The sequence below is a fragment of the Bos taurus genome, chromosome 8, assembly GCF_002263795.3.
Source record: "Bos taurus isolate L1 Dominette 01449 registration number 42190680 breed Hereford chromosome 8, ARS-UCD2.0, whole genome shotgun sequence".
Classification (NCBI taxonomy): domain Eukaryota; kingdom Metazoa; phylum Chordata; class Mammalia; order Artiodactyla; family Bovidae; genus Bos; species Bos taurus.
The window spans coordinates 65,564,945-65,628,478 of NC_037335.1; the positions used below are offsets into that span (position 1 = coordinate 65,564,945).

At 38.3% G+C, this 63,534-nt stretch overlaps 1 protein-coding gene across 1 annotated transcript; it reads left to right on the top strand.

The window, feature by feature from the left end:
- The first annotated feature begins 28,113 nt into the window (after positions 1 to 28,113).
- On the top strand, positions 28,114 to 60,336 carry LOC100297540 (testis-expressed protein 10). Its single transcript, XM_059889324.1, has 7 exons — positions 28,114 to 28,184; positions 39,397 to 39,572; positions 40,877 to 41,054; positions 44,928 to 45,034; positions 46,320 to 46,453; positions 57,102 to 57,182; positions 60,151 to 60,336. The coding sequence occupies exons 1-7, from the start codon at positions 28,114 to 28,116 to the stop codon at positions 60,334 to 60,336; spliced, it is 933 nt and encodes a 310-aa protein (XP_059745307.1).
- Positions 60,337 to 63,534: the final 3,198 nt, after the last annotated feature.

Below are 63,534 nucleotides of genomic sequence, written 5' to 3' on the forward strand. Positions count from 1 at the left end.
TACAAATGGAAAGAATAAGCCTCAAGAGATGATCTTGTGAATTTGGCACGTGTTCCCTTTGCTGTTCCTAACCTTCTTGATAATTTTTCAAAGTTTTAGATGCTTAGGTGTTTTATAAGAGCTTCCCTGGTGGCTCAGACAGTAAAGAATCCACCTGCAATGCGGGAAACCTAGGTTCAATCCCTGGGTTGGGAAGATCCCCTGGAAGAGGGCATGGCAACCCACTCCAGTATTCTTGCCTGGAGAATCCCCATGGACAGAGGAACCTGGTGGGCTACAGTTGATGGGATCGCAGAGTTGGACACAACTGAGCGACTAAGTATAGCACAGGTGAATTATGGAAGAACAACTGAAGAAGAGCTGTTGTGTTAGGGTAAAGTGACAACACTCTAAGATATTTTCTAACTCCAAACATCTGATTCACTGCTTTATGAAGAAACTGACTGCTGTACAAATAGGAAATATCTGTGAACCATTTGCTAATGTGGGAGAAAATTTTATTTTTTTTAATTTTATTTTATTTTTAGGGAGAAAAATTTAAATGGAGTTGGTATCACTAAGAGACCTTGCTAAAATGGAATCAGGAAGCCGCTGAGATATTGTAACTTATGCAAGTCTCAACCTGGATGGAATCTGACCGTTTGACTACTTACTGTCCTAATGAAGGCATCCAGAACATCTGTCAGAATCTCAGCACACTTACGGTGCCTTCACCCTAGAAGGCACACTTACGGTGCCTTCACTTACAGTGCCTTCACCTTGTGACAGCCTATCTACTTACTGGACCTTTACCCTAAAAAGACTGCTGGGAAGACTGGTGACTGGTGACAGCCACCCCCTAAGGACAAATATATCCTTTCTTGTGTCAGAGTCCAGCCTCATGCCTTTTGCTTACATAAGCCCCTGACTCTTTCTCTACCCTAAAACACTCTTGATTTTACCTGAATCTTTGTCTCCCAAACTGCATTTCTTAAGACCCCAAATAAACTCTCTCCTTTTTTTTTAACTGGAGGATAATTGCTTTACAATGTTGTGTTGTTTTCTGCTTTACAACAACTGGAATCAGGCATAACTGTGCATTTATATCCCTTCCCTATTGAGCCATAAACTCTTTTCTTATTTGTGGGCTTCTGCATTTTGTTTTGTTTTGGTTGATATTAAAGACAAGCTAGCTGTCTTATTTTGTGATTATTAGTCCCTGTAATCAGGTCAGGAAGCAACAGTTAGAACTAGACATGGAACAACAGACTGGTTCCAAATAAGAAAATGAGTACGTCAAGGCTGTATATTGTCACCCTGCTTATTTAACTTCTATGCAGAGTACATCATGAGAAACGCTGGGCTGGAAGAAGCACAAGCTGGAATCAAGATTGCCGGGAGAAATATCAATAACCTCAGATATGCAGATGACACCACCCTTATGGCAGAAAGTGAAGAGGAACTCAAAAGCCTCTTGATGCAAGTGAAAGAGGAGAGTGAAAAAGTTGGCTTAAAACTCAACATTCAGAAAACGAAGATCATGGCATCTGATCCCATCACTTCATGGGAAATAGATGCGGAAACAGTGGAAACAGTGGCTGACTTTATTTTTTTGGGCTCCAAAATCATTGCAGATGGTGATTGCAGCCATGAAATTAAAAGATGCTTACTCCTTGGAAGGAAAGTTATGACCAACCTAGATAGCATATTCAAAAGCAGAGACATCACTTTGCCAACAAAGGTCCGTCTAGTCAAGGCTATGATTTTTCCAGTGGTCACGTATGGATGTGAGAGTTGGACTGTGAAGAAGGCTGAGCACCGAAGAATTGATGCTTTTGACCTGTCGTGTTGGAGAAGACTCTTGAGAGTCCCTTGGACTTCAAGGACATCCAGCCAGTCCATTCTGAAGGAGATCAGCCCTGGGATTTCTTTGGAAGGAATGATGCTAAAGCTGAAGCTCCAGTACTTTGGCCACCTCATGCGAAGAGTTGACTCATTGGAAAAGACTCTGATGCTGGGAGGGATTGGGGGCAGGAGGAGAAGGGGACGACAGAGGATGAGATGGCTGGATGGCATCACAGACTCGATGGAGGTGAGTCTGAGTGAACTCGGGGAGTTGGTGATGGACAGGGAGGTCTGGCGTGCTGTGATTCATGGGGTCACAAAGAGTCGGATATGACTGAGCGACTGAACTGAACTGAACTGAAGTGGTACAGAAAATGAAAAATTTTAATTTGAAATATTTTTCTGATTTTAAATTGAAATATGCATAATTTTTGAGTATATGAATATATTTATCTATTTTTTACCTAAAAACATATTTTGTTTGAAGATTTTATTTTTCCTTTCCTGTACTCTGTAAAGTACCTGTACTCTGTAAAGTACAGCCTTTGTGTTTTCTATTATCTGAGTTCCAAACTGAAAAGAGGATCAAAATTAGAATTTAGATTTAATGATAGTAAAATTAAAAGATGATATTTTTACAAGGTCTCAACGTTTCTAAGCATATTGTGTGTCTCACAATAAAATTAATTTATTTTTCTTGAGTATTCAAAGGGAGACTTTTTAATTCCTAATTCTGGTTTTGTACAATTGTATAATTAATGATGATGATCATATTAGAAGGGCAGATTTATATGTGTCAGGGAGGTGGTGGTGATGGGGAAGCCCAAATAAAAATTATAAATAAAGGAAATAAAGTTTCATTTTTTAGAATTAAAGTACAATCACAATATCTATGAGTTTTGAGTTAGGGATGTGTCACTTATAAAGAAAGACAGGCTTCTGGATTGTAAGACTGAAGCTAAACTGAATTTATTTTATAGCTAAAAAATGTGTCAATCAGAAGAGGAATTGATGGGCCTTTTAAACAAAAGAAAAGGAAACTTCCTAAAGAAAAATTTGGTCTGCTCATTTAACACTGCTCAGGGGAAGAAACTCACTTAGAAAATTTTAGAAATCACTTTCCTAGAGACAAATCTGACCCAATTTTGAAAGTGACTTACCAGTAATCGCTCAAGTTCACTTATTCCTTTTATTTTATTTCCATGTCCCCTATTCAGCCTTGTGGTCATAGTTTTTCTTTCTTCCCATGGAAATGTGCCTATTGCATAAGACTGTGCTAGGTTTATTGCCTTGAGTGTTCTGGGCTCTGCAGCAGGTCTGTTTTTTTTTGTTTGTTTGTTTTTTTAGCAATCCAAACATTGACACTCAGTCTTTGGGCATTAGCTCCTTTGAGCATGGTTAGTGAAAGCTTACTCTAAGCCTGCCTAAGCTAACCTTTAAGCGTTCAGGGGGTATGAATCAGACCCTGCAGGCACCTTAGTAAAGTTATCAAGGTAATAGCACAAATTACCTGTATGTTTCCCTCCAAAGAACCCTGCATCATAGTTTCCTTTCAAAACATCAGTGCAGTTGTTGCTCATCTCATGAATCCACTGAAATACAGTATAATGATATTTATGGAGAGCTTTTTCTCTTAAGGTTTCCATTTATTACTTCACAGAATCAAAATAATAGGGACTCAAATAATTTTCTGCTTTTTTATTTATTTTTTAAAATATAAATTTATTTATTTTAATTGGAGGTTAATTACTTTAAATATTGTATTGGTTTTGCCATACATCAACATGAATCCACCACAGGTATACATATGTTCCTCATCCTGAACCCCCCTCCCTCCTCCCTCCCCGTACCATCCCTCTGGGTCGTCTCAGTGCACTAGCCCCAAGCATCCAGTATCATGCATCAAACCTGGACTGGCAACTCGTTTCATATATGATATTATACATGTTTCAATGCCATTCTCCCAAATCATCCCACCCTCTCCCTCTCCCACAGAGTCCAAAAGACTGTTCTATACATCAGTGTCTCTTGTGCTGTCTCACATACAGGGTTATTGTTATCATCTTTCTAAATTCCATATATATGCGTTAGTATACTGTATTGGTGTTTTTCTTTCTGGCTTACTTCACTATAATAGGCTCCAGTTTCATCCACCTCATTAGAATGTATTCTTTTTAATGGCTGAGTAATACTCCATTGTGTATATGTACCACCGCTTTCTTATCCATTCATCTGCTGATGGGCATCTAGGTTGCTTCCATGTCCTGGCTATTATAAACAGTGTTGCAATGAACATTGGGGTACGCGTGTGTCTTTCAATTCTGGTTTCCTCAGTGTATATGCCCAGCAGTGGGATTGCTGGGTCATAAGGCAGTTCTATCTCCAGTTTTTTAAGGAATCTCCACACTGTTCTCCATAGTGGCAGTACTAATTTTCATTCCCACCAACAGTGTAAGAGGGTTCCCTTTTCTCCACACCCTCTCCAGCATTTATTGCTTGTAGACTTTTGGATTGCAGCCATTCTGACTGGCATGAAATGGTACCTCATTGTGGTTTTGATTTGCATTTCTCTGATAATGGGTGATGTTGAGCATCTTTTCATGTGTTTGTTAGCCATCTGTATGTCTTCTTTGGAGAAATGTCTGTTTAGTTCTTTGGTCCATTTTTTGATTGGTTCACTTATTTTTCTGGAATTGAGCTATAGGAGTTGCTTGTATATTTTTGAGATTAGTTGTTTGTCAGTTGCTATTATTTTCTCCCATTCTGAAGGCTGTATTTTCACCTTGTTTATAGTTTCCTTTGTTGTGCAGAAGCTTTTAAGTTTAATTAGGTCCCATTTGTTTATTTTTGCTTTTATTTCCAATATTCTGGGAGGTGGGTCATAGAGGATCCTGCTGTGATGTATGTCGGAGAGTGTTTTGCCTATGTTCTCCTCTAGGAGTTTTATAGTTTCTGCTCTTATGTTTAGATCTTTAATCCATTTTAAGTTTATTTTTGTGTATAGTGTTAGAAAGTGTTCTAGTTTCATTCTTTTACAAGTGGTTGACCAGTTTTCCCAGCACCACTTGTTAAAGAGATTGTGTTTAATCCATTGTATATTCTTGCCTCCTTTGTCAAAGATAAGGTGCCCATAGGTGCGTGGATTTATCTCTGGGCTTTCTATTTTGTTCCATTGATCTATATTTCTGTCTTTGTGCCAGTACCATACTGTCTTGATGACTGTGGCTTTGTAGTAGAGCCTGAACTCAGGCAGGTTGATTCCTCCAGTTCCATTCCTCTTTCTCAAGATTGCTTTGGCTATTCGAGGTTTTTTGTATTTCCATACAGATTGTGAAATTATTTGTTCTAGCTCTGTGAAGAATATCGTTGGTAGCTTGATAGGAATTACATTGAATATATAAATTGTTTTGGGTAATATACTCATTTTCACTATATTGATTCTTCCGATCCATGAACATGGTATATTTGTCCATCTATTAGTGTCCTCCTTAATTTCTTTCACCAGTGTTTTATAGTTTTCTATATATAGGTCTTTAGTTTGTTTATGTAGATGTATTCCTAAGTATTTTATTCTTTTCATTGCAATGGTGAATGGAATTGTTTCCTTAATTTCTCTTTCTGTTTTCTCATTATTAGTGTATAGGAATGCAAGGGATTTCTGTGTGTTGATTTTATATCCTGCAACTTTACTGTATTCATTGATTAGCTCTAGTAATTTTCTGGTGGAGTCTTTAGGGTTTTCTATGTAGAGGATCATGTCATCTGCAAACAGTGAGAGTTTTACTTCTTCTTTTCCAATCTGGATCCTTTTATTTCTTTTTCTGCTCTGATTGCTGTGGCCAAAACTTCCAAAACTATGTTGAATAGTAGTGGTGAGAGGGGGCACCCTTGTCTTGTTCCTGACTTTAGGGGAAATGCTTTCAATTTTTCACCATTGAGATAATGTTTGCCGTGGGTTTGTCATATACAGCTTTTATTACGTTGAGGTATGTTCCTTCTATTCCTGCTTTCTGGAAAGTTTTTATCATAAATGGATGTTGAATTTTGTCAAAGGCTTTCTCTGCATCTATTGAGATAATCATATGGTTTTTATTTTTCAATTTGTTAATGTGGTGTATTACATTGATTGATTTGCAGACATTGAAGAATCCTTGCATCCCTGGGATAAAGCCCACTTGGTCATGGTGTATGATCTTTTTAATGTGTTGTTGAATTCTGATTGCTGGAATTTTGTTAAGGATTTTTGCATCTATGTTCATCAGTGATATTGGCCTGTAGTTTTCTTTTTTTTGTGGCATCTTTGTCAGGTTTTGGTATTAGGGTGATGGTGGCCTCATAGAATGAGTTTGGAAGTTTACCTTCCTCTGCAATTTTCTGGAAGAGTTTGAGTAGGATAGGTGTTAGCTCTTCTCTAAATTTTTGGTAGAATTCAGCTGTGAAGCTGTCTGGACCCGGGCTTTTGTTTGCTGGAAGATTTCTGATTACAGTTTCAATTTCAGTGCTTGTGATGGGTCTGTTAAGATTTTCTATTTCTTCCTGGTCGAGTTTTAGAAAGTTGTACTTTTCTAAGAATTTGTCTATTTCTTCCACATTGTCCATTTTATTGGCATATAATTGCTGATAGTAGTCTCTTATGATCCTTTGTATTTCCATGTTGTCTGTTGTGATCTCTCCATTTTCATTTCTAATTTTATTGATTTGATTTTTCTCCCTTTGTTTCTTGATGAGTCTGCCTAATGGTTTGTCAATTTTATTTATCCTTTCAAAAAACCAGCTTTTGGCTTTGTTAATTTTTGCTGTGGTCTCTTTTTCTTTTGCATTTATTTCTGCCCTAATTTTTAAGATTTCTTTCCTTCTACTAACTCTAGGGTTCTTCATTTCTTCCTTTTCTAGTTGCTTTAGGTGTAGAGTTAGGTTATTTATTTGACTTTTTTCTTGTTTCTTGAGGTATGCCTGTATTGCTATGAACTTTCCCCTTAGCACTGCTTTTACAGTGTTCCACAGGTTTTGGGTTGTTGTGTTTTCATTTTCATTCATTTCTATGCATATTTTGATTTCTTTTTTGATTTCTTCTGTGATTTGTTGGTTATTCAGCAGCATGTTGTTCAGCCTCCTTATGTTGGCATTTTTACTAGTTTTTCTCCTGTAATTGAGATCTAATCTTACTGCATTGTGGTCAGAAAAGATGCTTGGAATGATTTCAATTTTTCTGAATTTACCAAGGCTAGATTTATGGCCCAGGATGTGATCTAACCTGGAGAAGGTTCTGTGTGCGCTTGAGAAAAAGGTGAAATTCATTGTTTTGGGGTAAAATGTCCTATAGATATCAATTAGGTCTAACTGGTCTATTGTATCATTTAAAGTTTGTGTTTCCTTGTTAATTTTCTGTTTAGTTGATCTATCCATAGGTGTGAGTGGGGTATTAAAATCTCCCACTATTATTGTGTTATTGTTAATTTCCCCTTTCATACTTGTTCTTCTGCTCTTTTAAAATATCTGTCCTGCAGATGAAGTGACCTCTAAGATGGAAAGAAAAACTGTATCCCAAAATGGTTTTAAAAATTAGATGAAGATAAAATTGATGAAATATTCAAACTCATGAGAACTATGGAAACCCCACAGAGAAATCAATTATTTGGGAGGTAAGGTTTTGAAAAGCATTTAAGTGTTTTGAAACAAACGGATGAGCAATAGCAAAATCAAATTATTTTGCAATTTCTAAAACTCTGTGTGACCACATGGACTGCAGCCTACCAGGCTCCTCCATCCATGGGATTTTCCAGGCAAGAGTACTGGAGTGGGGTGCCATTGCCTTCTCCGAAATAGAAAATTTAAGATTATTTTAAATGTATACTATATATATCCCAATGGCTAATATTAAAATCTGAATCTTTTATAATAAATCGTACTCTGCGTGAGAATAATAGGTCTGTTCATTGGATAAAAAGTAAATTTGTCAGAAGTTATGTGGAAGCACAGTGGTAATTTTACTATTTTACCATAATGGTAAAATGAAAGAAGTAGTAATAATGTGAATTAACATTTAAAATTAATGCACGCTTTCAGTGGACATGCACACCTGGATAGCCAATAAGAACCTACTGTATAGCACAGGGAACTCTGCTCAATATTATGTGGCAGCCTGGATGGAAGGGGAGTTTGGGAGAATGGATACGTATGGCTGAGTACCTTCACTGTTCACCTGGAATTGTCACAGCATTGCTTTTTCATTGGCTATATCTCAATACAAAATAAAAAGTTTAAAGAGTAAAAAAAAAAAAATAATAATGCTCCCTTTGTCTCAAAAATTTGGTCTTTTCAACAGTCTTTACTGACCTGTGAGACACCAAGCACCTGGAAAGATTAAGCTGCCCATAATGCTAAAAAGTGGTGGACCAGGATTCTCACCTACAGAGCTTAACTCCAGAGCTTCGTCTCACCATCAGTACAGTATGTCCCAGAGAATTGACACTTAATTGAAAATGCAGCCTTTTGAATGTAGGTTTTGTTTGTGTTATGTAAGAGAAGTCTAGGTAAAGAATTGTTCACTGAGCTGTCAAGTGCAGATACAATTTCAGGAAGGAACTTGAATACCTTCTGACTATCCTTTTGTAAAAATTTTTGGCTGCACTGGACCACCGGGGAAGTTACCTTCTGACTATCCTTGATGACTGTTGGTAAATCCATTCAAATCTTTACATTTAATAATACAAATAAATGTGGTTAGAATAAGTTTGAAGTCAGGAATACCAAATTAATTTGCCTCTCTATCCCTGTGTTCCCCTTCACAGCTAAGATTTTCACCAGAGCACTGGAGAATTCTTTTCTAAATATGTATTCCACAAAATGTTATTTTCATGAAATTTTAAAATCTTTAATCAATAACTTTGGTAAATGGTGGACTAAATGAAAAAATAAAATATTGAACTATGCAGCATTTCCTATGTTTATTTAATCATGCAAGTCTTCTTTCTTCAAATGAGCATCTTGGGGTTTAGTGTTCCGCCAAACACCCTATTAAGAGCTGCCCTAAGCCAATTTTTCAAGCACAGTTATAAGGTTCTTTTTGGTAGATTCATGTAGCATTTATCAGTTAGAGTGGATGAAGACTAACTATGCCTCCTTAACCTTGCCACCAGGTTATAAGGAAAGCAAGTCTGGCACATAATTATGAAACATTTACTAAACAGAAATTCATTATTAATAAAACATGCATGCGTGCTAAGTTGCTTCAGTTGTGTCTGACTCTTTGCGACTCTATGAACTGTAGCCCACCAGGTTCCTCTGTTTATAGGATTCTCCAGGCAAGAATACTGGAGTGGGTTGCTATGCCCTCCTCGATCTTCCTGACCCAGGAATCCAGTCAGCATCTCTTATGTCTCCTGCATTGGCAGGTGGGTTCTTTACCACTAGTGCCACCTGGGAAGCCCACAATAATAAGGCATAAGGTAAATCTCAATAAAGTTCAGGTCTCTGCTCTTTTAAATGCACTGATCACAGCCTGCATGAAAGATTCACTCAAGGCAGAACAATACAGGCAGAGTTAAGTTCAACTTTTGGACTCAAGATCTTTTACAGATCAAGCCTCAGGACCATCCCGAGGGTTACTGGCTACACAGTTAGCTAGATTTTATTTCCTGTTCAAAGACTAGAAGGGATTGTCTTAAAATATTTCTGCCACATCAAAAGGCTTGAATAACACTTGTTTCACCAATGACAGTAAAATCAATTTGCATACTTTTATGTCACCTTGTCTATACTGAATTATCTTAAAATCATTTCAGACATCGTTATACACACATTGGGACATGTCTTATAACATCAGTTACCCTAATTTGCATCTTAGAGCAATGTGGCTGTGGTGTGAAATTATGAAAGGGGAAAGGGAAATAGCTACATCATCAAACAATGTTACCAATTGTGGTCTATGAACCAACTGCCTTAGAATCACCTGTAGTTCTCTTTCAAAATGAAGATTACTCCAAGTAATTACATGCACACCCTATCTGAGAGTCACTGGCACTGAGAATCAGCCTAAATCTTCTGGAGATGGCTTCAAAATTTTGTATCTCCTCTACTTTTGAGGCCATTTTGTGCCAAAACAAAGGGAATATGATGACAGTGAAGATCTATAAAAATGTTAAAGGGTTACCTACTGGTAGCTAAACTTACATGATTCAGGAAGGTCCCACAGTTTTCTGGATGTTGCCACCAGGAATAAGAGCCACAGATTTAATAACTGATATAGCAATGGGCACCAACCAACCAGAATTGATGCCTTCCAGCTTGCAGGATCAGTGAACTGGCACCTTCTTGTTCCTGTACATTATCAGCCCACAAATAACAATCAGCCTCCCTGGCTGGCATACAGACAACTGCATATAAATAGTGGTGGGGTGATTTTTTCCCTTTTTCGTTATAACTTTCATGTTGTGTTTTCTTTATCAGACTTGCTGTATACTAACAATTGGTTGGTTGGATAGAGATAGTAATGCCCTTGAGCCAACTCTTATTGACTTTGTAAAATCAGTTGTTAGCATCTTTTCCAAACTCTACATTCAGTGATATCACACTGTTGCTTGAACTGGATCATTGTGAGAGTGTTTCTATCAAAGTGAGTACTGCCAATATGCCTCCCTCTCATAGCTGGTTGTTATACATTTTGCAGCACACTGCTGGAGAGAGATTATTTTTTTCACACCACTACTGTAATACATATAAATATATTAGATATAACATTTATCATTTTAAACATTTTAAGTGTAGTTAAGTGGCACTGAGTATGTTCACACTGTTGTACAACACCATCACCTCCATCTCCAGAATTATTTCATCCTTCCAAACTGAAACCTTGTACCCATTAGACCACAACTCCCCAGCCCTGGATACCCACTGTTCTACTTTCTGTGAATTTGTCTATTCCAGGTACCTCAGAGAAGTGGAATCATACAGTAATTGTCTTCTCATGTCTGACTTCTCTCACTTAGTGTAATGATTTCGAGGATCACTCATGTTGTAGCATGTTTCAGAATTTCATTCCTTTTCAAGGCTGAATAATATTCCATTTTATGTATATACCATATTTTACCTATCTGTTCATATGTTGATAGATATTTAGACTGTTCTATCTATGCAACTTTACTGAGGCATAATTCACTAACAAAATTATACATTTTAGGGCATACTGTTTGATACACTTTGAAAAATGTGTACATCCATGCAAACACAACAAAGATACAAGCCATGCTAGAAAATTTCCTCCTCACCTCTTTCTTTAACAGTTAGTTATTTGCCTGCATTGGGTCTTAGTTGCATCACGTGGGCTCTTCCTCACCCAGTATTTGCAGGGCATGGGCTTAGTTGTACCACAGCACGTAGAATCTTAGTTCCCTGAACCTGTGTCCCATGCATTGCAAGGAGAATTCTTAACCACTGGACTATTAGGAAATCATTCATCCTTTATCTCTGTAGTCAACATGCCTCAAATCCCCTGTCTAAGGCAACTGCTGATGTAATTTCTATTAATACAGATTTATTTTGCTTGATGGAGAACTTTCAGTAAATGAAGTCAGACAGTATCATATTTGAGTTGGATTCGGCTTTTTCACTCAGCATAATGTTTTCAAGATTCATTTGTACTGCTGTGTGTCTCAGTGATTCATTCCTTTTTATTGCTGAGCAGCATTCCACTGTCAAGGACTGTGAAGACTCTGAGATTTTATCCTATTTGCAAGCTAACAAGTTAGGCTGCCTTGGATTCATGCTTGTACCAGATCAAATATGATTTTGTTGCATGTAAATTATGCCTCAATAAACTTATAGGTAAAAACAACCTAAATGTCCACACATAGTAAATCTTGAGTCATAGCTGAGGAACCCTAAGCTTAGAAAACCTCAGTCTTTAATAAGAGGCTGCAAGAAAATCTGCCCAACCTTTGTTCCCAGAAGGAGACATTATCTTCATCATACTGGACTCCAGAAAAACTTGCCCTCTGTTCCAGATGGAGAAACTATATTTTCCAAGGGTATCTGTTATGCAAGTGTTTTTTAAAGAAGATTGTCAGGAGCAAAACCGTCAGTGCCTCTGTTCGAAAAGACGTGTGGAAACACAAGGGAGCCATGGGGAATCATCTCCCAGTGTCTAGTGTGTGAATGAAGTGAAGTGAAAGTGACTCCGTGTCTGACCCTTTGTCACCTTATGGTCTATAGAGTCCATGGAATTCTCCAGGCCAGAATACTGGAGTGGGCAGCCTTTCCCTTCTCCAGGGGATCTTCCCAACCCAGGGATCGGATGGAACCCAGGTCTCCCGCTTTGCAGGTGGATACATCTGTTTGTGAAAGTAATGTTTGTGAAACATTTGTGTGGGAATACATTTGTTTATTCACTCTCCTATTGATAAACATTTGTTTATTCATCTCCCATTGATGAACATGATTCACTCTCCTATTGATGAACATGGAGACTGTTTGCACTTTGGGCTATTATGAACAAAGTTGATATGAACATTTTTATACACACGTTGTGGATCTCTATGTTTTAATTGCTCTTGGGTGAATACCTAGCAGTGTAATTGCTGCTCATATGATAAGTCTATGTTTAACGTTACTAAAGCGTTGCCTGGTTTCAAAAACAGTCATAATTTTTTTACTTCTACCATTAGCGTATGAGAGTTCCAGGTGCTCCTCCTCTTTGTCAGTAAATATTAACATTTTATTGAGTCTACTTTGTTACTATTATTGTCTCTCTGTCTTTCTCTATATACTTCATCCCCACTCTTTCAGAGAAAGTTGTGGATATGACAGCTCTTTATTCCTAATGTTTTGATGTGTGTTTCTTAAAAAAGACTTTTGTATAACCACAGTACTATTATTAAAGTCAGGAAGTTAATATTGATACAATACTGTTATCTAACTTAGCGATTTTATTCAGAATTCACCAACTTTGCCCATAAGGGCCTATTTTGCAAAAGAAAATCTGATATTATGTGTCATTTAATTATAATAACCCTTTTGATTCTTAATAGAGTGATTTGTATTAGTTTTTACATTAGGAGCAAATGGCCCTGTGATGTTAATCTCCTTAGCCTTTTTAGGCATTATGGTCTCCATTTTAATCTTTATTTTTATTTATTTATTTAATCTTTATTTTTAACAAGTTAACTAATTAATTACATAAAGCAGTACATTCTCGTAGCTCAAAATTTTTAAGGCATAAAGTATTCAAAGGGGAAAATCTCCTTTCCACCCTACTCCCAGCTTCCCAATTTGGAGACTCCCCAAATAGGAATTTGTAACCCATCCCTAATTGACTATGTTACTTTTTTTTTTTTACACAAATCTGCTATTATTTGCCAAACACTTGAGGAGGAAGAGCTCATTTTCTTTTAAAGCAATGACGTAATCTGGCAATGATGAGAAAAGGGATTGCTGTAAACCTACTTCGTCTTTCAAATTAAATGGATCTTATTCAGATTAAGAAGCTGTTTACTACTACCTGTCTCCTTACTTCTCTGTTTCCCCCAGGAGACAGTCTCTGAGTCACTTGGGACTGTGTCACCAAGACCTAACACTGAAGCTTGTCACAGGTGAGGGACTTCGTAAATGCTAGAAAGATGCTAGAGGCCAGAACTATACAAGGACCGTGTCTAATTTCTGGAGGAAGACCTTCTTGAAGGCTCTGGACAAGGACCCTCTGGGGTCAGTGACAGTGACTTAGGCGAGATTGGCCTTATATTCTGAGGATGGTAGCGTGGCGATGGCAAAGTAGTTAAGTGTCACAGGCATTGGCAGCGAAGACCCAGGTGCACAGAGTCTTGTCACTTGCCCCTGGGTATGACTGTTATATTTTCCAAATACAACATATAACCTGAAAGAAACTCTCCCAAATAAGTGAGTTTATTTATATTAAAATTTCCAGTAGGATAACCATTATATATAGCTATTTGCAGGTTGTTTATTCATTATTGGAAATCTTCTTTCTCTCTTATGACCTACTTGCTTTTTTAAGAAAACCAATGGGTCTACTAGTTTTTTTCTGTTTTTTGTTTTTTTTTAAAGATTATAGTATAGAAATGTTCACACACAAAAAATAGAACATAAATCTCCATATTCTCTTATCCTCCAGCTTCAACAGCTTTCAGCTCATGAACAAACTTTTTCTATTTCTCCTCGACCCACCTCACCCCCCAACCCCTCATAGAGATGGTTGAAGCAAATCCTAAACCAAAGCAAAGCAAACCATCTTATATCATCATTTCATCCATAAATGTTTCAGCATGTTTTCTTAAAAGGCAGTAAGTCTTTTAAAAAAATAATTAAAATTCCTTTATCATTATCCATGATTCCTTAATATTATCAAAGATCTAGTGTTCATATTTCCTTGATTGCCATAATATATAATTTAGTTTCTTTGTTTAAATCAGGGTTCTTGGTTGATGTATCACTTAAGATCTCTGATCTTTAGCTTCCTGCTGCTGCTGTTGCTGCTGCTAAGTCGCTTCAGTCGTGTCCGACTCTGTGCGATCCCATAGACGGCAGCCCACCAGGCTCCCCCATCCCTGGGATTCTCCAGGCAAGAACACTGGAGTTGGTTGTCATTTCCTTCTGCAATGCATGAAAGTGAAAGTGAAGTTGCTCAGCCGTGTCCGACTCTTTGCAACCCCATGGACTGCAGCCCACCAGGCCCCTCCGTCCACGGGATTTTCCAGGCAAGAGTACTGGAGTGGGTTGCTATTGCCTTCTCCATTAGCTTCCTACTCAATCTCTTTTTTGAGGAGGATATTTATATTGAAGTATAGTTGATTTACTTCCCTGGTGGCTCAGCGGTAAAGAATTCGCCTGCAATGTAGGAGACACAGGAGACTTGGGTTCAATCCTTGGGTTGGGAAGATCCCCTGGAGGAGGGCAGGGCAACCTACTCCAGTATTCTTGCCTGGAGAATCCCATGGACAGAACAACCTGGTGTTCTATAGTCCATAGGGTAGCAAAGAGTCAGACACAACTGAAGAGACTGAGCATGCACGAACACATAGTTGATTTAGAATATTATATTTGTTTCAGTTATACAATATAGTGAATCAATATTTTTATAGATTATACTCCATTTAAAGTTATTATGAAATAATGACTATATTCTCTGTGCTGTACAATATATTCTTGGGGCTTATTTATTTTATACATAGTAGTTTTTTATTTTAATTTTTTAAATTATGAAAGTATGATAACACATTTACAGGAAACTTGGAAAATATAGAATAAGATTACATATAGCTACACTGTATATTACAATTATTTTTAAAGAAGATAAATTAAGATTTTTAGTTTGAGTTTTAGTATCAAACCTTCAAAAATTAATAGAATGAGTACATAGAGAAATAGAAGGATATACTAGACCTGAAAAACACTATGAACCAATTCAATATAATTAAGATTTATACAATTTTTACACAACTGCTGCTGCTGCTGCTGCTGCTAAGTCGCTTCAGTCGTGTCCGACTCTGTGCAACCCCATAGATGGCAGCTCATCAGGCTCCACCGTCCCTGGGATTCTCCAGGCAAGAACATCGGAGCGGGTTGCCATTTCCTTCTCCAATGCATGAAAGTGAAAAATGAAAGTGAAGTCGCTCAGTCGTGTCCGACTCTTAGTGACCCCATGGACTGCAGCCCACCAGGCTCCTCCATCCATGGGATTTTCCAGGCAAGAGTACTGGAGTGGGGTGCCGTTGCCTTCTCCATTTTTACACAACAGTTAAGATACAAATTCTGTTCAAGTTCCCATAGACTGTAAACTAGGAGACACTGGAACTTATCCAGGGACAGAAAACAAGGTGCAAAAATTTCATGGTCTTAAAGCTATTGGAATCACACAGAGTCTGTTCTCTTATCACTGTGGAATTATGTTAGAAACCAATATGAAAAGATATTTGAAAATAACCCACATAATTTCAAGTGCAATGTGACAATTACCAAGAGAGTTACTCAGTCTCTTTTTATTCCTTCAAATCAGCTTTTCCCCAGAAGAAACCAGGTGGTTTGTCTTGTTTCCTACATCCAGGAGGTGCTGATTACATTGCCATGGTGTCGTTTCTGCCTTTAATTTACATAAATTCCATAGATCTAGGCTTGATCGTATTCAACTTTGAATTTTTTGGTAAGTCTTTTTAGAAGATAGCATTGCGTTCTTTAATAAGGTATGTAATGTTTGTTTCACCCTCTGTGATTTAAGAAGCTGTTTATGATCATTGCCATTTGTTTACTAAGGGCTTTTGAAAATGGTGATGTTTTAATCCTTTCATTCCTTCTTCATTTATTAGCTGGAATATTTCTACCAAAAAAAGTTCTCTGATGAACTTTTTGATCCGATCCTTCCACTGAAGATTTCCCCACATCCCTAAATATTCTTAAAAGTATTTTTAATTTTTATTTATTTGGCTGTGCCAGATCTTAATTGCAGTACATGGGGTTGAATGTGCTCTCCTGCATTCGGAAGGTGGAGTTTTAGCCACTGGAACACCTGGAAAGTCCCAAAAATACTTCAAAAAAAAAAAAAAAGGCTTCAGTGTATTCCTTCCTAAGGATTTACCATACTTTCTATAACCATTCCCTAACTGCTGCTCATTTAGACTGTTTCTGGTTTTCCACTCTGTAAACACTGGTGGGACCAACATTCTTGTATATACCTTATACATAAACCTTTATTTATGTATCTGGTTTTTCTTTTAGAATGGAGTCTTAGCAGTGGAAGACTTAGAGCTAAAAGTTTTGTACTTTCTTACTGCATAGTGAAAAGCACCAGCTTATTGTCTCCACAGATGAGAGGGCTGGTTTTCCTCTCTATCCTAACCATTCTCACACACATTTACTATAAGCACAGTAGGAACAATCAAGGCTTGTTATTTTATTTTATAGAATGCAGAGAAGTAAGAAAAAAACAATTGCTTACATTAGAAAAAAATAAAAAATTAACCTGTACAGTTTCAAAACCATGGAGAAATGTTGAAATATTGCTGGTGACACTCATGCTTACTCACCTATTGCTTTTAGAAACTAATGGCAAATATAGAATAGCTGTGTGTGTGTGTGTGTGTAAAATCATTCTAAAGTTATGGAAATAAAGTTTTAAAAAAGTAAACTTCTGACTATAGTATGTTAATTGCAAAATGCTGTTTTAAGGGATAATATTTTGGAAATAATACCCCAGGCTCTGTAACAGCCATTTGTTAATTTTAACACTTTCTTTAGTTGAGTTAAATAAAAAGGAAGACTGTCTCATTTCTTTCCCTGTAAATTTAGGGGCTTTGATATCCAGATTTAGAGTTTATAGTTACACGCACATCCTTGTATCTTAGTTTCCTCAGGGTTGATGTTCACTTGGGAGGCTCTAGGCTGGCTGTCTTGGTATTTTGAAGCTGGGCCTCTGTGTGGATTGTTTGGTGTTGAGCTGTATCACTTGTTAAAACTTTTGAGCTACCATCGATCATCCTTGGGAATAAGAACGTTACCCTGGTGCTTGTGCCTTCTGACTTTCAACATGGAATCAAGGATACCTGCAGAGCCCTTTATTCACTCTCTAGCTCTGTGGGTGTGTGTTAGTTGCTCAGTTGTGTCTAACTCTGTGCAAGCTCATGGACCGTAGCCCGCCAGGCTCCTCAGGCCATGGGATTCTCCCTGTAAGACTCTCTCACAGAGCTCTTTATTCACTCTCTGGCTGTGGAAACTGCAAACTTTTCCTGTTTAGCAGAAGTAGTGAGAGGGTCAAAAGTGACATCCAGATGTGGAAAAATATTTACAGAGACTATGAAGGTGTGTAGGACCTGTAAGGTAACACTTTAACCTCTATGATGATTCCATGACTTTTTCAAAAAGTTTTGTTAAAGAATGTACTTTCTTACTTAAGCGGTCTGTTTGCTTTCTAGCTTTATTATTATTATTATTAATTTACTTATTTGGCTGCATCAAGTCTTAGTTGCGGTGGTTTAGTCACTAAGTCGTGTCCAACTCTTCGTAAGCCCATGCACTGCAGCCCACCAGGTTCCTCTCTGTCCATGGGATTTTCCAGGCAAGAATAGTGGAGTGGGTTGACATTTCCTTCTCCAGGCATTTTAAGAGACAAAATTTTGATTAAGGTGAATCTTCTCCAGAACTTTGTAATGGGACTTACAGATGTGTTATTACAGGGCATGCTAATGTCTCAAGTTTGGGGATATGGTTAAGTAAGCATTTAAAAATCAACGCTTGGACAAATAATGCATGATTCTACATACATGAGGTCTTCAAAACAGTCAAACTTAGAAAAGCAGAAAACTGAATGATGGTTGTCAGGGGATGGGGAGAGTAGGAAACAGGCAGTGATATCAGTGAGTATAAAGTTACAGTTGTGCAAGATGAGTCTTACAGATCTGCTGTACAACATAACACCTATAGTTAGCAATTTGCTGTTGTGCATTTAAAAAGTTGCTGAGAGGGTAGATCTCATGTTAAATGTCCTCATCATAATATTTTCTTAACTTGAAAAAAAAGTAAAGGGAAACAAGGAAACTTTTGAAAGTGATGAATATGTTTATAACCTTGATTGTTATGTTTGTACCCTGGGCACATGCATATATCCAAACACATTGTATTGCATACATTAAATATCTGTAGTTTTTTGTGTATCAATTATACCTTAAGAGAAAGTGAAAGTAAAAGTCACTCAGTCATGTCTGACTCTTTGCAACCCCATGGACTATACAGTCCATGAAATTCTCCAGGCCAGAATACTGGAGTAGGTAGCCTATCCCTTCTCCTGTGGATCTTCCCGACCCAGGAATTGAACCAGGGTCTCCTGCATTGCAGGCGGATTCTTTACCAGCTGAGCTATCAGGGAAGCCCAATACTTCAACAAAACTGAAAAAAAAAAAAATCACTTCTTGTAGTAAAAACTTCTGAGGTCCAAATAAAGCTGTACCTGAGTTGATAGTATTATACCAATTTCCTGGTTTTGACAATGTACTATGTTAAAATAAAAAACAGAACAGTGCTTGACATTATGGTGTTAAATATTACTTTATTTAACTTTTTGATAGCCATCCTTTCAATCATCTCTTTATGCTATTTCCATATCACTCTTTCCCTCTGGTTCTCCCAGGTAATTAATAACGTTCTGACTTTTTTCATATTTTTCTCCATGTTTACATGGTCATAGACAAATATAGACATATATTGATGTTTATATTTTTGGCTTATTTCATAACAATGTGATTAGATTATATATATTTTCTTACTTGAAAATACATTAGGAAAAAAACTCTTCAAATTAACTAGTATAGATGGAACTGAATCTTTTAAAAAATATTTATTTACTTATTTGCCTGTGCTGGTCTTAGTTGCCACACAAGGTATCTTTAGTTGAGGCATATGGGATCTAGTTCCTGACCAGGCATGGAACCCAGGGCCCCTGCATTGGGAGCTCAGAGTCTTAGCCACTGGACTACCAGAGAAATCCCTCGATGGAACGGAACCTTTTCAATAGTACCAAAAAGATCAGTTATCACAGTTCATTCAATTATTCCCCTTTTGATTGCATGTTCATTTTTTCCTAGTGGTTGGTTACTCAAATTTTGTTGTAATAAATATCTCGTAAGTATATACTTCAGACTGGTGCTTTTGTATCTATGGGATAAATTCTCAGGGGATATAATTACTAGGTTGAAAGAGTATGAATTTAAAACCTTTTAAAAAGATATTTCTAGACTCCTTCCCAAATGGTTGCAGTATTATATATTTCCAACAAAGTATGAAAAACAAAGCAGGGCATGAGAATGCACTTCTCCCTTCATTCCTACCAGCAGTTGGCATTACTTTATCTTATAATTTTGTAAATTTGATAAATGAGGTGTTATATTCCACTGTTATATTAATTTTACCTTTCCCTGACAATAAGATTGAGCAGGCTTGCAAAGTTTATTGATCATTTGGATTTTTAGTGAGTGAATTGTTAATAGTTTTTGCCTTGTTTTCAATTGAATTCTTTTTGTCATTTTTCTTGATAATTTGTCAGAGCTCCTTGTATCTTGCAGATATTAATAATTTACCTTTCATATATATATATAGAAAATCTTTCTCCTAAGCTACTTTTTGCCTTTGGTTTGTATTTATGGCATCATTTGCCATACTACATTTAATATTTTCTAATGTTGTGAAATAGATTTATAGTTTTCTTCAGTGACTTCTGTCTCCTATCTTCTTAATGAAAATGTCCCCAATCCCTAAATTATACTTGTATAAAATTTTTTCTTATACTTTTGTTATTTTGTCTAATGATTTACAGTTGTCATGGGGTTGAAGTGCTTGATTACTAAGCTACCTTCCCTTGGCTTCAAACCCATCCCTCTCTTCTCTGCTTTGTACCTCCAGATGCGCAGTTCAGTTAAGTTCAGTTGCTCAGTTGTGTCCAACTCTTTGCCACCCCATGGACTGCAGCATACCAGGCCTCCCTGTCCATCATCAACTCCCAGAATTTACTCAAACTCATGTCCATTGAGTCAGTGATGCCATCCAACCATCTTATCCTCTATCGTCCCCTTCTCCTGCCTTCAATCTTTCCCAGCATCAGGGTCTTTTCAAATGAGTCAGTTCCTTGCATCAGGTGGCCAAAGTGTTGAAGTTTCAGCTTCAACATCAGTCCTTCCAATAAATATTCAGGACTGATTTCCTTTAGGATGGACTGGTTGGATCTCCTTGCAGTCTTAGGGACTCTCAAGAGTCTTCTCCAATACCACAGTTCAAAAGCATCAATTCTTTGGCGCTCAGCTTTCTTTATTGGAGAAGGCAATGGCAACCCACTCCAGTATTCTTGCCTGGAAAATCCCATGGATGGAGGAGCCTGGTAGGCTGCAGTCCATGGGGTCACTAAGAGTTGGACATGACTGACCGACTTCACTTTCACTTTTTACTTTCATGCATTAGAGAAGGAAATGGCAACCCACTCCATTGTTCTTGCCTGGAGAATCCCAGGGATGGGGGAGCCTGGTGGGCTTCTGTCTATGGGGTCTCACAGAGTCGGACACGACTGAAGTGACTTAGCAGTAGCAGCAGCTTTCTTTACAGTCCAACTCTCACATCCATACATGACTACTAGAAAAACGATAGCCTTGACTAGACAGACCTTTGTTGGCAAAGTAATGTCTCTGTTTTTTAATATGCTGTCTAGGTTGGTCATAACTTTTCTTCCAAGGAGTAAGCGTCTTTTAATTTCATGGCTGCAATCACCATCTGCAGTGATTTTGAAGCCCCCCAAAATAAAGTCTGCCACCGTTTCCACTGTTTCCCATCTATTTGCCATGAAGTGATGGGACCAGATGCCATGATCTTAATTTTCTGAATGTTGAGCTTTAAGCCAACTTTTTCACTATCCTCTTTCACTTTGATCAAGAGGCTCTTTTGTTCCTCTTCATTTTTTGCCATAAGCAGGGTGTCATCTGCATATCTGGGGTTACTGATATTTCTCCCAGAAATCTTGATTCCAGCTTGTGCTTTATCCAGCCCAGCATTTCTCATGATGTACTCTGCATATAAGTTAAGTAAGCAGGGTGACAATATACAGCCTTGACGTACTCCTTTTCCTATTTGGAACCAGTCTGTTGTTCCATGTCCAGTTCTAACTGCTGCTTCCTGACCTGCATATAGATTTCTCAAGAGGCAGGTCAGGTAGTCTGGTATTCCCATCTCTTTCAGAATTTTCCAGTTTATTGTGATCCACACAGTCAAAGGCTTTGGCATAGTCAATAAAGCAAAAATAGATGTTTTTCTGGAACTTTCTTGCTTTTTTTATGACCTCTAGATATAGGACTCTGGAAACCCCATTTCTGCTTTGTCAGGTATCTCCCTGCTGGGCTCTCAGTGACAAGAGAAGAGTGAGACTAGAAAAATACAGAAGGAAGAGACTTTCTTATTCCTATTTGTCCTGCATTCCTGTCAACATCACTGCAGTATTTGGTCTTCACCCAGTGGCAACTAGCTTCAGAATAGCATCCCAATTTGCAGTTTTCCCAATACTTGAAAAACAGCCCTATCACACCACCACAGAGATACCAGGTAGTTGGCACCATGGCCCTCTCTGTGGGTCTGACCTCCAGTTCATTGGGCTCCATGTCCACTCTTGTAAATTTCAATAATCCCCACTATCTCCCTCTCTTTTCCCCATCCCTTGGTGTGGTAACTCTTTCCTGTAGTTATTCTCCTAGGATATCTCAGATTCTCTTTCTGCCTTTTAATTTCTTTAGTACTTGGTTAACAGTTCTTTATATTAAATTCTCTCTCTTAAAGTAACTAACATGATTTTTGTTTCCTGACTGGACCCTGAATGATGCTGTTGAATTTTTAAATCTTTTCTTTTGGATTTTTTGCATGTTATGGCATGCTTTTGTTGTTAGGAATTTTCCAGAGGCCAATCCACTTCCCTCCACCCCTTAAAGAGCTCATCAGTTGTCCTAACAGCGATCATTATCTAACCCATCTTTTTCTACTGATTTTGTTTAAAATATTTTTGATATATAGACCTTAACCATTTTTATGTCCAATTAATCAATGGTTTTTTTTTTTTTTGGTCACTTTTTCCCTTTGCTTTTATGCTTTGAGAAGTCCTTTCCACCTAGAGATCAGAAAAAATAACAAGTGGTTTTTCTTTCTGCACTATTGTTGCCTCAGTTTTTGAGGTTTCAAAAAGTTGAGAACCACTATAAGAATGTATTTTGCTTTGTCAATGAATATACATATACAGGTTTATATAAAACTGAAACAAAAATTATATCATAAAACCATGTTTGAGGTGGAAGATTTTACTACTTACAGAATATCCTTCACATTTCTCAGCTCCTATACAGTTAGCAGCAGTCTGAATTCTAGCCAAAGGGATGTATATCAGAAACACTATATGCAACTTCCAAGAAGTGTCCTTAAATGGAAGGACCATGTCCTTCTTGTTCCTTTACCTTAACTTGCTGACTGAAATATGAGTGTGATGGCTGGAGCTAAAACAGCCATCTTGAACCATGAGGTGACCTTGAGTCTGATGAAACAACAGACAAGTGGCCTGAGTGTTTGAGGGATTGCTGGTACAGAGCCACCTGAAGACTGGACTGCCTACATCTTGACTTTAATGCCAGGAATTAGCAATTATACTTTAATGTGAAAAAGTAAATCATCATCTTGTGTTTTACTGTTACTTCCATCAAACTTAATGTTCACAAATAGATCTTCTGTAGAGTTTATGCCAATTTATGTTTCCACCAACAATATATGAGAGTGCTGCTTCTCTACAGTGTCAACAATAGATGTGGTGTCAAAATCTGGATTTTGGGACTTCCCTGATGGCTCAATGATAAAGAATCCGGCTGCCAGTGCAGAAGACATGTGTTCAATCCCAGACCTGGGAAGATCCCACATGCCATGAAGCAACAAATTCTGTGCACCACAACTATTGAGCCTGTGCTCAGAGCCTGGGAACAGCAACTACTGAGCCCATGTGCCCTAGAGCCTGTGTTCTGCAACAAGAGACTAAGTTGTAAGTAAGTTGAGTTGCTTAGTCATGTCCCAACTCTGTGACCCCATGGACTGCAGCGCGCCAGGCTTCCCTCTCCATCACCAACTCCCAGAGCTTGCTCAAACTCATGTCCATCAAGTTGGTGATGCCACCCAACCATCTCATCCTCTGTCATCCCCTTCTCCTCCTGCCTTCAATCTTTCCCAGCATCAGGGTCTTTTCAAATGAATCAGTTCTTCGAATCAGGTGGAGCTTCAGCTTTAGCATCAGTCCTTCCAATGAATATTCAGGACTGATTTCCTTTAAGATTGACTGGTTTGATCTCCTTGCAGTCCAAGGGACTCTCAAGAGTCTTTTCCAACACCACAGTTCAAAAGCATCAATTCTTTGGTGCTCAGCTTTCTTTATGGTCCAATTCACACATTCATACATGACTACTGGAAAAAGCATAGCTTTGACTAGACAGATCTTTGTTGGCAAAGTAATGCCTCTGCTTTTTAATATGCTGTCTAGGTTGGTCATAGCTTTTCTTCCAAGGAGTAAGAATCTTTTAATTTCATGGCCGCAGTCACCATCTGCAATGATTTTGAAGCCCTCCAAAATAAAGTCTGCCACTGTTTCCACTGTTTCCTATCTATTTGCAATGAAGTGATGGGAGTGGATACCATGATTTTAGTTTCCTGAATATTGAGTTTTAAACCAGCAAGAGAAGCCACTGCAATGAGAAGCCCACACACTGCAACTAGAGAGTAACCTCTGCTCACCACAACTAAAGAAAAGCCCACACAGCAACGAAGACCCAGCACAGCCCAAAATTGTTCTTTAAAAATTAATTTTAAAAGAAGTTTGGATTTTGATAAGCTTAAAAGTGGGGGGAAGAAAATCTTATTTTTAATTTATATTTCTCTTTTTGTGAATTAGGCTGGATATCTTTTATGTAATGATGATATTTATTTCTTTTCCTGTAAACTGGCTGAAAATAAATAATTTTCTGTCAGGTACTTGATTCCCCCCCCCCCCATTTCTAGGAATTCTTTATATATTAAGAAAATTAATCATTTACCTGTGATATGAGTTGCAATTTTTTTTCAGAATTTGTCTTCTGATTTCTTTCTCTCTCCCTCTCTCTCTCCCTTTCTTTCTCTCTCTCTCTCTTTTTTGTTTTTTCGGTCATAAAGAAGATTTCTAAAGGTTTTGGGAGAAGCCTGTAATCAAATTTTAAAAGCTTTCCCCTGGTATTTAAGTTCTAGAAGAAATCCAAAGTTGTAAATGATACACTCATTTTGTTTGCTGGGACTTTTATGGATTTGTGCTTTAAATTTACATCTTTGAATGTAATACATGAAATATGAGCCCAACGTTATGTTTTATTAAGTGGCTGGCTCCAAAGATAAATTTTTTTTTAATTTATAAACTCTCATGTTTATTTGGTTCTATTTCTAGATTTTGTATTTTGGCCCACTGGTTTGTCTATTCATATGCCAAAACTATGTTTGAATCACTGAGGTTTTATATTTCCATATCCAATAAAGTTGGTCCTCCTCATTGCTTTCCTTTAAAAAAAATTGTTGGCTATCCTTACTTGTTTAATTTTTCATATAAAAATTTTAATCAGTTTGTGTAGGTCTAGAAAAAAACCCTGGTGACATATTTATTGGGATCTCATTCAATTTACCAATTAATTTAGGGACAACAGGTATATTTAGGAAGTTAAATATTCTAATCAAATTTTTTGTTAGTTCTAGGAATTTTATAGGTTTTGATTGCTATTGCAAAAGGTGCCTCCTTTTCTATCCTGTTATCTAACTGGTTATTGTTAGTGTATGTGAAGTCTATTGATTTCTGAGTGTTAATTTTATACTGACTCACGGAGAAGGAAATGGCAACCCACTCCAGTGTTCTTGCCTGGAGAATCCCAGGGACGGGGGAGCCTGGTGGGCTGCCGTCTATGGGATCGAAGAGAGTCGGACACGACTGAAGTGACTTAGCAGCGGCAGCAGCAGCACCCTTTTAAAATTCTCTTATTGTTTTTAGTAGCCTTTCAGTTGATATTTTTTAGGCATACAATTACATCTAGAAATGTAGATGATTTTACATCTTCATTTTCAATTCTTGTGTCTTGGACAGATTTTGTAGTGTAACAGTGGTTGTACTCCTGGCTCCAGTATTTTCCCTCCTTCCTTTTATCCAAGCTTGGATCAGCAGCCTTTCTCACCTTTCTGTGTTAGTCAATATCCTCTGAATAAAGTCCTTTTAATTTAAAGTCAGAACTGGTTCCTTTATCCAAGAAACTTGACTAAAAGTTTTCATTTTGCACAAACACTGTCCAATGACACATCATCAACAGGAAAATCTGTTGCCATTTATTGAAGCCTTGCTGTGTGCCAGGCAGTGTATCGAGTCATTTGCATATACTGTATCGATCAATTCCTAGAGAATGCACTTTTCCAGTCCCTGATCACTGTAGCAAATTTGAACTCATCCTTTTCACATTTCTTCAGAGAGTCTCTGGTTTTGTGTTAGCAGTAGACCTGAAATGTAAGAGGCAGGTTAACATGCTTACGCTTTTATTATTTGTTTTGACATTATAAAAGCTTCCCTGGTGGCTCAGATCATAAAGAATCTGCCTGCAATGCCAGAGACCTGGGTACAATCCCTGGGTTGGGAAGATCCCCTGGAGAATGGAACCGCTTACCCATTCCAGTATTCTTGCCTGGACAAATCTGTGGACAGAGGAGCCTGCCAGGCTACAGTCCATGGGATCACAATTAGTTGGACACAACTGAACAATTAACACGACTTTATAAAATCAAGTTTATTAGATTAATAGAGCTTCAAATTTTTTTTAAGCAATGGTACACTATTTCCAAAGCAAATATTAACTGGAAGCCCAGTATACAGAACAAAGAAGATGCAAAGTTTAGGTAGATGTTGCGGTAATAGGTTAGAATTTTGAGATGCTTCTGAGCATAGTCAAAGAAAGCAAAGATGTTCAGAAATATAAGCCATTTCTGGACACAGATTTTGCTGAGTGTTAAAGGTTGAATTGTGTCCCTTTGAAAAGACATGTTGAAGTCCTAACCCCTACTACCTCAGGTAACTTTATTTGGAAATAACAGTCTTCACAGAAGTAATCAAGTTAAAATGAGGTCATTAGGGACGCCCTAAATGACGTGTGTCCTTATAAATAGGAAATTTGGGCACAGACACACAAAGGAAGATATTGTGAAGACAGAGAGAATGTCATTTACAAGTGAAGAAACATGTAAAGCTTAAACTTGGAGAGAGGCATGGACCAGATTCTTCCACTGAGCTCCCAGACATCACTGCTCTTAATCCCTATCCAGCAAACTGAGGCTCACTCCTTATTCGCTTTACTAAGTCTTATAACCTGGTAAACTGGAGAAACAAATTTAAATCAAGTTCTAAAATTCATATCTGGGGCCCCACGCCTCCTGCAATCTTTGGCAAGGCTATCTTTCAAAGACGCATTGTCTTTGCTTTCCCACTTCCTTTCTAGGCATTCAACTTTCTCTCTTAAATTCTCTGGGCCCACTTGATTTCAGCAGCAGGAACCCTACCTAGGGCTGAGAAACTAAATATTAGAGAAAATCCTCAACTAAGACTTTCGGACTCCAGGTGCTAGGTCAGTATTTTGCCCTCTTGTCAACTAATTCTTAATTGCTCCATCCAGGTTCAAGTTCCCAGGAATACTAGGGTTCTTGCAGTCCCAAACTTTCCTCTTTTTCAATTCAGTTCAACTTATACTTTTATTTGAATGTGGCTCCAGGTCTGAAGAACAGTGCTCTAGCAGGGAGAGAAGACGCCAGCCTTCAACTAGCTGTGACCAGGGCGACACCCATCAGTAAATGCACGCCAGGGAACTTCAGGGAGGGCCAAGCTTTGTCCTTGGATCCTGCGCTCTGCGATCTCGGATTCCGGGAGCGCGGAGAGGTTTCGGCGCGGGCCCCCTCCTCCTGGGGGCGGGGCCTCCCGCTCCCGCTCCCGCTCCCGCTCCCGCTCCCGCTCCCGCTCCCGCTCCCGCTCCCGCTCCCGCTTCCCGGCTGAGCGCTGCTGCGGGCCGTGGTCGCGTGAGCTCGGCGCAGCGGAGGAGGGGCCCTGACTTCCGGGCGGCGGAAGGAGACGGGCCGTGTGAGGAAGAGGCGATTTGAAAACACCATTCGGGAGCAAGAGGAGTCCCGTGGGCACGCCGTTGCCCACTGGGCTCTTCCACGCACGTTCTTCCCTCTGCCTCCGCGCCCGGGTCCCGGCCGGGCCCGCAGGTGAGCGCCCGCCGCCGGTCGGGCCGGGCCCTCTCGGGGTGCGGGAAGGCGCGCGGGACCGTTGCCCCTCGGTCCGCGGCCAGGAGAGTAGGGCGGGCTGGGGTCAGTCTGCATCCCCCGGGGGCAGGGTCGTGGCTCTCCGGCAGAGCAGGGCCTGGGTTGCGGAGATGGGCAGCGCGGGGGCGGGGCGGCCCGCGGGCATTTGAAGCCTTTCAAGGGACTGGGCGGGTTCGCGCGGTTTCGGGTCTAGGAGACTTTTAGGCCGGTGTGCGTTGATTGGGCCCCGCTTCCTGGACTGTGGTCTGGACCGCCGTCCCGGGTGGGAGAAGGAACGATCAGTTCAGTTCAGTCGCTCGGTCGTATCCGACTCTTTGCGACCCCATGAATCGCAGCACGCCAGGCCTCCCTGTCCATCACCAACTCCCGGAGTTCACTCAGACTCACGTCCATCGAGTCAGTGAAAACCACGAGGTCTTCACTTATGGGATGCGGGACCAAAGCCTGGGGTTGAGGATGCGCAGCCATCTCTTAATCGGCCCTCTCAGTTCGGGTGTGGAGTAAGCAACTGAGCAGGTTCGGACCATCGGGCATCTCGGGTGGTCCTGGTCTGGGATATTTGTTCTTTGGAAAGTCAGGTGTCTCCGATTGGCCCCTAGGTAGAGTTTGGAGGAACTCGTGAGCCTAAAGGGTTGGAGAGGAAATTACCAAAGGCCGAGTACAATGTGACTTCTTGACTTTTTTTTTTTTGGCGGGTGGAAAGAAGTTGGAAATTAGGGGAGGGTAGTGAGGTGGCAGACAAACTAGCTGAGATTCGGTTCGGTTGAAATCCTGATAGACTAGACTCTCCCTTTTGTTGAAATTAGAAAGCCTGTAGTTGGAGCATATGAAATTCATCTTGAAAACTTTGGAGGCTCACCTGCTTCAAGTGATGTGAGAGCTCAGTCCCTGAGGTTGGTGTTCCTACCATCTGTTCCATACCAGCTACTGTAAAAATGGCTTGTGTTAGTTTCTCAGTCGTATCCGACTCTTTGTGACCCCATGGACTCTTGCATACGCTCTCCAAGGGATTTTCCAGGCGAGAATACTGAAGTGGGTTGCCATTTCCTTCTCTAGGGATCTTGCTCACCCAGGGATCGAACCGGGTCTCCTGCATTGCAGGCAGATTTACTTTCTGAGCCACCAGGGAGGCCGTTTGGTTTGCTGTATTCTGAAAATCTTGATTTTAAGCGAAAATAACAGTTGCTGTAGAACTTTGAGTTCCTAGTATAAAAATGTTCCCTGTGTACCATAATAATAATCTTAATAGCTTGAAAAGTCAAGGAGGGGCGGTTAGTCCTGTTAGCTTTCCTAACAGATGGAGAACAGATACTAAGTGGTGGGTAATGCTTGTACATGTGTGTTGGACCCTGATCAGCTACTTAGTGGCTAAAGATAGCACAGAGAATTAAGGGGTGGAGGGTGAATTGATTCGATTTTTCTGAATATCTTGTTCTACTTGTTTTCTTCTCTGGTACTAGATAATAATTGTAGCGAAAGCTCACAAACTGTGCTTGCATATTTCAGAGAGGCCAAGTGAGTATTAGGGCCTTCTTTGTAGTTTTTACTTACTCATATTTTAGACCAGAATAACTGGAGGTGTGGGTGGTCTGAAAGTTTGGTATTGGGGTAAATGAAATAAGGCAAGCCATTTTGCCACCCCTCCCCCAGTTCTCACTAGGACTGCAGTATATGTAACATAAAGTTGGTTTTAAGGAGTTCAGTCTTATTTATGAAACCCTCTTCAAGTCATTAGTAAAGGTTGACACATCTTTAAAATGGTTTTAGCACTACCTTCCTTGCATGGTCTTGTGAGAACTGAAGGCTTTTGTATATCTGCTATTATGCTTGGTATGTACTGGTCATGAGACTAAGAAAATATACATGTTTGTGCTTATAGCATATCTGTTTACCATGCCAGGCACAGTTCTGAGTATTTTACACATGAGCTCATTTGCTCCTCATTCATCTTACCTAGTAACAACTGTATGAGGTAAGCATTATTATTAGCCCCATTTTGTAAATAAAAACTGAGATACAGTGATTTAACTATGGCTATAAAGTGCAAGAGTCTGGATAAGAGCTAGTTGCTCTCTTGCATCTGCTCTTAACCTATGTAGCCAAACCCTAGATGATAGGGCTCTAATGTGTTAAAACCTTGTAACCATGTGAATTTGAATGTAATGTCATAGGTGATTGGCTTCTGGATTCCTTAAACTTCAAGTTTCTGGTCTTGCACCAGCCATTTTATTAATTTTAATGCAAAGCTTCATTTTGCTCAAATTTCTTGAACTCCCACGTGTAGCATTGTGACTTAAAAAAAAGTAGCTAGGCATAGGATAATTATGATAGATCAGGAGAAGTTTTATTTATTCCAGAGACACCTACTCTGGTGGGAATACAGTGCAAGGTAGGGTTCATTATTTTTGTGTGGAAAAGGCTTCAAGAAGGGCTGAGCTAGTTCCAGGTATAGAAGGCTATTTTTTAAAATAGAGGTTAGTTGATGGGAAGATAAAGCTGTAGAGGAAGTTAGGAAGGATGGCTGATCTGTCAAACCCAGGTGTTTTTACTGTACGAAAGTAAAAGGAGCAGCTGAAAGCTTGTGAGCCTTGATCAGATCTGTGTTTAGAAAGAGCCCTCTGGTGATTACCAAATGGACCATGAGGTGGACACTGGTGACAAGGCAGGAATACTAGTGGGGAAACTTGAACAGTCTTGGGTTGAAATAAAGGATTTAAGCAGGGGCTGGGAATGGGTATAATGCACAGATCAAAGATTTTGTGTGTAAGTGGGATAATCTGTGTGTAAATTGAAAGAATGTGATGGAGAACGAGAAGTGCAGTTCGACAGGGTTATACCTGAGTTATTTATTATAATAGTGGCCTAGCTGGTCTTTGTTCCTTAGCCCTCTGTTACACTGTATTTCCTTTTATATTTTTTTTTTCCCTCCTTTTTTTTGTTTCCGGTTTATATCTAGTCTGAACTTTTCCTGGTGTTCAGAATGCTAGTACTTTGATTTTTGCCTATTACCAAGCGTATCCCCTATTCTTCATCTTTACTGTTTTCCTTGCTCATGAAATGCCCAGTGACTGTCCTTGCTGCATATCTGAATCGTCCCCATTTTCAGGCACCCAGCTTAGGTTCATGAAACTTTTCCTAGCTGTTACAGGCTGCATTCAGTAATAACATTGGTTTAGACTTTGTTTTGCTAGAGTTTCTTGGGGGTTTCTGGGGGCCAGGAGCTTCCCAGTAGGTGCAAGGTATACTTTTAGTAACTCTGTGCTACCTCCCTCTTGTCCTATGAAAACAAAACATTTTCAGAAGTTTTTTTCCTTTTTTATTGAAGTATAAATGTATTAATTGAAGTATACACAAGTTTTCTACTTAGCACATCGCTTGACCCAAGATTCCTATTTAGAACATTGCTTGACAAAAGGTTCCGTAGCCAGAAATATCTTAAGTAAACTGAGGCTTTTTTTTTTTATTTTTTACTTTATAAAGGTATTTTCCATTTAATATCTTGATGCATTGGCATGGTTATTGTTGATCTTGACAATGTTAGAGTAATTTAAAGGTTAGAAAATACCTTGTTTATTCTCTTATAATTTATCTTTGGTCTGTATTCATTGTTTTTAAATTAATTCTTTCATCATAGTACTCAAGAATGACCAAAAAAAGAAAACGCCAAGATGATTTTCAGAAAGTAAAACTAAAAGTTGGTAAGAAGAGCCCAAGTCAGAAAATGCTACTCTTACAAACTTTAAAACGAAGACTATACATCTGCCTGAGCAGCTGAAAGAGGATGTAACACTTCCAACAAACAATAGAAAACATAAAGGTAAATCATAAACATTTTTTTGATAAGATAGGATTATCCTTGAAGTCATCTAGAATGGTGTACTTTTATGGAAAGTTGTTTTAACTCTTAGGGTTTATTAATGGCTGAAGATTGGAGTTTATCTATTTTTCAGAGGTGATGCTGCCACTACAACTTTCCCACTTCCTCCAGAAAGACTTGCTCAGCTAAAGTCAAAGTGATTTCTCCCTTGTATATTCATTTAATAATTTGTCATCTGGAAGTAATTTTTATATCTTTTTGATGTGTCAAGTTTCTGATGTGACAGGTCTTCAGCTGTTTTTATAGCTCATTAAGATAGGACCCTGTCTTACCCATTTTTGAACCTTTACAATGCATAGCTATTCCAGATTCATAGTAAATGTGAAATTAATTGAAATTTAAGCAGTAGTATTGCTTAAAAATGTAACAGCTTTATTGAAATGTAATTTGCACATAATAAAATTTATTATTTAAAGTGGACAATTCAGTGGTTTTTAATATATTTACATTGTTAGGCTGCTATCACAGTAATCTAGTTTTAAAACATTTTTGTCACTTTAGAAAGAACCCTTCCACCTATTAGAAGTTGCTCCCCATTTCTTCCCCCCACTAGACAGCCACTAAGCTATCAGTAAAGATTTGCTTATTCTGGACTCTTCATATAAATAGAATCATGAAATGTGGTCTGTTGTTACTGGTCTTTCACTTAGCATGTTTTTGAGGTTCATCCATGTTACAGCACATATCAGAACAATACTTCATACCTTTGTATTGTCAAATAGTATTCCAGTGCAGAGCTTTGTCATATTTTTTCACTCAACAGTTAAGTACATTCACATTTTTCACGTTACCCAACTGAAACTCAGTACACATTAAATAACACTTTCCTTCCTCTTCTCCCCCAGGTACTGGGAATTGCTATTGCATTTTTCTTCCTTTATGAATTTGACTGTTTTAGGTACCACATTTCAGTAGAAACTTAAATATTGTTTTGTGTCCGGCTTACCTTCACTTAGTGTGGTATCTTTAACGTTTATTCATGTTGTGGCACTACTAGCATTTCATTCCCTTTTTTTTTTTTAATGGAGTTTATTTTTTAGAGCAATTTTAGATTCATAGTAAAATTGAACAGAAAGTATGGGTCCTCATATACTCTACTCCTTCCCCTGTGGACGCATAGCCTCCTTCACTGGCAGCATCCCACACCAGAGCTGTATATTTGTTGTAAAATACGAACTTGACACATCATTTATACTCAGAGTCTTTGGTTTGTGTTAGGGTTCAGTCTTGGCATTGTACAGTCTGAGTTTTGTGTAAGACAACGGTGTCATACGTGGTGTTTTCACTGTCCTAGAAGCAAGTTGCCCTCAAATATGCAAGCTCTGCATCTATGGATTCAGAAAACCACAATTCATAAACATGATACACCATCTGCACTTGGTTGAATACGTGGATGCAGAACGGTCTGGAGGGCTAATAGTATTCTTCACCACCATGCACTCACAGTTTAAAAGAACATGCCAGTTTCACTTAAAATTCTTCCTAATGAAGTGGTAAAAGTTACTGATCTTATTAAGTCACAATCCTTGAAAACACGTATTTTTAATATTCTGTGTGGTGAAATGGGAAGTGTGCCTGAAGTGTTTTGTCTGCATACCAAAGAATGATGGTTGTCTCAAGGAAATGCACTTGTCATTCTGTTTGTATTTTCTGTGATGGACAATTCAGACTTGGGTATTTGCAGATATTTTCTCAGAAATGAATAAAGTAAGCCTATCAGTTCCAGGAAAATAGTGTCTGTGCTAGAGATAAAATTTGAACTTTCAAGCAAAAATTAATATTTTGGGAGAACTTGTATCCACCATCTGAGTTTTATCTGTATATCCTACTTTTTTGCTCTTCATTTTTTTCATCTCTCTTCATTAGGCTTATTTAGAAGCTGCTGTTGGAGAAGGAAATGGCAACCCACTCCAGTGTTCTTGCCTGGAGAATCCCAGGGATGGGGGAGCCTGGTGAGCTGCCGTCTATGGAGTCGCACAGAGTCGGACACGACTGAAGCGACTTAGCAGCAGCAGAGGGTTTACACACACACACAAAATACATATATATATATAATGAAGGAAAATATATGTATCCTCCTTTATTTCCAAGGACTATTTTAACAGAGCACAGTACTTGGGTTTGGCAGTTTTCTTGTTTGAGCATACTGACAGTAACACTTCGCTCTCTTGATTTCCACTGCCGTTAGGAAGTCAGCTATGAGTCCGAACTATTGCTAATTTATAAAAGTTACTCCCTCCCCCCATAAGACTTTTCTCCTTGTCTTTTATTTTCTGCAGTTTGACAATGATGTATCCAGGTGTGGTTTTCTTTTTTATTGATTTTCCTTGGAATTCAGTGAGCTGCTTAAATCTGAGATCTTGAATGAAGTGTCTAAACACATCTGAAAAAATCTCATCTTTAAAAAAAAATTAGTGCCGTTTTTCTCCTTCCTTTTAGAGTCTAATTGAATGTGTATAAGACCCACTTCCTGATTTTTCTGTTTCTCTTTATCTCATTCAAACATATATTTGTTGAATTTGTTTTGTTTTTATTTTTCAGTTCTAGAGTTTCTGTCCAGTTATTCAGCACTGTTTGTGGAAAAGACTATTGTTTCTATTTTGGATTGCTTCTGCTCCTTTGTCTAAAATCATCAGTTGACTGTACTTGCAGGCCTGTCTTGGGGTTCTTGCATTAACCTATGTTTGTCTGTCCGTTCACCAGTACCATGCTGTCTTGAGTACTGTAGTACAGTCAGTCTTGAAATGGAGTGAGTCCCCAACACTGTTCCGCTTCAGTCTCATATGGGGTAGTCTAGTGTTTGCCTTTGTGTATAAACTTCAGGAATCAGTTTGTTGATAACTATAAAGCTGGGGTTTTGATTAGAATTGTGTTGAATCTATAGATCTAGTTGGGAAAAACTGTTGTGTTAACTAGTTTTTGCATAACTGGGACTGTTTTATTTAAGAGCTCTTTTTACTTCCAGTTCACCTTACTCTGGAAGGGAAAGCCCTTAAGGGTCCAGCTTGAAGTGGGGATAATATACCAGAGTCCCCTTGTTTGTCCGGCTCTGGGGTTTGACTTTTCCCTGTGAGGCTTCTGAAAGGTTACTTCAGTTTTCCAGCCTTTTCGTTGGAATTGGCAGCAGCCCTTGGAACTTGAGTGTTATGGTCTTGCTTTATTTTGGGGACCCAGCAGTTGATCATCATCTTGTTATCTCTTGAATGCTTTTGAGTTGTTAAAAACTGTTTCATCCAGCTTTTAAAGTTATTTTCAGGAAGGGAATCAGTTCTAATTTCCTCCTCTATCATTGCTGAAAATGATTTTCCCCAGTTTTCTGCCTCCCTCATAGAATTGGTGGTCAGTGTATTTAGACTTTAAAATTTTGTGTAAATTCTTGGAGGAGCAGGATGAATTCTCCCAACTTTCGATGTCTGTTGACACCTTCCAGACAGTAATAGGTTATACTGCTTAAGATAAACTTAAGTAGATCTTCAAAAGCTCTACCTGTGGTGAAGAAATGTTGCAGTTGAGTTTTTGTGTGGTTCGTATAAAATGTGCCTTGGTTTTGGACACTGAACAGTTGGGCAAAGAACCTACCAGTAGTTTTGGGTTTGTAGTATATAGATTGCTAGTCATCTGTCCCAGTTTTCATTCATTCTTTCTCTTTGTGATAGAATTCCCAGTTTTTTGCTGGGCATTTGCTTTGCTGTGCTATGCTTACTCACTCATGTGCCGACCCTTTGCGACCCCATGGACTGTAGTTTGCCAGGCTCCTCTGTCCATGAGGATTCTCCAGGCAAGAATACTGGAGTGAGTTGCCATGCCCTTCTCCAGGGGATCTTTGCAACCCAGGGATGGAACCCAGGTTTCCACATTGCAGGCGCATTCTTTACTGGCTGAGGTACCAGGGAAACTCAAGAATACTGGAGTGGGTGGCCTATACCTTCTCCAGGGGATCTTCCCAACCCAGGAATCGAACTGGGGTCTCTTGCATTGCAGGCGGATTCTTTACCAGCTGAGCTAAAAGCTCACATACATGTATATGTTTAAGCAGACTTCAGATCCAGCTAATTTTATTCTTCCTGTATATCCCCCTTTCTCCTAGTCTGTACCAGCATTGTTTCTTGCGCTTGTCACGTCTTGGCCTGTGTTGCTCAAATAGACATACAGCTACTTCTTTGTTTAGAGTCTCATAACTGATTTTTTCTTTTTCATCAGCAGAAATGAAAGAACTTCTCAACCATGTTACTCCTGTGCTTGCAGAATTGATTTTAGTGTCCTTAGCTTTCAACTCTTTGTGATCTGGTTCCATTTGTCATTCTCAACCCTACATTTGATACCCCAATAACACCAAATATTAAAAAGGTCCCTTCCCTTGTATTTGTGATGCGTTACTACTGTGTCCTTTCTCATACCTAATCCAGGGTTAACTTTTTCTTTTAAAATAAGTTAGTTTCAGATATTTTTTTAGTTTAATCAACTTTTGTGTTTCTGAACATGGAAATAAATAGGTTCTGCTGTTGAATGCAGTGTAGCCTGGAATCTGCACTGTGTTTATATAGTGTTTATGTATCTAGTGGTTTATATCCTAAGTTGCAAATTTTGTTTTGTTAAGATAATCTATTAGAACCTTTTTTTGAAATTTCTATCACGCTTTGAAAGAAATGTGTTTTATATGGCTAGGAAAAAGTGATTTTAATATGCGAGTCATAAAATTAAGTTGTTTCAGAATCGGGCTTATCTAAACCAGTCTCCTGTTTCACACATAAGGAAATTGTGGCCAGGAGAAATTAGTGATTCTGTTAAGTCAAAATTAGTTAGAAGCAGAATCAAGGTCTATTGTGAGTTTCATCCTAATATAAATATCTGCTTAAAATCTTCAGGTGTGTTGAAGTTTTCAAGTGTTCTTATCCCCATATTACATATAGGATTACCAATTCAAGGGCCTGTATTTTTTGTGTGAATAGCAACTTGGGTAATGAACTGAGCAGTATGCATTCTTAATTTATGCCTTAACAACTCTGATTCTGTAATGAATGGTTTACTTACAGTCGCTTTTATATACCTACCTTCTTGGCAATGCATTCTGGGAGAAATGAAGTGAAAGTGAAGTCACTTAGTGGTGTCCGACTCTTTGTGACCCCGTGGACTGTATGTAACCTGCCAGGCTCCTCCATCCATGGGATTTTCCAGATAAGAATACTGGAGTGGGTTGCCATTTCCTTCTCCAGGGGATCTTCCTAACCCAGGGATTGAACCCGGGTCTCCCGCATTGCAGGCAGACTCTTTACCCTTTGAGCTACCAGGGAATCTGGGAGGAATAGTTAAGTATTTAAGTGAAACAGGCATGGTAGATACAACACGTAACAGTTATGTGTCTTTGTTTTTAGCATCAAGCATTGCACGATTCTCTCGAATAATGTAGATCATCTTTTACTGAATTTAACGCTGTTTGATATCATGGTCTCCCTGGCAAATGCCTCAACTTTGCAGAAGGATTCCAGTTGGATAGAAAGGATAAGGAAATTTGTAACAGAAACCCTTGAAGATGGCTTTAGGCTAAATAGTAAGCAGCTGAACAGATTGCTTGGAGTCTCTTGGAGGTTAATGCATATATAGCCAAACAGAGGTAGGTGTTAATGCTTTGTCCAGAGGAGCTCTTAATGCATGCTGTTAATATTTAGAGTCTAGCTTTGAGTTCATAACTGTCAAACATTTCACATAGTCATTTACGTTCAAGCCATAAAAGGTAGCTAGCATAATCATGAAGGAATATCTCCTTGAACCCTGATGGCTGAGAAGACCCCTTTTTAAGTGGGTAGGTCCACTCTTAAGCTGATGGATAGGTTTTCTACTGGATTACATACTTGGAGTGAAAGGAGGCAAGTTTTATTAAGAGGAAGTGACATTGAGCCTAAGGATGAAGAAATACTCTTTTCTGATCTAATTTGACTAGAAATTGATACTTATCTCTTTACCTTTCTTGTAACTTGAAGTTATGTTGCATTAAGTCAATTTTTAGTGTGACTTACTAATTCTTTTCATTCATAACAGAACTTTCCTGGTTGGTTCCTGGCTTATCTACCTTTCTAGTATTCTGTTTTTTGTTGTCCTTTCCTAGGTTTGTTGTCTCTTAGGAAAATTTGTACTGCAATTGCTGGTTGGTTTGACTTTTGTATTAGGCCATTGATGTAGGATTTTGATGGTAGTCGTCAGTTTGTGGCTAAAATCTGCTTTGTCATAGGAACAAGGTGCTTCTGTGCTTTTTAGAAGAATTATGGTGCTGGTGAAGAAACATTTTGACTCACATGCAGTTGTTTTCTCTTGTTTTTAGAGGCTACAGAGTCTCTCATAAAGGCAGTTTATACATTGTATCAGCAGAGAAGCCTTCTCATTCCAGTTCGGACTTTGTTACTGAAGTTTTTCAGTAAAATCTATCAAAAAGAACTGAGAGCTTATAGAATCTGGTACATTCCCTTTGTTATTTTGCTTTTCTTTTTCTTACCAGGTTACTTTGTAATCTGTATAATAAGATGATAGAGTGATTAAATCTTTGGAGAAATTCTCTCTCTTTATCCTTTTTGGTTTCATTAAAAAAAAAATTTTTTTTTATAAAGAGGCGTACATAATAGTTCCAGTAACCTTTATACACATAACTGAGAAGATACAAGTCTCTTTGAGCATGTATTTCCACTTGTCTGCTTAACAGCTAAAGGACAATTGGAACCACCTGTAGCTGCCTCAGCTTTTTCTTTTGCTTCCCATTAAAATTATGGAGGTTTAACCTCTGGCCCTTAGTGACTATTGGGACATATGGTATAAGAATGAGGGCAGTAGAAGAGGAGAGGTGTACAATAGGTGAAGGAGATTAAAAGGTACAAACTTAAAGTAAATAAGCCATGGGGATGTAATATACAGCATAAAGAATATGACCAGTAATACTACAGTAACTTTTATTAGGACAGGTGGTTACTAGACTTGTGACCATTTGCAATGTGTACAGTTTTCAGATTATTATGTGATATATACCTGAAACTAACATAATACTGTGTGTCAAAAATGTTTCAATAAATTTTTAAAAAATGGGAGTATTTTAAAGTGAAAAAGTTCCTGGCTTAGTTGGGTGCTCTCTGGTGACATAGACACACACAGAGTAGAACTAAGCAAGCAGTTTTTAGATACAGTGAGTTTGAGGTTTATTTGGGATAGTCTGGAAGAGATGTTTGGGTGAAAGATAAGAGATTCGGGATACCTCAGCATACATAGGTAGTTATTAGGACATATTCGAGTCTTTACTGTGAGTCAGGTGCTTTTCTTAATTTTTCAGTAATTCTCATACTTTGATGTAGGTATGTTGGTTTCTGCCTTATAGAAGGAAGCTTAGGTTAAATAAGTCGGTGAGTGTCATGCTGCTGAAGGGCAGCCAGACTGAGACTTAAGTTCAGGTCTGTTAGACTCCAAAGGTCATGTGTAAATCACTCTTGGGGGATGGCAAAAGTGATTGCTGTGTCCGAGATGAGACATTAGAGAGTTAGCAAGTATATGAAAGAACTGAAATAACCCAAGTTTGAAGCCACTTAATGTGGGGCACCCTATACTGAGTGCATCAGTGACTTAATATAGTAAAATAATTATTACAAATTAGTGTAAATAGTTCACAAGAAGTTAAGTAGAGTCTGTGTCCTTTAAGATAAAATTACAATTTACATAGTGCCCCAAATTACATAAACTTTTAAAATACAGGGGGTAAAACCTTAGAGAATGCTAAGCTGAATAAATGATGCCAGCCATCTTATAGGCTCTCAAATGTTTAAATAAATGTGGTGTATTTCCCTTGTCTTTGATGGCCTTAGATACCGTAGTAAAGTGTTATCACGTTGGTTGGCTGGTTTACCACTGCAGCTTGCTCATCTCAGCTCCCGAAACCCTGAACTTTCAACACAGCTTATTGACATTATCCATACTGCTGCAGCCCGAGCAAATAAAGAGCTGCTCAAAAGTTTAAAAGTTACTGCTCTCCAAATCTATGGTAAGAGTTTTGTTTACCTATGTAAGTAGTAATCTGCCTACCCCAACTTAGGAACGATGTTTCAAAGGGGAGATCTTTAGGTTTTACTTTTCCTTCAAATTATACATTAATTATACCATGGTAAAATGAACAAAATATCAAACAGTAAATTCATTTTCAATAGCATTACTTAATACAATAGTTTTAGAAAATAAAAGGTTGTAGATATTTCTTCAAATCTTAAATTGTTTTTTAAGCCACAAAACTCACAAATTCAAAACTGACAGGTATTTTTACAGAATTCTTTTGGAACTTTGATGGCACTTTTTACTTAATCATTATTGATATCTTGTATGGCTTTCATATATTAATTTTTTATTCACCCCTGAAACCTTTTCATTCTTTAAGCAAAAATATCAATGAAAACATACTGACATATATACATATGTATAATTAGTATTTATTATCAGGACACAATTCATACACCATAGAATTGGCCATTTTACACTGTGCAATTCATTAATTTTTACCATATTCCCAAGATTGTGCAATAGTCACTATTATCTTATTCCAGAATATTTTTATCACCTCAGAAAGAAACTCTCCCATTAGTCGTCCGTCCCTATTTCCTCACTTCTTCCCTCCTCAGCTCCTGGCAACCACTGCTCACCATTTCTGTCTCTTTGTATTTGCCTGTTTTGGTCATTTCTTATAGATGAAATTGTATAATGTGGATCTTTTCAGTCTGGCTTCTTTGACTTAGCATACTGTTTTTAGGATTCATTCATGTTGTAGCATATATGAGTACTGTATTTCTTTTTAATGCTGAGTAACATTCCATTGTTGAAGATACACCACTTTATATTTATCCATTTATTAGGTGACCAACATTGGTTTGTGTCTACCTTTTGTGTGTGGTATTATAAAATCTATATTTTTTAGTATTGTTTATATGTAGGGGCGTGTGTATATACTCAAATAAGTCTTTGGTTTTAAATTAGGTTGATATTATAATTGTCCCTGTTTGGCAAAAGTGCTTGTTTTTTTTTTACTGTTTTGCTTTGTTTCTGATTCCTTTAACTCCATCAGTTTTTATTTCAAAAAACACATTTGAATGTTATGAAATTGAGTGTTAAATGTTATCTTTAAATAATGATTGTATTTAGTCTTTTACTCTAGGCAGTACCTTAAGCCACACATATATGCTTTTCGATAAAACTTTTTTCCATTAGAATTCAACATAGCACAGTGAAAACGATCAGTCTGCCTTACTAATTCTTGTTTGTATATCTTTTAAAATTTAACTTGTCTTCCTACCTCACTAGATCCACAAGAAGGCACTGTAGTGGTTCTCCCAGCAGAGTCTCAGCAGCTTTTGGTCCAGCTTGTGTATTTTCTACCCAGTCTGCCTGCTGACTTGCTTTCACGGTTAAGTCGCTGCTGTATTATGGGAAGACTCAGTGCAAATTTGGCTGCCATGCTTATCGGGATACTGCACATGAGGTAGCATGCTGAAGTGAGCTGTATTTCAAGTGTATAATCTTCTCCCTCACCCTTCGCCTGTCACTGGCAGTTTATGAACTGACTTTTAAAAATAAGACCGCCCCTCCCTTCGTTTGCTCTTAAAACAGCAGTTAAAATTGTTGGTTATTACTGACAGAGGAAGTTCTCTGGAGGAAGACTGCTCCGGGTTGTTTATTCAGTGGTTTGCATTGTCATGGTTTCAGTCACTTAATTCATGGGCTGTAGCCCACCAGGTTCCTCTGTCCATGGGATTTTCCAGGCAAGAATACTGGAGTGGGTTGCCATTTCTTTTTCCAGGGGATCTTCCTGACTCAGGGATTGAACCCTTGTTCTCCTGCACCCCAGGTGGATACTTTACTGCTGAGCCATCAGGTAGAAACATACGTGATTTGTGTAGGTGGATTGAAACAAGGGTTAAAAGTATCAGAAGTAAGCCATAGTAAGGATTCAGTGGAGATGAGAGTGCTGTGCTTCAAAACTTTTGGTGTTATGAAATTGTAATACAGGTCTTCCTTTTTGGAAGGGAGCTCAGTTTAATGTAGGTGGTGAAATAAAAGCTTGCAGGACTCAGACAAGGAATCATTGAAATATCTTTGGGTGGGTGTGTGTGTGGTAAAATACACATAACATAAAACTTACCATCTTAACCAGTTTTAGGTATACAGTTAGACCTGTTTGGGGGCATTAAGTACATTCACAGTGTTGTACAGCTGCTACCACTCTTCATCTCCAGTACTTGTCATCATTCCAGACTGAAACTCTGTACTGATTATTTCCCCTTCTCCCAGCCCTTGTTTACCACTATTTTGTCTTCGTGATTTTGATATATTCATCTGTCAATGGATACTTGGTTGTTCTGCCTTTTGGCTATTATGAATAATGCCACTGTAAACATTGGTGTGCAGATGCCTGTTTGAATCCTTTTAATTTCTTTTGGCTGTATACCCAGAAGTAGAATTGCTGGATCATATGTTAATTTTCTGTTTAATTTTTCGAGGAACTACTTTCCAGAGTGTGACTGTACCGTTTTACCCTCAAACGTCTTAAAACTAATAGTGTTTAATGTTGCGAGTGTTCAAAGTATCCTTTAAAATTTAATGTTTGTATCAGGCATAGTACTTTTGTATTCAGTCGTTTGTTACTGATTGTGGCTCAAGGCCAGGGTCTGATAGCTTTAGGCAGGAATTGAATCTAGGCTGTAGCTGGCTTCTTGTACAGATCCTCTGTCCCAATTAAACAGGAGTAGCTCACTTTATTAGTAGATTTTCTTTAGCTTTGTTTGCCAGTCTCTTCATACCAGAATAGGATGTATGTTTGAATGTTGTCACCCAAAGTGTGCTTCATAACTGATAATAACTTTTTCCTTTTAGCAAAAGAGAGCTGTTTGCAATGTGTTGCCTATATGTGAAACCCCTCTTTGTCTAGTTCAGTACTTAATGCCAGGTCTTTAAGAAATACAATTTAACTTAAGTGGGTTCATGTCTGTTAACTTCCTGTAGAGGGCACTCTTTTCCCATGATAGAACTAGTGGAGGATCTGTTTTAACATTCATTTAAAAGCAACTTTGGAACACCTCTTAAAATTAATTCTCTTTAAAACTTGTATTTAGTATTTATTGGCATCAGTTATGATTGACTTATGCTCAGTAACTTCTGTCAAGGATTTTTTCACAAGTCTTTTTTTACCTTTTTATTTGTGGCACGTACTGAGAAAATAGTAATTTACAAGTAATGGTAATAGAAGTTTATAATCATCAAAAGCAAATTGTCATGTAGTTAAAAGTCTACTAAGTTAAATTTGGCCTTTTAGCATGTGCACAGAGTCTTAGTAGACTTCTCTTTCTGTAGATGTATTGTCCCTATTCAAACTAACAAAATAGGGGCTTTTCAACTTTCCCAGGCCAGTGGTATTATTATTGCATAACTTTTTCTAGATTTAGAATTGAAGAATAATGTTTGGTTCCTTAGAAGTCACCTGGGTTATTTCATATCTTTGGTTTTTTCTTCAAAATATCCCTTTCTGTCCTGAATCATGACTGTAAACCAGCCAGCTTTTTCATTATCTCCCACCTGTAAGTAGTCTTGCTTCTCAGCTCCATGTATTTCATGCACTGTTGCCAGGTTAATTTTCCTGAAATATTCCTTTAATAATTTCTGATTTTCATCTGTTATATTAATTGGGCTCTACGATCTAGTTCACTTTGGGTATTATAGTTCTGACACTGTTGTCTCTAGCAGAGGGAGTTTATCTAAGAGCAGATCATCTCAGTTTGTTCAATGTGTGAAAAACCCATCAACTTAAAACTGTTGGTGTTTAGTTTATCTTTTAAAAACTGTACTTAGAATTGCTGTTCCTACCTATATTACCATCCACTTAGAGCTTTTTTGAGTTTGAGTTTTTTCTCCCCCTCCATCCACCTGTGTTGTTCTGCTGACCTTTACTCTTCCTTATCCTCTCTGCCCCTAGTTAATTTACAGCTGGTTTGGGGAACGTAAGACATGGATGTGGAAACGTAATCTACACTGTTAGATAAAAATATCAGAGAAGGGAGAAGTTACTGAGAAATTCAGCCTGGTTTTGAAGCAGAGTGAATATGCGAGCTGGGCTGCCAGGAGCAGGTCTGGTTTACTTTTGTTGTCCAAGCATAATTGATGAAAGCGTCTCTTCTATTCTCAGAAGTGTTCTGGTGCGTCCAGGATATATGGTCATGGTAGTTTTAAGGACAGTGTGATACATTGCTTGTCTTTTGTCCAAACTAGGTTTTTAAATGGATTTGCTACCCCTTTTAGCCACTGGATGGCACAGTTTTCTCTGGGTTCAAGAGGATATTGGTTTGTTTTCTAATCACCATTTTGTACTCATTTCCATTGAGCATCTCTGACTTTTTATAACCTCTTAGCTTGTGATACTCCCTCCATAGCCCTTTAAGCAAAGAGAAGTCCTTTAAGTGGGAATGATTCAGAAGAATGTTTCCATTATTTTTAACTCCCCAACTTTTAAGAATGTTAATAAATACAGTTATTTCAGTGGTAAAAAAATTTAAGTTCTTCTCATTGAATTAGAAACTCCTAATTTTGTCTTGACATTTATTCAGATTTCTGTGATAAAAAATTGTAGTCTTAGCTTTGTGGATCTGATTATTCTCAGGTTTTCCTTTTTCTTTTTTTTTGCTGTATCCATGGTTGACATTTGCTGTATTCCTCCTTAGTCTTACCTTGAAGAGAGTTTTTAAAGATATCACTGGAAACTGATCTCATAGCAGGAACCAGATGATCTTCATTTAATGAGAAGCTGCTTTATGTTTAGCTATTCCCTTAAGTCCCCTACCAATACTTTAGCTGCAGTATTGTGAAGTAGACTAGTTATAAAGCTTTGCAAAGTATAGGAATGCATAGTTATCACAGAGTGGCTTTAAATTGAGGTATTCTTTACCTAGTTAAGACGCTTTTGCTCAGGTAGGAAGCAGGAGCTTGTTTAAACCTAGCTCATTTATGTAAGCAGGGCAAGACTTTCTTATAAAGACGAGGGAGTAAACACACAGCGGCTGGACCTGCTACTGAAAAGCAGGACTTCATCTTGGCCTGGAATCTGAGTCTTGAGTGCTGTGGAAAGTTTTTTAAGTTGTACCATATATGTGGACCGGTTATGCTTTTCAAGGAAACTTTACATAAATATATGCTAAAAATGTTTTCCATATTATGGTACTTGAACCCTTATATGTAAAGATGATACATGAGTCTGAGCTCTTAAATTAGACTTGTTTTCAATAAAGAAAAATAGTCGTATATTCTGTGCTTCATTCCTGAGTCTTCAAGTTGGTCACTTCTAGTACTAGGTCTCCATTTATTATAGATCGTCATTTTCTGGATGGAAGTCTTCAGTGAAAGAACAGAATGGAAGTGTTCAGTTAAACATCAGTAATGCGGACTATTTCAGCTTCTTATTTTCAACACTTACAGGTAACTACACTGAGCTGCCAAGTTAAGGAAAGGAAAAGAACCTAGGATGAAAATTCTCCTGAGATTTACTGTCTTAGCTGTTTGGGTCCAAGTTTTGAACCTCGCTGCATAGTTTAATAAGATGGTGAACAGAATATTCATTTTAAACATGTTTAAAATGGTCAGTGTGTTAGGAAAAACGTCAGATTTTAATTAGCCATATTTTGCTTTCCATTGGTTTCAAAGAAAAATTAGTAACATGAGTCTTGATGTGTTAGATTGGTAAGTATTATTACTGTTGTTTTAAATGATTGTACTGTCTTCAGTGTTTTGTAATTGGATGATAAAGATGACAGTGTTTGAAATTTTCTGAAGACTTAAACTTAAGAGACTTATTTAATATGTTAAGTCAGAATCGCAAAATAGCTTGGAAGGTTCTGATAAAGAGCTGAATGTCGCAAGATAAATATTATATAAGAGAAACAAGTAGACTTGTATGTGTGTGTTTGATAGTTTTGGATGTATGCATTTGAGATGGGTGTGAGGGCTTTACGTTTTAATTAGTAGTACCTGTCAGAGGGTTTAGTGGTTTTAGGAAACTCATGAGGACTCAGTCAGGAGTGTGATATGGCTTCCAAACCAGATGATGACTCTTTAGGGCGTGTTCGTGGAAGTGCAGTGATCTGAAAACATCAAAGCAGGTAGCTGGGGTCAGACCACATTGTGCTGGTGTTCTGATCATTCTAAGAGCTGTCTTTCAGGAGGGGCTTTGGCAAGTTGTTTGTATAGGTCAGATTAGGTATAATAGAGGTGGTAAGAGAATCAGAAATCTTACTATATAGGATAGGTAGAAGAAAGTACACAGTAATTGTTGAAGAAATAGACTTAGGAGGGATGGAATAGTTTTAAAACATTTGAAAGGCTATTATGTAAGAATACGAGTTTGGTATATGTATGAAGGAGCATGTTGTTACTCTTGTTCATTTGCTTTTTAAACCTGACATTAATTAGAATGATTATGTCTTTCACATTTATTTCAGTATAAAGGTGGAAAGTCCTCAGTGTAAGGGGTATAATATTGTTTCTTGATGTGTTACACATTTGATTCAGGTCACATCTTTGTGTACATAATTATATGAATTTTATTACATTGCTGGCATTTCATTTTTTAAAATAATACATGAAGAAATTCAGGGAAAACAGCTTGAACAATTTAACTTGAAGATACATGTCTATTTTTTAAAATTATTTGAGAATGTTACATGCTTTGCAATTTATTTTAAACTGGCTTTCTTACTCAAATTAGGGTTTTCAAAAGAGGAACTGACTTGGCTTCAGAGCCTTCGAGGAGTGCCTCATGTCATCCAGACGCAGCTTTCCCCTGTGCTACTTTACCTCACTGACTTGGATCAGTTTTTACACCATTGGGACGTAACAGAGGTAATGGTCCATTTGAAAAGGCATGCAAGATTGTTAGAATTCAGTTCATCAGCCACCAATAGTTACTATGTGTTAGCATTGCCTTGTGTAAGATATTTTTAGAGATTTAGAGTAGTATAAACTGAAGCGACTTAGCAGCAGCAGCAGCCGAGTAGTATAAAATACAGTCCCTATTCTGAAAGTACATGTGATCCTTGGATACGCGATGTAGATTCCTAAAGAAGACTGTTCATAAAAGTTATGCCACTAGAATAAAATAAATCAGCTGTTTGAATGATAGAGACACATTTATTTTCTTTTTGCTGCTGCAGCTAAGTCGCTTCAGTTGTGTCCGACTCTGTGCAACCCCATAGACGGCAGCCCACCAGGCTCCCCAGTCCCTGGGATTCTCCAGGCAAGAACACTGGACTGGGTTGCCATTTCCTTCTCCAATGCATGAAAGGGAAAAGTGAAAGTGAAGTCGCTGTCATGTCCGACTCTTAGCAACCTACCAGGTCTGCAGCCTACCAAGCTCCTTCGTCCATGGGATTTTCTAGGCAAGAGTACTGGAGTGGCATGCCATAGGGTAAAAGGATAAATTTATAGATTCAGTGCAATCCCTGTCAAGCTACCAACGGTATTCTTCACAGAGCTAGAACAAATAATTTCACAATTTGTGTGGAAATACAAAAAACCTCAAATAGCCAAAGCAATCTTGAGAAAGAAGAATGGAACTGGAGGAATGGAACTACCTGACTTCAGGCTCTACTACAAAGCCACAGTCATCAAGACAGTATGGTACTGGCACAAAGACAGAAATATAGATCAATGGAACAAAATAGAAAGCCCAGAGATAAATCCACACACCTATGGACACCTTATCTTTGACAAAGGAGGCAAGAATATACAATGGATTAAAGACAATCTCTTTAACAAGTGGTGCTGGGAAAACTGGTCAACCACTTGTAAAAGAATGAAACTAGAACACTTTCTAACAGCATACACAAAAATAAACTCAAAATGGATTAAAGATCTAAACGTAAGACCAGAAACTATAAAACTCCTAGAGGAGAACATAGGCAAAACATTCTCCGACATACATCACAGCAGGATCCTCTATGACCCACCTCCCAGAATATTGGAAATAAAAGCAAAAATAAACATAATTAATTTATTAATTAATTACACTTAAAAGCTTCTGCACAACAAAGGAAACTGTAAGTAAGGTGAAAAGACAGCCTTCAGAATGGGAGAAAATAATAGCAAATGAAGCAACTGACAAACAACTAATCTCAAAAATATACAAGCAACTCCTATGGCTCAATTCCAGAAAAATAAACGACCCAATCAAAAAATGGGCCAAAGAACTAAATAGACATTTCTCCAAAGAAGACATACAGATGGCTAACAAACACATGAAAAGATGCTCAACATCACTCATTATCAGAGAAATGCAAATCAAAACCACTATGAGGTACCATTTCACGCCAGTCAGAATGGCTGCAATCCAAAAGTCTACAAGCAGTAAATGCTGGAGAGGGTGTGGAGAAAAGGGAACCCTCTTACACTGTTGGTGGAAATGCAAACTAGTACAGCCACTATGGAGAACAGTGTGGAGATTCCTTAAAAAACTGGAAATAGAACTGCCTTATGACCCAGCAATCCCACTGCTGGGCATACACACTGAAGAAACCAGAAGGGAAAGAGACACGTGTACCCCAATGTTCATCGCAGCACTGTCTATAATAGCCAGGACATGGAAGCAACCTAGATGTCCATCAGCAGATGAATGGATAAGAAAGCGGTGGTACATATACACAATGGAGTATTACTCAGCCATTAAAAAGAATACATTTGAATCAGTTCTAATGAGGTGGATGAAACTGGAGCCTATTATACAAAGTGAGGTAAGCCAGAAAGAAAAACACCAATACAGTATACTAACGCATTTATATGGAATTTAGAAAGATGGTAACAATAACCCTGTATACGAGACAGCAAAAGAGACACTGATGTATAGAACAGTCTTTTGGACTCTGTGGGAGAGGGCGAGGGTGGGATTATTTGGGAGAATGGCATTAAAACATGTATAATATCATATATGAAACGAGTCACCAGTCCAGGTTCGATGCACGATACTGGATGCTTGGGGCTGGTGCACTGGGATGACCCAGAGGGATGGTACGGGGAGGGAGGAGGAAGGAGGGTTCAGGATGGAGAACAAGTGTATACCTGTGGCGGATTCATGTTGATACATGGCAAAACCAATACAATATTGTAAAGTTAAAAAATAAAAACGAGAAGAGGAAAGGCTTAAAGGAAAAGGAAGAATTTTGCACAGATATTGAAGGATGAGTAAGAGTCAAGTAGGATTTTGTATCCTTGAAGGTGGGTTTTTCTAAACAGAAAAAATTATTTGGAAGTTCCTTTGGTTTTAAAGAATTAGTATATGGTTTATCAAAGTTACATTTTAAACCCCAAATTTCCCTTGAATTTTAAAGTTCAACCTAACAAATCTTTTTAGATAAATATAGTAAGTTTAGGCAATCATTTTAAAAGGAGACTTTAATTACATTTTATCCCTTTTGCAAATATATTTTAAGCTTTAAAAAACAGTTTAAATAAATATATTCACTATTTGGTAAATAGTTCAGTTTTCAGACAGACCTTCACAATTTTTATGGTAAATCTTAAAACATTTAATAAACTTACAAGCATGGTGAATCTTAATATCTTAAGTTTCAGTACTGTTTATAGTGAAATTCAGATTAAAACTACAAGTCTAGGTTAGCTGTTAGTAGTGTTTTAAATTGGAATTATAGGGCTGATCTTTTACGCTAATGGTCAGAATTGTTTCATGTTACAAATATATAAATATGTAAAAGCATCATAAATACTAGCACTAAGGATTTGAGTCTGTAAGATATTTATATATTAGTTAATTTCTTTTATTTATTTCTTCAGTTTCTTTCCTTGCATTGAAAGGTACTTGCCCAGTAGGATTGCAGTTGTGTCATCCCAAACAATGTTGGTTGGAACCTTTCTTGCAAATTCTGAGGTTGTATTCTGTGCTAGCTAACTTTTTTTTTTTTTTTTTAATGATTCATAAGGTTTTTGGTTAGAGCATTGACTGTATATTCTTTTCTTGTAACTCATAATTGCTAGGCCATAGCCTTTTCAAACAAAAAACAACCTTTGTCATTGTTCTCAACAGGGTAGTCTCTAGAACCTAAATCTGTTTTATTGCTATACCAGTTGATTTTATTCAGCTGATCTATTTACTACTACTTTCATTCTTTTCCAGAATAATCTTTATGTCCTTCCTGTATCTTAGGGCTACACCTTTTGTAGACATTGAACACATTTCTCTCATGGTTTTTTTGACTCTGATCACAATACTTAGGTCATGCCAGGGATACTTTCTTCTCTTTATTACCCGGTGCCTAACTATGTTCATATATCGGCTTTCAAAAAACAGTGGATTTTAAACAGTGAAAACTAATGAGTTAGGTAACCAACCTGCATATTTAATATCTGGCATTTTATCTTAATCCATAGTGCATGAAGAGATTGAGGCCTTGCACACTACTCGATTGGAAGGATTGGGTTTAGTAGTAGTAGTTGTTTTGTGAGATTGTTTCTAATGTTTTTAAACTACATCATTATGGATTGGGGAAAGCATGGTATGGGGATTCATCAGTGGGCCCCAGATTCCAGACATAGACTTGTTAAGTGTCTAGTTTAATAACTTGGACAACTCCAATAATCTTTCTTTGACAATTTTAATTTTTCAGAATCACATCATCTGTGTAAAGACACATGTCGTGAAAATGTGATTGGTTATATTTCTGAGTGTACATTGGCAAGGACATGTATTAAACTTCAAGGATGCTGTCTTTGAAATGTTAAGACATAAATTAGGAAAAATCTGAAAGTTACATTGTTCATTTTTGAAGTTAAGATTCCAGTTCTATTTTGGATAAAATTTGCCTTTAAGTTGGCCTTTTCATATGAAATTATTTGAAATATATGTAGTTTTTGACAGCCTTAGTGTAAAAATTGATTTTTTATTATTATTTCATTTGAAAAAGTTAGTAGTCCATGGAGTGGGTTTGCTTAGTTGTTTTATCTGCTTAGTCTGAAGTGGTTTTTTATTTAAATCGGACCTTTATTTTCTGAGTAGATTTTCTTCACAAAGTATAATTTACTTATTTACTTAATACATTTAAGAATTTATTTATTTACATATGGCAGTACGAGGTCTTTGTTGCCATGTACAGGCTTTCTCCAGTTGCAGCAAGTGGGGATTACTCTCTGGGGCTCCTCTTTAGTTGTGGAGTGCAGGCTTCACACTCCACTGTGGTGGCTTCTCTTGTCGCAGAGCATGGGCTCTAGGGCTTCATTAGTTCTGGCACACAGGCTTCGTTGCCCTGTGGAATCTTCCCAGACCAGGAATTGAACCTGTGTCCCCTACATTGATGGCAGATTCTTAACCATTGGACCACAAGGAAAGTCCCACAAAGTACAATTTAGAAGAACTGAAGGATAATAGTAAAAGTGTTCTTCCATTCCCTGTCTCCCAGCCATCCACTTCCCTTCCTTAGTTTCTAAATGTATTCTTCTGGATAACTTCTGTGTCTTCACAAATGATTATATGTATTCTTTTGGCTTCTCCTTTTATACAAATAACATACTCTGATTTGGACCTTGCAGTTTTCACTTGGTGTCTTTGTGATCATTTCTTCTAAACACTGAAGGAAGAATTGTATGATCTTGCCATTAATGATGGAAATAGTAGTTAAAAGGGAAAGATCACAAAGGGAAAAGGAGTCTTTGGACAGAGATATCATTCCCAAATGGAAGTGTCTTTTCCAGAGCCAGTGGAAGGTTTTATGGTTAATTTTCATTGTCGTTATAAAATTTTGAATGGTTTGAAAAGACTACTTTTTAACTAAATTCGGAAGAATAATAATAAAACGTTACCATAGTTTAAGAAATAGACCATTTTTCTTTGTTTTTGAAACCTCTGATTTTATTAACAGTTTTATGTGTATGACATTTCTGTATAAAATTAGGTAGAAAATACTTCAGTGTAGAAATTAAACATACAAAATCTTTTTAGGAAAAGTAAAGTTTTGTATTTTTTAAAAACTCTTAGTTTCCACACTAGCACATTGCCGTGCCTGTTCTGGAATTGTGTACTGTGAGGTCAGGAATCGGAGGTATGCAAGTTTCGGTTCACACTGTAGTTGCAAAAGTGAAGATTGCCTGTGTATGTGTATGTTTGTGTGTCTCTGTGTTTGTATTTTTGTTTACTTTTATTTTGAAACAATTTCAGACCTAGAGAAAAATTACAACTGCAGTAGAAAGAACTTCTGTTTTCTTAAACTATTTGACAAAATGCCCATAGTCCCTACTTTAGCACAAGTAGGCCGTGTTTTATTGTACTTGCAGATTCAGTTTTTACAAACTGAAGTTTTGTGGCAACGCTGCATTGAGGCTGTCTGTCATCTCAATAGCACTGGTACACTTCGTGTCTCTGTGTCACAGTTCGGTAATTCTTGGAATATTTCACACTTTTTCATTGTTATTTCTTACAGTGAGCTGTGATTGGTGATCTTTGATAATACTGTTGTAATTGTTTCGGGCTTTGTAATTAATTGTCCTCATGAACCGTACATGAGATAGTGCAGTGAACTTGGTGAAATATGTGTTCTCACTGCCCCGCCAGCCAGCCGTTCCCTCTCTCTCCCCTTCTCAGGTCTCCCTGTTCCCTGAGACTCAACAGTACTGAAATTAGGGCAGTTAATAACCCTACAGAGGCCTCTGTGAGTGTGTGTGTGTTAGTTGCTCAGTTGTATCCAACTCTTTGCAATGCTATGGACTGTAGCTTGCCAGGCTCCTCTGTCCATGGAATTCTCCAGGTAAGAATACTGGAGTGGGTTGCCATTTCCCTCTCTGGGGGATCCTCCTGACCCAGGGATCAAACCCCAGCCTATTGCATTGCAGGTAGATTCTTTACCGTCTGAGCCACCAGGTGTTCAAGTGAAGCGAAGAGTTGGGTATCTCTTACTTTAAATCAAAAGCTAGAAATGATTATTAGCTTAGTGAGGAAAGCATGTTGATAGCAAAGATAGGCTGAAAACTAGACCTCTCTGCTGGTTAGCCAAGTTGTGAATGCAAAAGAAAAGTTCTTGAAACTAAAAGTGCTATTCCATGAACACAGGAATAATAAGAAAGTGAAACAACCTTTTTGATGACATGGAAAAAGTTTGAATGATCTGGATAGAAGATCAAACCACCACAACATTCCCTAAAGTCAAAGCCAAATCTCGAGCAAAACCCTGATGATGATTTAGTTGCTAAGTCGTGTCTGACTCTTTGTGACCCCATGGACTGTGGCCCACCAGGCTCCTCTGTCTATGCGATTCTCCAAGCAAGAATACTGGCAGTGGTTGCCATTTCCTTCTCCAGGGGATCTTCCTGACCCAGGGATCGAACCCGGATCTCCCGCATTGCAAGCAGATTTACCAATTGAGCTACAAGGGAAGCCCTAAAACTCTAATAAGTCTCTTCAATTCTCTGAAGGCTAAGAGAGGTGAGGAAGCTGCAGAAGAGTTTGAAGGTAGCAGAGACTGTTCATGAGGCTTAAGGGAAGATGCTGTCTCCATGACATGAAGGTGTAAGGTGAAATAGCTAATGGGGAAGTTTCAGCAAATTATCCAGCAGATCCAGCTAAGATGAGTATTGAAATGGTGGCTACACTAAATAACAGACTTTCAACATAGACAAAACAGCTTTATACTGGAAGACGATGCCATCTAGGACTTGGCTTAGCTAGAGAGGAGTGAGTGCCTGGTTTCAGAGCTTCAGAGGACAGGTTGACTCTTGTGAGGGGCTGATGCAGTTGGTGACTTTAAGTTGAAGCCAGTGTTCATTTACCATTCTGAAAATTCTAGAACCCTTAAAAATTATGCTAAGTCTGCTCTGCCTGTGCCCTATAAAGGAAAAAGCCTGGATGACAGTACACCATGGTTTACTGATTATTTTAAGCCCACTGTTGATATCTTCTGCACAGAAGAAAAGCTTCCTTTCAAAGTATTACTACTCATTGACAAAACAGTGGTCATTCTGGAACCCTGATGGAGATACACAATGAGATTAATGTTTTTTTCATGCTTGCTAGCACAGCATCCATTCTGCAGTCCATGGATCAAGGAGTCATTTAGACCTTCAAGTTTTATTATTTAAGAAATAAGCTGCCATAAATAGAGATTCTTCTGATGGATCTGAGCAAAGTAAATTGGAAACTTTCTGGAAAAGAGTTCACCTTGTAGATGCCATTAAGATCATTTGTGATTCATAGTGAGAGGTCAAAATATCAACATTAACATGAGTTTGGAAGAAGTTGATTACAACCTTCATGAGGAGTTCAAGATTTCAGTGGAGGAAGTAACTGCAGATGTGGAAATAGCAAGAAAACTAGAATTAGAAATGGAGCTTGAAGATGTGACTGAATTGCAGATATCTCATGATAAAACTTTGAACAGATGAAGAGTTGCTTCTAATAAATGAGCAAAGAATGAGCAAATGAATCTACCCCTGGTAAAGATGTGAAGATTGTTGAAATGACAACATAGGATTTAGAATAGTACACTGACTTTGCTGATAAAGCAGTGTCATTCATTGACCCTGACATTTTTGAAGAATCAGTTCAGTTCAGTCCCTCAGTCATGTCTGACTCTTTGCAAACCCATGGACTGCAGCACTCCAGGCCTCCCTGTCCATCACCAACTCCCGGAATTGAACTCATGTCCATTGAGTCGGTGATGCCATCCAACCATCTCATCCTCTGTCATCCCCTTCTCCCCCAACCTTCAATCTTTCCCAGCATCAGGGAAATGAGTCAGTTCTTCACATCAGGTGGCCAAAGTATTGGAGTTTCAGCTTCAACATCAGTCCTTTCAATGAACATTCAGGACTGATTTCCTTTAGGATGGACTGGTTGGATCTCCTTGCAGTCCAAGGGACTCTCCAGAGTCTTCTCCAATACCACAGTTCAAAAGCATCAATTCTTTGGTGCTCAGCTTTCTTAATAGTCCAGCTCTCACATCCATACATGACTACTGGAAAAACCATAGCCTTGACTAGATGGACGTTTGTTGGCAAAGTAATGTCTCTGCTTTTTAATATGCTGTCTAGGTATAGGCTGGTCATAACTTTTCTTCTAAAGAGTAAGCATCTTTTTTGCAGGACAGTTATTCTGTAAAATTTCTCTCTATTCAGGTTTATTTCCGCATGGTTAAATCAGGTTGTACAGATGTGGCAGGAATATGACAAGTGATGCTGTGGGATTCTGATGGCAGCTTGTCAGACGGTGCAGGGTTTTGATTTGTCCCATTAGATGTTCACTTTGCCCACTTGAGTAAGTGGTATCTGGTCACCTTCTGCACTCTAGTTTTTCCCCTTTAGTAACATTTTATGATGTTTTGAAACAGTGTAAATATCACTTCTTTTTGGTCTTCTCTTTTATTCATTTCTTTCTTTTTGTTAGTATGGTTTCTTATATTTTCCAGTGGGGTAAATTTCCTTACTATCTTTATTATCTTTGATACTCACGTTTGCCATGGTCACCTCCTGGAAGCAAACGTCTTTGTTCTTTTGACATGTCCTCGTGTTTCTCTGAGTGCTGTTGACCTTGAACAACACAGGTGCGAACTGTGCAGGCCCACTTACATGCAGATTTACCTCAGTAGTAAATACTACATTACTGCATGGACCCATGGTTGCATCTGCAGATACGAACAGCGTTAGATGTGGAGGGCCTGCTATTAAGTTAGGTGCAGATTTTCAACCGCACAGAGGGTCTGTGCCTTTAATCCCCTCCCCGTGTTGTTCAAGGGTTAGCTGTACTACCTTTATTGTATCACAGATTGTTTCAGATTCGTGTTGTATTTCCCCTGTCCCAGCCCAGCAATCAGGTATTTCTTTAAGAAGCCCAGTTTTCCTTTAGGTGGAGAATGCATTTTAGGAAACAATTCTCGACTCTTTTTTTTTTTTTTTATACTAAGCAGGCCCGACTCTGCTTAGCTTCCGAGATCAGACGAGATCGGGCGCCTTCAGGCTGATATGGCCGGAGCCCTCGACTCTTATAAGTGTGTTCATTGCTATTTGATGTTGCTGTTCCCAGACCTTATCAGTGAACAGAAATCAGGAATTCAACACCATGGGGTTCATTCTGGTTTTCTCCTTTCCCTCTTGTATCTGCTTTTTCTGATGGTGAGAAACCCGACTTCCATTTACTTAATATATTTACCTACTCGGTCACTTCGTCTGTGATCGTCTCCTTTTGGTGCCACCCTTTTCCCCTGTGGGCATCTTTCTTATCCCATTTGAACTCCCAATTCTTGGGGACAGAGCACCTGTATTTGTTAACAGTTAACTGACTCTGGGCCACTGAAGCCCTCCCATTGACTCTAGTGCTGATGTCTAGCTTGGCCTCATGCAGTAGCTTTAGAACTGATTTGTTCAGGAGGGGAGGGAGGCAGAATGGAAAAAGGAGGGGATTGAGTGATCATTTATTATTGAATGGGCCTTTCAAATATGATTTACCTTTTATGAATGATAATATTCACTATGCTCATTTTGAAGAAGGAAGATAGCATTGAAAATAATCCTGTTTACATTGTTACCTACAGGTTTAAAAGCGGAGACAATTGCCCTGTGAAAACTCTGGGTACTATCACTCTGCAAGAGGTTTTATAGAGACATAATGCAGATACTGTTGATTTTTGAGGATTGACAGTTCTCTTGAATTTATCTTGACTGTTCCTTCTCTTCCTAGAGTCATAGTCTTATTTCCACTAGCCTTATCTTTGTCTCCCCATGGGATTTTTCTACATACTTCATTTTGGTACTGCATTCCATCAACTTCTGGAGTTGTGTTGTGATTCTCTGAAGGACTTGATGCTATCATTCTGCTTCTTGTTTTAAGATCTTAGAAAATTAAAAATACTAAAGATTTGATTCTCATCTCATTCATATTTTTCTTCCTTATAGACTGTTCTTTTACCTTTAGGGAATAAGAGGCAGCATAATTTGCACGTGGTATTTCTATTTTCTGGATCATGTTTTTTTCAATGATGTATTTTTCCACCGAATGGGAGAAAAGCTTTTGTCCGCTCTTTGTTTACATCACTGAGACCTCCCTGTTGTAGCACTTATTTAATGGGAATGTGGGCTCTACCTTGGTTGATTGTAAGCTACCCGAGGGCTGTGAGACAGAAGTTTCTCATTCTTTCACTCCTGTGTGTAGCGCCTGATAAGACTAGCTCAGTTTGTGTGGTAGTCAGGCAGTTGTGTCCAACTCTTTGTGACCCCATATTTGGTAGCTTGTCAGACTCTTCTGTCCATGGAATTCTCCAGGCAAGAATACCAGAGTGAGTTGCCATTTCCTTCTCCACAGTGCTCAGTAAGTATTTAATAAATGAATTATTTGGAAAATTAGCACATATATATGAGGATTGCTTGTTTGGTGCTTGCATCTTTAGAGTCACTTCTTGTTGAGTTTCTTTTTAATATGTAGAGCAACTAGGTTTAAAAAAAACTGTTGGACTTGTTTCTGACCTACAGTGTTCTGATTTGGTACCGGTTTTCTCCTTTCTCACAGACAGTCTGTCACAGTTTATTGGTTGTCCCTGTCCGAAGCCAAAGCTTTGATGTCCTGCAGACTGCCATCAGTAAGCATTTGGTAAATATACTTAAAATTTTTTCTGTTACACAAAAAGCATAGAGATTCACTGGTTAAGATTTGGTTTGCCATAATCGGGGAGAGACTGAGTGTCCAGAATCTAAGCTTAATAATTTCATGGCCTCTCATCTGTGGTGAGAACTGAGAAATCTTGGTTTGTTTGCTGGCTGTTGCTAATTAATTCTGTGACCTTAGGGAAATGGCCCTTACTTTCTACATATGAGCAATGAAAGACCTTAAAATGATACCTTGGATCTTTCTGACTTGAAATGCTTTCATGAACATGTGCTTGGTGTCATACCTAGAAGGGGTGAGGTGTGGAGTAGGGCTGTCACCTCACAAGCTTAAGGCCTGGTCACTGGGAACAGTGAGCTTAGCCATGAAACTTACTTGTCTCTGGGCTTGTGGATGTCTCTTGTTCCCAGTGGTATTGAATTCTCATTAGGTATGCCTGGGTTTTGCTTTTAACTTCCTCCAACCTTTACACTTTGATCTTTGACTTTTTAGTATAATGATATATTACAGTGCAAGGGAGAGCCCCCAAGGTTTTCTTCAAGGGACTGTCACTTGTTTGGATAATTTTATAGGCACATGCGTACCCCCTTTTACTACCCTCAAATTGGAAGACTACCACTTTGACTTCAGTACCCTTTTCTTCCTGCTATTAAACTTCCAATCCATATACATTGTATCTCCAAAGATCCCCATCTTTTTTTTTTTTTTTAACTTCCACTCTAGAAATGTATGCCCTCCTTTGATTACATTCACTGTTCCAAGATCAGCATTCCAGTCGGTCACTTTCTTCAGACAGCCTGGTGGAAAGGTTAAGACCTCAGAGCCTGCAGACTATGATTACTCAACAGTTGCTTGCAGGAGATTTTGACTGTGTATACTTACACAGAGTCCACCTTAATGACTGTTTATACAGCAGAGTCCAGGTGAGCTAGTGTACCATGATGTCCCCTGTCTGGATCTGGGGCAGTGAGGCAGTCAAGAGTAAGTGTGGTATTACCTTACTCCGTTGCAGATGATTTTCCTTGGTTATGTCTGAATGACCGGTCAAATCAAAGGGCAGGGGAAGGATAATTATAAAATGAACTCTGGTTTGTGCATTTAATTTCCTGGGATGAGGGTGGTGCCTGATTAGCGTTTTCCAGTCTGAATACTCAGGATCATGTAAATGTGATTGTTGGTATCAAGATTTTCTTTGGATGCAAGAAATAATCCTTTTAAATAATGTTTTTGGCCAACAGTAGAAATTGTAACATCTAGAAAATTTAAGAGACTTTGTCTTGAAGGGGATGTGGGGGATTGGATTGATAGTATTTTTTTTTAATTTTATTTTATTTTTAAACTTTACAATATTGTATTGGTTTTGCCAAATATTGAAATGAATCCACCACAGGTATACATGTGTTCCCCATCCTGAACCCTCCTCCCTCCCCATACCATCCCTCTGGGTCGTCCCAGTGCACCAGCCCCAAGCATCCAGTATCGTGCATCGAACCTGGACTGGCGACTTGTTTCATATATGATATTATACATGTTTCAGTGCCATTCTCCCAAATCATCCCACCCTCTCCCTCTCCCACAGAGTCCAAAAGACTGTTCTGTATACATCAGTGTCTCTTTTGCTGTCTCGTATACAGGGTTATTGTTACCATCTTTCTAAATTCCATATATATGCGTTAGTATACTGTATTGGTGTTTTTCTTTCTGGCTTACTTCACTCTGTATTATAGGCTCTAGTTTCATCCACCTCATTAGAACTGATTCAAATGTATTCTTTTTAATGGCTGAGTAATACTCCATTATGTATATGTACCATAGCTTTCTTATCCATTCATCTGCTGATGGACATCTAGGTTGCTTCCATGTCCTGGCTATTATAAACAGTGCTGCAATGAACATTGGGGTACACGTGTGTCTTTCAATTCTGGTTTCCTCAGTGTGTATGCCCAGCAGTGGGATTGCTGGGTCATAAGGCAGTTCTATTTCCAGTTTTTTAAGGAATCTCCACACTGTTCTCCATAGTGGCTGTACTAGTTTGCATTCCCACCAACAGTGTAAGAGGGTTCCCTTTTCTCCACACCCTCTCCAGCATTTATTGCTTGTAGATTTTTGGATCGCAGCCATTCTGACTGGCGTGAAATGGTACCTCATAGTGGTTTTGATTTGCATTTCTCTGATAATGAGTGATGTTGAGCATCTTTTCATGTGTTTGTTAGCCATGTGTATGTCTTCTTTGGAGAAATGTCTGTTTAGTTTTTTGGCCCATTTTTTGATTGGGTCGTTTATTTTTCTGGAATTGAGTTGTAGGAGTTGCTTGTATATTTTTGAGATTGTTTGTCAGTTGCTTCATTTGCTACTATTTTCTCCCATTCTGAAGGCTGTCTTTTCACCTTGCTAATAGTTTCCTTTGTTGTGCAGAAGCTTTTAAGTTTAATTAGGTCCCATTTGTTTATTTTGCTTTTATTTCCAATATTCTGGGAGGTGGGTCATAGAGGATCCTGCTGTGATGTATGTCGGAGAGTGTGATAGTATTTCTTGAATTTAAATATTTTCAGAGTCATTTCAGGTAGCAGTTAGTTGTCAGAGGAAAACGGGACCTTAAGGTGTGGTGGGGGGCATGGCACGTATTGTGGTTGTACCGATTTCCACCAGTAGTAGTAGTAGTGTAGTCGTTAAGTCATCTCCGACTGTGTGACCCATGGACTGTAGCCTGCCAGGCTTCTGTGTCCGTGGGATTCTCCAGCAAGGATGTTGGAGTAGGTTGCCATTCCCTTCTCCAGGGGATCTTCCCAAACCAGGGATTAAACCTGGATCTTCCCACATTACAGGCAGATTCTTTACCATCTGAGCTACCAGTAGTGATGGGAGGTTAATTGTCCAGGTGATGGTGTTTGTTTTTATTCTGGGGAAAAGGGCTGTTGTGAAGAGGTCATTAACCTCATTTTTCTCTGCCTAGGTTGGATTGACTGTAATTCCTGACAGCACAGCTGGCTGTGTTTTGGGTGTTATCTGTAAGCTCCTGGATCATACGTGTGTACTTAGTGAAACTCTACTGCCGTTTCTGGCTTCTTGTTGCTATAGTCTGCTTTATTTTCTGCTTACTTTAGAGAAAGGAGAAGCAGAACATCTAAGAAAAAGGTAACAGTTTTGTACTCTTAAACTTTTAATTTTTTTCCTACTTGCTCAACTCCCTTCAGTCAATCAATCCATAAAAGATATTTCCAAAATCTACTTCTTTTTTAGAGTTTGTATATCCCTCGCTACCTGCTTCTTTGTTCTTTTGTGAATCCCCTTTGTGATGAGGTATACCAGTCTTAGTTTTTGTTTTTTCTTGTAAGCTACAAATTTGAAAAGTTAGATGGTATTATAGAGTTTCTTGGGAGCGTTCCTTAACTTTGCTATAGATCTGGCAAGAAAATTCTATGTTTTAGAAGAATGGACTTATTAATACGAGCCTTTGTATTTTGTTTGGGCTTCATTAGAACTAGCCACGGAGAAGGCAATGGCACCCCACTCCAGTACTCTTGCCTGGAAAATCCCATGGACGGAGGAGCCTAGTAGGACACGACTGAGCGAGTTCACTTTCACTTTTCACTTTCATGCATTGGAGAAGGAAATGGCAACCCACTCCAGTGTTCTTGCCTGGAGAATCCCAGGGACGGGAGAGCCTGGTAGGCTGCCGTCTATGGGGTCGCACAGAGTTGGACACAACTGAAGTGACTTAGCAGTTAGCAGAACTAGCCAGAGTCAAATTTTAAATTCATGGGTTTAAGGAAATTGTTCTAAGATGCTGGTGTTTTTTAATTATTACTTTTGTTCCTATATAATTTTTGGACTAAAGCTTCTAGGATAGTATGGAAGATTTCACTTTCATTTTCAAAAAGTGTTCTCATGCTTATGTTCTTTTCGGTATGCTGTTTACAGTTCATTGCAAGAAGGTTATTAAACAGTCTTAAGAGATGATCACATATAAGAAAATAAAAATCATTCTGTCACATTTTGACATTTGCCTTTCAAGTCTTTTTTGAGCTTTTAAGTGTCATAGAAATATGTCATACATATGATTATATGAAACATTTAAATAGTTTAAAGAGTATAAACCGAACATCCATTTAGCTAAATTCCAGGTTTAGGAATAGAATGTCGTCAGCATGCACTCTGTCCATGTCCTTTCCATAGTTAAATTTCTCTTTTACACCTCCAGAGATCACTTCTGTGTTAGTACTTTGCTGCCTTTTTATATAAAAATTTTATGTGCATTTATAAACAGTGCATTTTTGTTTTGCATGTTTTAAGAGTTTGATATAAAAGGAATCATAGTGTATTTTTTTATGACTTGATTTGCATCATCATGAGAGTTACTTATGTTGATTTAAGGATGTAATTCATTTTGTTTCTCTATACCAGGAGTCAGCAAACTTCTTTCTATGTAAAGAGTCAGATGGTGAATATTTTAGGTTTTTGTCAGAACTTGTCAGAACTACTCAGCACTCCTGATGCTATGAAAGGAGCATCACATGATACATAAATGAATAGGTGTGCTGTGTTCCAATAAAATTTTATTTACAAATACAGGCTGCAAGCAGGATTGGCTGTGGTCTGATACCCGTGCTCTGTAGTATTCCGCTTTATGAATGTACTGTAACTTACTGATGGGGATTTTTCCCACAAAGTGTTGTGTGTATTTAAAACTTGGTAGATTTCACTGTTGATATCCTGTAAAAATTACACATAAATAAATAGATCTGATGGTACTTTTCTTACACATCATCAAATTTTAGGTCTCATAGCCCAAGAAAAACCTTTGTAAATAGCAAGGAACTTCTCTGGGTTATAAAAACTTTATAATGAACATCCCCATTTATGAAATACGTATTTTGATATTTGTCATTTCCTGTCACTTGAAATATAGGCCCTTTGTGGTATACTTATGTTTCAGAGGTCTTCTTAGTTTCTTTTTTTTTTTTTAATTTAATTTTATTTTTTAACTTTACAATATTGTATTGGTTTTGCCATATATCGAAATGAATCTGCCACAGGTATACATGTGTTCCCCATCATGAACCCTCCTCCCTCCTCCCTCCCCATATATATATGGAATCTTCTTAGTTTCTTATAGAACATTCTGCTTTGATTGTATGTGGTTGGACTGAAAAAAATTCTGTGTGTTTAATACATTTTGCCTGTTTAAAAATTCTGTTTTAAAAGTGTTTTGTGCTGGCTATTGGAAAGTTTGATACTACCAGGACCATACCATGCATCTCTGGATGACATTACTTAGGCACAAGAAAGGATTGGCAGCCCGAGCCTTAGGTACTTAAGTTTCCCTTTTGGGCTGCTCCTACCCTTCTACACAAGGTAATTGTGGGATTACAGATAATGAGAGTGCCAGTCAAACTACTGGGAACTTTTGATTTCACAAGTGCTAACCAAAAAATCGGGCTCGACCAATTGAGGTATTCAAAACTGTGGCCACAGTTCTCTGAAGAAACTGTTGTATTGTTTCCTGGACTCTGTTAATAAATGAAAGATCTGCTCTTCAACTGAGCCCTCTTGTCTTGTAGATAATAGTCTGTTCTTTTCTATGGTTTTTGACTCTTTTCTCTTTGTTGTCTTGAAAGTCAGGTTATATCCTAGCGTAGGTTTGTTATTATTTACCCTGCTTGAGACTTAACTTCACTCTTTAATCTGCAAAAGCATCAATTCTTCGGCATCAGCTTTCTTTATGGTCCAACTCTCACATCCATACATGACTACTGGAAAAAAACCATAGCTTTGACTAGGTGGACCTTTGTTGGGAAAGTAATGTCTCTGCTTTTTAATACACTGTCGAGGTTTGTCATAGCTTTTCTTCTGAGGAACAAGCGCCTCTTAATTTCATGACTGCAGTCACCAGCTGCAGTGATTTTGGAGCCTAAGAAAACAGTTAGCCACTGTTTCCATTCTTTCTCCATCTCTTTGCCATGAAGTGAAGGGGCTGGATGCCATGATCTTAGTTTTTTGAATGTTGACCTTTAAGCCAGCTTTTTCACTCTCCTCTTTCATTTTCATCAAGAGGCTCTTCAGTTCCTCTTCATTTTCTGCCATAAGGGTGGTGTCATCTGCATATGTGAGGTTATTCAGATGACAACCTTGATTCCAGTTTGTGCTTCGTCCAGCCCAGCATTTCACATGATGTTCTCTGCATGTAAGTTAAATAAGCAGGGTGACAATATACAGCCTTCACCTACTCCTTTTCCAATTTGGAACCAGTCCATTGATCCATGTCCTGTTCTAACTGTTGCTTCTGGATCGGAATACAGATTTCTCAGGAGGCAGGTAAGGTGGTCTGGTATTCCCA

Coding starts and splice junctions, on each gene's coding strand:
- LOC100297540 (XM_059889324.1), top strand. CDS start 28,114: ATGCGGGACCAAAGCCTGGGGTTGAGGATGCGCAGCCATCTCTTAATC. Junction 45,035..46,319: donor CTTATTTTCAACACTTACAG/GTAACTACACTG, acceptor TACTCAAATTAG/GGTTTTCAAAAGAGGAACTG. Junction 57,183..60,150: donor CTGCCATCAGTAAGCATTTG/GTAAATATACTT, acceptor TTCTCTGCCTAG/GTTGGATTGACTGTAATTCC.